This window comes from Mytilus californianus, unplaced genomic scaffold (assembly GCF_021869535.1).
Source record: "Mytilus californianus isolate M0D057914Y unplaced genomic scaffold, xbMytCali1.0.p SCAF_7, whole genome shotgun sequence".
In the NCBI taxonomy this organism is placed as follows: domain Eukaryota; kingdom Metazoa; phylum Mollusca; class Bivalvia; order Mytilida; family Mytilidae; genus Mytilus; species Mytilus californianus.
Genome location: NW_026262723.1, coordinates 23,981,135 through 24,053,223, shown reverse-complemented (window position 1 = coordinate 24,053,223; position 72,089 = coordinate 23,981,135). Strand labels below are relative to the sequence as shown.

At 33.8% G+C, this 72,089-nt stretch overlaps 1 protein-coding gene and 1 long non-coding RNA gene across 2 annotated transcripts; one reads left to right on the top strand and one right to left on the bottom strand.

The window, feature by feature from the left end:
- Window positions 1–20,796: 20,796 nt before the first annotated feature.
- On the top strand, window positions 20,797–22,532 carry LOC127710195 (uncharacterized). The gene is made up of 2 exons (XR_007986036.1): window positions 20,797–21,956; window positions 22,299–22,532. It is a non-coding gene; the product is annotated as an uncharacterized LOC127710195 (long non-coding RNA).
- A 714-nt stretch (window positions 22,533–23,246) lies between these two features.
- Window positions 23,247–61,687, bottom strand: LOC127710171 (uncharacterized). The gene is made up of 4 exons (XM_052215921.1): window positions 61,649–61,687; window positions 53,634–53,860; window positions 38,582–38,792; window positions 23,247–25,660 (listed from the first exon to the last, which is right to left on the bottom strand). The coding sequence occupies exons 2-4, from the start codon at window positions 53,823–53,825 to the stop codon at window positions 23,355–23,357; spliced, it is 2,709 nt and encodes a 902-aa protein (XP_052071881.1). The 5' UTR covers window positions 53,826–53,860; window positions 61,649–61,687; the 3' UTR covers window positions 23,247–23,354.
- Window positions 61,688–72,089: the final 10,402 nt, after the last annotated feature.

Sequence of the window (72,089 nt, the reverse complement as noted above, 5' to 3'; positions counted from 1 at the left end):
TTTAATCCCTATCAGATGCTCCCATTTCCGAGCGTGTTGTTTCCATTCAACTAGTTGTAAACTTCCGGTAACAGAGTTAATAGTAAATGTGTTTGAATCCACCCAAGTTACACGCTCTATTTCTTGTACACTGCTTACCAACGTGATCATGTCATAAACAAGATAACATAGTTGAAATCTTTTTTCGGTATCCCATCTCTTGTGAATGGTCAATTTCCGAAATTCATCACATCTCTAGACTCCATGATGACCATTACAAACCTTGCACAAAGGTTTCATTGATTCCCTGTTTGCGGTGTTGTCTTCATTTTTCGATTCTCCAAAAAAGGTTTTAAATCCATCCTTACGATGTCCCTTATAATTCCGCTGTGAATTGCTACTAGTGTTCGCACCTAATCCGTATATTGTTTCCGAAGTTATAGTTTGAAACTCTGACTCCTGTAAAATCAACTCCCGTAGACATTCAACTGACTCTATTTTTCCACCTCGAAAACATAGAGTCTGTAAACTTTCGCTGCAATTTGTTGTACAAAAAACCCTTCTTTTACTCCCCAAAGCGACCTGCTTCTTTCAAGTTCACAACTGCTATATCCAGTAAATCTGCAAATTTTTAGATGTCTTTAGCGAATCCTTCTCTCATAGGTTTCAAAAATTCTAGCAAATGGCAAAATCAAAAGTTCAAACACATTAAACGAATGGATAACAACAGTCATATTCCTGACTTGGAACAGACATTTTCTTATGTAGAAAATGGTGGATTAAACCTGGTTTATAGCTAGCTAAACCTCACTTGTATGACAGTCGCATACAATTCCATTATATTGACAACGATGTGTGAATAAAACAAACAGACATAATAGGTAAAAATGTAAAAAATAGGGGTACAGCAGTCAACATTGTGTTATAATCTTAATCACTACAAAAAACAAGCAAATATGTAAATAAAGACAAACGAAAAGGCATATAGACAAAGCACATTAGCAAAAGCAAAAAAAAGTATACAAAAGTTAACCATAGCACAACAACACAATGACGGGATGTACATGTACCGAGGCACGTCAAATGATTCACTACAAGAACAAGCAAATATGTCAACAAAGAAAACAAAAAGGCATATAGACAAAGCGCATTAGCAAAAACGAAAGACAAGAATACAAAAATTTACCATAGCACAACCACACAATGACGGGATGTACAAGTACCGAGCCACGTCAAATGGATACTGCAAACAATAGGCTAAACAGTAAAAGTAATAATTTACAAAGTCAAATAAAAGAATACTATAACACGTTATTAAGATGTTAAACAACGTCAGTACCTTGAATCTATACTTCAAGACCATCGTGTATTATTTGTGAAGTTGATACGGAATATTTATCAACAAGGCCTTGGGATCTTCCGATGAACTTTTTTAGAAAAAGGACGAGATGTTCTTTGACATACCCTTGGTTCATCAACTTTCTGCTCATACACTGGTGACATTTTACAAAGTCTGAGTAGCAGCTGCAAGCTCTTGAATACCGAATGAGTTCGGAAATGTATATTCAATATGCAGGTGAGGATAGTATATTACTACTAAGGTGGGAAAAATTGATAATTTCAAAATTAAAATCGTCTCGTTTGTCATATATTTTGGTACTGAGATGACCGCTTATGTCAAATTCGAGGTATAAGTCTAGAAATGAGGCAGCGGAAGCCGTGTACAGATTTCCAATAAAATGACATTACTCGACATAACCAACCTATCTGACCGTATCTCGGCCTATTGCATTGAAGGATGACGGAGGGGAGCATAGACTGCATGCATTTTTGGCTCGTTTAATACACATACCTTGTTGGAATATATACTATTTAAAAATTAGCACAAACTACTTTTTTCATTCTTTTTGTATTTTGTTATTAAATTTGGGATGATTTCATTGACAACTACCTTTAAAGGGAATAATTAATTCAGTTAGCGGTAATCAAACGCACCGACCAATACTTCGTCCATTTATTTATCTCTCTAACGATAAATTTGTAATATTTTTTATATTCTGTCTTTAATTATAATGATACATGGATTCTAGGAAGAGCATAGGCAGATCCAGGGAAGCCCGGGCTCCCCTTTCGTGGGAAAAATTTTGTTGATTATATAGGGAATCACTGAAGCATGACTGTAGCGGGCCCCTCTTATAGCAGTCAGTTCCAAATATAAAACGTTTAAAATTATATACCAAATTAGAGTTTGACCCGGATTAAGTGGTGCACTAAACATGGAAATATGATCACGTGAAGGGGCATGGTGTCTTAAGGCAACATATTCTTGTTGCAAATTTTCTTATTAATACACGTACATGTATATGTTATTTCCATATTCAGAACTGTCCCTTTGGTCGCGCGCTCGCCACGACAGTAACCCCTGAAAGGTGATCGGGGGAATAGAAATTTGGTCACTTTTGGTTTTGCTCCGATCGGCAGTTAAACCATTGCCACAGTGGGGAGTCCGTTTGGTTGTGCTGGATGTACAAGTACGCAGTCCCGTCCGGTCAGAGTGGGGACGTTAAATCCGATGCCTCATGTTGAGAGAATGCCACGCTATCTACATGTAAATAATGCATGCAATATTTGCCACTGGACGTTAAGCAACCAACTATCAATCAATCGACAGTTGCGTTGCTTGAATTTTATTCCTGGTGAGGCAAATAATTTGAATCTTGAAGAAAAAAAAAACGTAGAATAACAATATGTCACCCCAACTCCGTTGAGGGTGCCATAATAAACAAACAAACATATGTGTCTGTAGGACACCATGCCCTCGTCTCATTATTACGTGTTTAGTAAACCTCGTAATGTTGGTCAATACGATAATTTGTCCTAACATCATAATTCACGCCTATACTAAGTTTCAAGTTGATGTGTTTACAACTCCATGGTAAACTACTTTTATCAAAAAGTTAAACCTGATACGGGACGGACGGACGAACGGACAGACGGACGTTATCATATCAATGTAGGCTCTGAAAGTAGTTTTTAGTCTCCAACCAGTAAACAAATTAACCAATTCAAGTGCCAGTTGTATTCTTAGTTGGCATGACACGGGTTATGTTCTTCTCATATATTTCATGATGGTATTATAGATTATTACATGGCATTTTCCATATTGGCCCTGGTATCAGCCCTAGACTCCCATATCAAGCCAGAGGGCTTTAGCCCGAGGGCTTGATATGGGTCGTGGGCTGATACCACGGACCATATGGAAAATGACATGTAATAATCTATTTATCACATATTTTCAAGCAAGAGAAAAAAGATAGCATATACCAAATTATGTTTGATATTTTCAACAAAAATTCAAAAAAACATTTAACGAAAAAAATTTAAAAAATGTATCACAGTGAGTTAACAAAGTTCGAATCCCAGTGAGTAAACAAAGTTTTGTGAAAAGTTTAACAAATAATTAACAATAAATATATTAATTCCCAGAATTGTAATTATTAAACGACTTTAAAAAGTGTTACATTTCCAATTAATGCTGACGAAGAATACACCATATCGCTACTATGATTTGGAAATATGTTCCGCTTGAACTTTCGATGTCATACAACAATCGCTTTTTCATTGTGACGTCATATATTTTCTAAATTCTTTATGACGTCCAAATTTTACGGGAACTTTTGTGATTTCCACTGTTGATTTTTTACATTTTTTCTACTACAGCAGATTCGTAAATTTCTAAATTTCTTTTCATTGTGTTCTCATTTTTCATTTCTTGTATGAATTTACATACATCGTCATTTGATCTCTCTTGATCGTCTAACTGCTTTGGATGACAACTTGTTTACAAATAGTTTTTGATTGACAGGTTACCGGAAGTTAAACTCGGGGGCTCGATATGGATTTCAAGGGCTGATATCGATATTGGCCCCGAGGGCTGATAACCAACCTTGACTTCCGGCTATTATTGGCCATGCAAAAACGTACATATCAGTACAAAATATGTGATAATAATACTAAACCCCTAACAGGAGGGATTGTGCCTGATATTCATATGATGAAGACATAATCTTTCAATCAGTTTAATTGAGGTCTGGAGCTGGCATGTCAGTAACTGCTAGTAGTCTGTTGTTATTTATGTATTATTGTAATTTTGTTTATTTTCTTTTGTTTCCTATTCTGACATTGGACTCGGACTTCTCTTTAACTGAGTTTTACTGTGCGTACTGTTGTGCGTTCGTTTTTTCTACATTGGCTAGAGGTATAGGGGGAGGGTTGAGATCTCAAAAAACATGTTTAACCCCGCCGCATTTTTGCGCCTGTCCCAAGTCAGGAGCCTCTGGCCTTTGTTAGTCTTGTATCATTTTTGATTTTAGTTTCTTGTGTATAATTTGGAGTTAGTATGACGTCCATTATCACTGAACTAGTATACATATTTGTTTAGGGGCCAGCTGAAGGACGCCTCCGGGTGCGGGAGTTTCTCGCTGCATTGAAGACCCATTGGTGGCCTTCGGCTGTTGTCTGCTCTATGGTCGGGTTGTTGTCTCTTTGACACATTCCCCATTTCCATTCTCAATTTTGTTAGATATTAATTTAAGACAAAAGTCAAAATATACTTCTCTCTAAAGAGTTTGCATTTTAGTGTGTATACAATTTATTCAAAAAACAACTCTAAGTATAACTTGAAATGCAAATGAAATCCTTTTCAAACTTTACTCGAACTTGTGACTGGAATTCTAGGTCGAACTCGAAATTAAACTCAAAATCGCATTCTAACTAGAATCCAAAATCGAACTTGATTCTAAGCTACACTCCTTGTCTATTGTGGCAGACTGTATGTGGATCTCGATGTTTTTATGTTGTTAGGTTGCTGTCGCATTGATATTTCACCTTTAATCATCTTTAGATCAATTATAATTTACCTTTTTCTCATAGTAGACGGCAAACAGGCGAACCTCCCCCTAAAAAAGATACAAAAACAAAAACAAAACAAAACAACACATGTTGGCAATTGAACCACGAAAAGAGTTAATAATTTAAAAGGTTATCAAAAGGGTAATGGAAAACTATAAAACCACAAAAACCAGCAACCCTCCCCCAAAAAAACATAAGGGGACAAAACGAAGAACAGTACTCTAAATTACTAGACTGATCAAACCGAACCCCGCTTAAAACTTGGGTGAATTTAGATGTTCCAAAAAGGTACGCCTTACAATAATTATACAGACCAACTGTTAGTGAAGTACAGCTTGCCTTTTACAGAAAGTGAATTCGAAATTCACGAATTTTTAGTTGACTTAAGTCATTGCACTATGGACTAATAACATATACCAAACGAAACATGAGATCATCAGCCATCCATATATATATAAAGTTTGGATCATTTATCTCGTCTGTCTTCTGAGAAACATGTATTTGTATTTAGCTTTAAGCACCAGTGCACAAGGTCGACGTTTTCGTCAGGTCGGTATATCTATGTCTAGCATTATTCAAATTTTATTCAGACAAATCTGCACTGCTTATGTCAAATATTCTCTGAAACTGACATCATTTAACTCAAAAAGATTTAGAGTTTTACAAAGTCCTATAGTTGTAAACAATACATAGTATGTTGGCCATTAGACTATTTTCGTGTTTTGTGTAGTTGGGTTGTTGCCTTATTCCCGTTTACGTTTACGTTTGTGAAGTGTTATCGACAAATAGTTACAGGAACCACCTGTTAAAATCTTTTGATCGACTTGTTTTCTTCTATTCGTCTTAGTTATTCCCTGTATTTAAGACATGTAAAAACTAAATATTTCTTTTTTATACATTGTATGTATGTGCTGCACATAATTGATTTGAATTAATAAGGGTATATACTACGTATGGAGGCAATTAAATACAAAAATGACTTTCAGAAAATCGTTCGATTGATTAAAACAGAACAAAAAAGCGTAACAGAGAGGCGAAAGATACCAAATGGACATTCAAACTCATAAGTCGGACATAAACATGGCTAGAAAAAGAAAAAGACAAACAGACAAACAAAAGTACACAAAACACAACATAGAAAACTAAAGACTGAGCAACAAGAACCCCACCAAAACTGGGGGTGATCTCAGGTGCTCCGGTCGGGTAAGCAGATCCAAATCCACATGTGGCATCCGTCGTGTTACTCATGTAAGTACGCACCCGGTAATAAGTCTAATTCGGTAGGTCATATTCGGGTAAACGGGACGGGGTTGTAGTTACGACATTAGGAACATATCCTCTATCATCTGTGATACGGATATTCCGTAACGGTCAACCAACTCGTGATGGGGTCCGTAACATTTACGAAGGAATTCAACTTCTCCACTTGGTACCAATTTCGGATTTTTTTTTAATTTTTTTTTGGGGGGGGGGGGGGGGGGAGGGGGTGACTCTGCCTTTTGTAGGAAACATTTGGTTGATTATATAGAGAATCACTAAGGCATGACTGGAGCGGGCCCCCTCTTAGGCAGTCAAAGAATTATTGCAATGGTTCTTAACATGCAGAGAGCGTGGCACTCTCTCTTCACGAGGCATCGGATTCAATGTCCCCATTCTGACCAGATATGGCTGAGTACTTGTACATTGTACATCCCGCACAGTCAAACAGACGCCCCACTTTGGCAAGAGTTTTACGGTAGATCGGAAGAAAACGTAAGTGACCATATTTATATTACCCAGACAACCACGGGGTGATTTTGGAAATAAATAGTCTTGACCGGAACCAACTGTAAAAAAATAATCTTATCCAAGACATGATGAAAATGAATATTGTGTCATACAAAAAAGAGTAAAATAACAGAAATACAGAAGTCCAAGGAAAATTCAAAACGGAAAGTCCTTTATCAAATGGCAAAATGAAAAGCTCAATAACATCAAACGAAGGGCAAACAACTATCATATTCCTGACATGGTAAAGGCATTTCTTTTTGTTGAAAATGGTGGATTAAACATGGTTCTATAGCTAGCTAAACCTCTCACAGTATTATAGCAAAATAGAATTCCAATTAACATCAATGTGTGCAGGACTTTGCAAGAAATAGGTGTGTACAAAAAGTGAAAACATTCGCGCTAAATTATCCGTACTAATCAAGTTTAAAATGAACAATTGTTGGGTTTTTGTCATATAAATAGGTAAATCTCTTAATTCATAACTCTATTATAATCAGTTGTATTCAATATATGTAACTTCCTTAAATATTCATAATCGAATCTACTCTCTTAACATCTAGTTTTATGTACATGTACACTTAACCCACAAATACAAAAAAGAAGATGTGGTATGATTGCCATGAGACAACTCTTCACAAGAGACCAAATGACGCAGAAATTACCAACTATAGGTCACCGTGCGGCCTTCAACAATGAACAAAGCCCATACCGCATAGCCAGCTATAAAAGGCACCGAAATGGTCTACATTGACTATCGACTGCACCTGGTTCAAACTACATGTATATTAAACATTGATTGTTATCAATGGGAACGTACTAGGGTTTAGTTTAAGTGAGAAGTACATTTACACCACACCGAGCATAGCTCAATGTGAACAAGGCCTAAGACATGCAAAAGTCTGAGAAACCTGTAATATATTAAACAGAATCGATCAAAGTTCTAACGTCAATACCTACTACACCAAATAACAACCGTCAATACCTACTACACCACATAATAACCATCAATACCTACTACACAAAATAATAACTGTCAATACCTACTACACCAAATAACAACCGCCAATACCTACTACACCAAATAACAACCGTCAATTCCTACTACACCAAATAACAACCGTCAATACCTACTACACCAAATAACAACGTCAATACCTACTACACCAAATAACAACCGTCAACACCTACTACACAAACAATAACCGTCAATACCTACTACACCAAACAACAACCGTCAATACCTACTACACCAAATAACAACCGTCAATTCCTACTACACCAAATAACAACCGTCAATACCTACTACACCAAAATAACAACCGTCAATATTTACTACACCAAATAATAACCGTCAATACCTACTACACCAAACAACAACCGTCAATACCTACTACACCAAACAATAACCGTCAATACCTACTACACCAAACAACAACCGTCAATACCAACTACACCAAAAATGAAAAAAAATCGACAATACCTACTGCACCAAATAATAACCGTCAATACCTACTACACCAAACAACAACCGTCAATACCTACTCCATCAAAAATGAAAAACCGTCAATACCTGCAACACCAAATAACAACTATCAATTCCTACTACACCAAATAACAACCGTCAATTCCTACTACACCAAATAACAACCGTCAATTCCTACTACACCAAATAACAACCGTCAATACCCACTACACCAAATAACAATAGTCAATTCCTACTACACCAAATAACAACCGTTAATTCCTACTACACCAAATAACAACCGTCAATACCTACTACACCAAATAACAACCATCAATACCTACTACACCAAATAGTAACCGTCAATTCCTACTACACCAAACAACAACCGTCAATACCTACTAAATCAAAAGAACAACCGTCAATCCTACTACACCAGATGACAACCGTCAATACCTACTACACCAAATAACAACTGTCAATACCTACTACACCAAATAATAACCGTCAATATCTACTATACCAAATGACAACTGTCAATATCTAAACACCAAATATCAAACGCATTAAGATCTAATGTCAATACCTAGTACACCACAAAGCAATCGCATTAAAATAATTATCACATAAGACAACCACTAACCAACATCCTGTGGTGGGACAGGTAAATGAATATGTATTGGGATAAAGCTAGTTTTTTGAAATCTCAATCATCCATTATAATTTGGATCCGAGGAGTGATATAACAAACATAACCTTTTAACACGTCGATTAACCTTAACTTGAAATAAAGGATATCACATAATAATAGTAGAAAAGAAAGGATACGGGGTATCCTTCCATGACACAAAATCAGTATATGCACAGCAAAAAAATACAAAATGCACAGATATGGAACGCCACAGCTGTCTTATGTGGTACTCTGATATAACGTTATATTGTTTTATTATTACTTGATGATATTTTATCTTTACATAATGACATTACGTAATGATGTTTTGATATAACTCAATATTATGAATATTATTAATATGTCGGCAGACAAAAATTTAAAAAAAAGTACAAAAAAAATCAATATTTCGGACATCAGGGGGATATCCCAAAACCACTTGGTCCTTCCGTTTTTTCCCTTAGTTCTCAAATGGAAGCAGTATTACAATAAATTCGTGAAGAATTCCACGGAACCCTGTGTCTTGCCTGAGATTGCTGCTGTCATTGTAAAAGTGACTGTTGACTGTAAAACGTCCATTTATCGGTAAAAAACAAAATTAAAAAAATATTTTTTCTGTACATGCTTTATCTCGATATAGAAGATTAGCTCCTATACAAGTTTTATAACAATTCATGGAGGTTTAAAAATTTATCATGACAAAATAGTTTAATTTGGTAATATTCAATGCAAATAAAACTTATATAAAAATAAGAAGATGTGGTATGATTGCCAATGAGACAACTCTCCACCACATACCAAATGACGTAGCAGTAAACAACTATATGTCATTGTATGGTCTTCAACAATGAGCAAAACCCATACCGCATAGTGAGCTATAACAGGTCCAGAAATGACAAATGTAAAAACAATTCAAACGAGTAATCTAACGATCTTCCGCGACATTAATATCGCAGGCTGGACACACACCAAATGACTAGTACTTTATTGTCAACAAATGAGACACTTTAAATCAACTCACACTAAAGTTACAGGGAAATTGGGGGATCGGACTAAGCGACAAAGCATCAATTCTATAAAACAAGAATTCTCCGATTTTTTTTAGCGTGTATTATCATTTGAACATATACGAATATCAATCTTTTAATATATATTTTTATAAATTTCATTCTCTGATATACCTCGCACTAAATTGAAAAAAAAAAAACTTTTTGGAATATCTGTTTCACAGGTGACGACGGATATGTTCCAGTTGTCTTAACCACAATCCCGTCCTCTTTTCCTCGAATGTGACCTACCGAATTAGACCAAATCACTGGGTTTGTACTTTCACGAATAACACGACGGGTGCCACAAGTTGAGCAAGATCTGCTTACTCTTCCGGAGCACCCGAGATCACCCCAGGATTTTGATGGATTTATATTGCCCAGTCATACCGATCTATAGAGTTAAGCCAATTGCATCTGATTTTTTATACGCCCGTTTACGGGACGTATTATGGTATACCGTTGTCCATCCTTCCGTCCGTCCGTCCGTCCGTCTGTCCGTCCGTCGTCAACATGTCGGACAATAACTCAAAAACGCTTTAACCAATTTGCATGAAACTTTGGTGAAGTGTTTATATCTATTGACATGAACCCCCTTCGTTTTTTATAAATTTTAGATTTTATATTTCCCAGTTGAGGGGTTAAAAAAGGGGGGATTTTCCAGTTTTCGGACAATAAATCAAAAACGCTTTCAGCAGTTTTCATGAAACTTTGGTAAATTGTTTATATCTATTGACGCAAGCTCCCTTTCAATTTTTATAAATTTTAGATTTTATATTTCTGAGTTATGGGATATTATTCATAAATAAACTGTTAATACAGAGATATGTCTCGCCTTTTTTTGTAATTTTGATACTGCAAATGTTGAAATTAAAATAACAACACTTTAGCATGTAAGTTATGCAAATATTCAAAGTCAATGAACTATGACTGAAGGTAAATGGCTAAACAATCTCCATGGAAATGAAATGTGCCAATGCTAATACAACTGCATACCAAATACCATTGACTTATCATAAGTCGTTCCCTTTAAACAAACCTAAACACAAACATTAACTTGTAAACTATGTAAAAGTTTCAAAGTCAATGAACCATGATGAGGGGATGGCGCTATATAATCTCCATGGAAACAAGATTTGCAAATGCCAATACATTTGCATACTTAATATCATTGACTTAACATTAGCGGTTCATCTTAAAATGATCTAATCACAAACTAATACATGTCAACTAAGCAAAAGTTTCAAAGTCAATAGACCATGTCTGAGGGGGGGCCAAATTTTCTCCATGGAAATAAGATGTCCTTACGCTCATACAACTGCATACCAATTAACATTGGCCTACCAGTAATGGTTCCCCTTAAACTGGCCTAATCACAAACTAATACATGTAAAATAATTTCAAAGCCAATAGACCATGACTGAGGGGGCAGGGCCAAAAAATCTCCATGGGAATGAGATGTACCAATGCTTATACAACTGAAACAAAATATCATTGACCTACCACTAGTGGTTCCCCATAAACTGACCTGTTCACAAACTAATACATGTAAACTAAGCAAAAGTTTCAAAGTCAATAGACCATGACTGAGGGGGCAGGACCAAATAATCTCCATGGAAATGAGATGTGCCAATGCTAATACAACTGTATACCAAATATCATTGACCTACCACTAGTGGTTCACCATAAACTGGACCTAATCACAAACTAATACATTGTTGACGCCGCCGCCGCCGACGCCGGAAACAGCATACCTATGTCTCGCTTTTTGACCCCGTCAAGGCGAGACAAAATGGGTGATTTTCCAGTTTTCGGACAATAGCTTCAAAGTGCTTCGGTGACTGGTGTATATCTATTAAGAAAACCTCCCTTTAGTTTTTCATAAATTTCTGATATAACATTGAGAAGTCATTGAACTTTATTCTTTGAAAAAGCGACGGGCATATCATGCGCTCATGGCGCAGCTGTTTATTACAGTTTATTCTTGTGTTGTGCTGTTACACTATTCACCCATGATAGGGTTAGGGTTAAGCGCTCACAGACATGTTTAATTCCGCCACTTGCACATTCTTTATGTGCCTGTCCCAAGTCAGGAGCCTGTAATTCAATGGTTGTCGTTGTTTCATGTGTGTCATATTTGTTTTTCGTAAGTTGTTTAGTTATTAGTTACGGGTGCCTATAATTGCTTACATCCACTGTATTTAAACTCTGGTGGATAGTTGTCTCATTGGAAATCACACCACATCTAACTTTATTTCGATTTCTATGTGGTTTTTTGTATACTGTAACATTGTTTATCTTTTGTACGCATACCCCTTAACCCTTTTTTCGGAAGCCCTGGCAAAAGCCCTTGATCCGCGATAGAAAATTTAAATATGAACTCATATTAGATAAATCCAATTTCAACTCGAAATCTTAATCTAAATGAGACTCAAATTCGAAGTCTAACTCGAATTCTACCTCAAAAGGTTACTCAAACTCGAAGTTCAACTCGAAACTCAATGCTAACTCGAACATTAATTCTATTTATGACTTGAATTCTTACTCGAAATCGAAAATTACTCAAAGTTTAATTCGAACAGTAACCCGAACTTTAATTTGAACTTGAACTCGATGGATTGCCACACTCATCCGAGGCAAATAAAACATGGAAATCGGTTTTAAAAATAGAACTAGTTTTCCCCAAATAGTCACGTGGTTTTACCTCATCAGGTAATGTGATAACCACCTCAAAGAATGTCAGGACCACATCAAATACTGGAACGAACACATCATGTTGTGTAAAATCGTCAAATTTTGAAACATCATTATGTAATTTTAAAGCCATATTAGGAATTGGCAAATCATCATTACGAAATAAAACAAAAGTGCACACGCTAAAATGTCTCGCCTTCTTTACTAATCATTGATATTATGTTGGTAGTTCTAAATATAAAGCTTTACTACAACTATCACATAAAACTTAACATGATCCAAGAAAATGAGGTCAAGGTCATATAAACCAAACAAGAAATACATGTACACCTTACAATCATTCAATACACTAAATATATCTGACCTATTGCTGATAGTTTCTAAGATACAGACTTAACCAAGAAAACTGAACATTGACTAATGAACCATGAAAATGAGGTCAAGGTCAGATGAACCATGCCAGGCAGACATGTACAGCTTGCATCCTTCCATACAACAAATATAGTTGACCTATTGCTTATAGTAATAGAAAATCAGACCAAAACACAAAAACTTAACACTGAGCTATGAACCGTGAAAATGAGGTCAAGGTCAAATAAAACCGGCCAGACTGACATGTACATCATAAAAAATTCCATACACCAAATATAGTTGACCTATTGCATATAGTATTAGAAAAAAAAGACCAAAACTCAAAAATTTAACATTGACCACTGAACCATGGAAATGAGGTGAAGGTCAGAAGACACCTGCCAGCTAGACATGTACACCTTACAATCATTCCATACACCAAATATAGTAGACCTATTGCATACAGTATAACAAAAACAGACCAAAACACAAAAACTTAACTATAACCACTGAACCATGAAAATGAGGTCAAGGTCAGATGACACCTGCCAGTTGGACATGTACATCTTACATGTGTGTGTGTCCAGAATGCGATATTAATGTCGCGGAAGATCGTTAGATTACTCGTTTGAATTGTTTTTACATTTGTCATTTCTGGACCTGTTATAGCTCACTATGCGGTATGGGTTTTGCTCATTGTTGAAGACCATACAATGACATATAGTTGTTTACTGCTACGTCATTTGGTATGTGGTGGAGAGTTGTCTCATTGGCAATCATACCACATCTTCTTATTTTTATATAAGTTTTATTTGCATTGAATATTACCAAATTAAACTATTTTGTCATGATAAATTTTTAAACCTCCATGAATTGTTATAAAACTTGTATAGGAGCTAATCTTCTATATCGAGATAAAGCATGTACAGAAAAAAATATTTTTTTAATTTTGTTTTTTACCGATAAATGGACGTTTTACAGTCAACATTCACTTTTACAATGACAGCAGCAATCTCAGGCAAGACACAGGGTTCCGTGGAATTCTTCACGAATTTATTGTAATACTGCTTCCATTTGAGAACTAAGGGAAAAAACGGAAGGACCAAGTGGTTTTGGGATATCCCCCTGATGTCCGAAATATTGATTTTTTTTTTGTACTTTTTTTTAAATTTTTGTCTGCCGACATATTAATAATATTCATAATATTGAGTTATATCAAAACATCATTACGTAATGTCAAAACCATATTATGTAAAGACAAAATATCATCAAGTAATAATAAAACAATATAACGTAATATCAGAGTACCACATAAGACAGCTGTGGCGTTCCATACACAGAACTAGCGATCTTATTGCTCAAAGTAAAAGTGAGGCTTTCGGCACGTAGAAAAAATACTCTCACCCCTAGCTCTGATTTATGCAGAATTCTTTGCAAACTGACGATCACGTCACAACTGTGAATTGAAGAAAAAAAGCCATAGAGTAATATGAATAAAATAAATCTGGCAAAGAAATCAAACATTTACTGTCATAATTTAGCCCGACAATCACACTGAAGCATGAAAAAGCAATACAAACATTTAGACAACCACGGGGCACTTCGAGATATATGTTAGAGAACTTGGCATGCAGGAAAACATGAGGTCTATAATCAACCTTGACCGACAGAAGGGGGAATTTGTGTTTTACGTTCAGTTGCAAATATAACATGAATATCCGGACTATAAAATGTTTATGCAATATGACTGAACCTGCTAACATCACCGTGATTAATAGTAAAAATTCTATGCAGCATATCAGCAATTCGACAATTAATGTCTCTTCAGTGACATTCTAGACAAACATATTTGAAAATTCAAAACTTTAATGTAAAATATGAAGAAATGAAGAAGAAAAAATAAAAGTTTGCCCTGGCTACTGTCTATTGATCATGAAGAAGCATCTGTCTAAGTTTTGTAAAATGAAGACAAAAATTGTTTTTAGAAACTACGAGTAAACTCATATCTGTACTTTGCGTCTTTTTGTATGTTTTTTTTTTTTGTGTGTGCTTTGTATCGATTAATTCAGTTTTTAAAGACGGGATGTATTATTGTATTCCGTTGTCCGTCCGTCCGTCGTCAATACTTCGGATTATACCTCAAAAACACTTTCACCAATTTTCATGAAAATTTGGGGAATTGTTTATATCTATTGACGTAAGCTACCTTTCGATTTTGAAAACAATATTATTTTAAGTTTTTGAGTATTGTGACTTTATGCATAAAAGGGGGAGGGTTTCTAGTTTTCGGACAATAACTTTTTTTTTGGGGGGGGGGGGGGGGGAGGGGGGGGAGGATCTATTTGAGCAGTGATCACATTATTTCTAATTGATGATATACATTCAGTTAAAGCATAAAGACGAATTCAAATGGCGCGGGCGTATCATGCGCTCATTGCGCAGCTCTTAATTTTTTTATTTTGTGTTGTTGCACCACTATCCCAATTTAGGGAAAAGGGTTGATAGCTCCCAACTATGTTATGGTTGTCTTTCTGATATTGTTTTACATCTAACCCCCTTGTTTTATTAATTTTGTATTTACATTGTGTCATAGATCAAATTTATTTGTTCGGTGTATGTTCACTTGTTTTTGTTGGTGTGTCTTTTGATTGAGTTAACCCATGCCTTTCTATGTTGTGATAATGTACTATTGTTTCAGGTTAGGGTGAAGGTTGGCGCCTATTAAAACGTTTAAACCAACTGCATTTGTTTGCACCTGTCCTAAGTCAGGAACCTGATGTTAAGTGGTTGTCGTTTGTTGGTGTAGTTCATAAGTGTTTCTCGTTTTTTATATAGATTAGACCTTTGGTTTTCCAGTTTGAATGGTTTTACACTAGTTGTTTTGGGGCCCTTTATAGCTTGCTGTTCGGTGTGAGCCAAGGCTCCGTGTTGAAGACCGTACTTTGACCTATAATGGTTTACTTTTACAAATTGTGACTTGGATGGAGAGTTGTCTCATTGGCACTCATACCACATCTTCTTATATCTATAAACCCATCACATCCTGTATGTGCATGTCAAGAGTCAGGAGCTTGCAATTCAGTGGTCGTTGGTTGCTGTCTATCCTGTTTGTTTTTCGTTCATTGTTTTGTTCATAAATCATGTCATTAGTTTTCTTGTTGGAATTATTACATTGTCATATCGGGGTCTTTTATAACTTACTATACGTTATGGGTTTTACTCATTGTTGAAGCTATACAGTGACCTATTGTTGCTTACAACTACGTCAAGTGTTCTCTGGTGGATAGTTGTCTCATTGAAAATCATACATCTTCTTTTTTTCATATTTAACAACAGACTGACGACACTGACGACAGAAAGTAGGATAACTTTTTCGCTTCCGTGACAACAAGACCGACAAAAAGGACCCTGAAAAAGTACAGCCAAAAAAAGTAAGAAATCAGTGCTAGTTCACAAGCTTATAGTCCACATAAACATATCGTCTTACATGAACACATTATTCTCAATTAGAGCTCTTACTTCTAAATGCTGCATGCATAGCCGAGAACAGCAAATACCTATTTTTATGTCTTAGACTACCAAAGGTGGTTCTTATGACACATAATCATTAGGTCCACTCGATACAAACAAATATTCAAATTTGGATTATTTATACTGTTCTTCATCTGAAAGTTACACTGAGGCCTTATTAACAATTGGTGTTTTCAAAAACGTATTCTAGTGATGACATTGCAATGGATAAGTGATTTGATTACTAACCAGTAAAACTCGTCTTAATTTAAGATAGCCACTGTAAAATTAATCTTTGACCCTCAAATTATTAGGGATTTTTATCTCTCTAAGACACATTATCCACCACAGATAAGTTATTCATGACTCAATATATATATTGTCTTGAAGTATCTTTCCCAAATTCTCAGTCTACTTTTAGCTGAACCTGAACTTTTACCTACTGATCAAACAGTTAATAATCTTGTTCGTGTCTAGGGTAATTTTCAAGCTATTTTTCGTGAAGATAGGACATTTGATTGAACAAGAGTGCACACACTGAAATGTCTCGCATTCTTTACTAACCATCGATTTTATGCTGATAGTCCTAAATATAAAGCTTTACTACAAGTAACACATAAACTTAACATGATCCAAGAAAATGAGGTCAAGGTCAGATAAACCAAATGAGAAATACATGTACACCTTACAATCATTCAATAAACCAAACATAGTTGACCTATTGCTTATAGTTTCTAAGAAACAGTCTTAACCAAGAAAACTTAACATTGACCAATGAACCATGAAAATGAGGTCAAAGTCAGATGAACCATGCCAGGCAGACATGTACACGTTACAATCAATTTAGGCATTAAATATAGTTGACCTATTGCTTATAGTATCTAAGAAACAAACTTAACCATGAAAACTTAACATTGACCAATGAACCATGAAAATGAGGTCAAGGTCAGATGATACCTGCCAGACAGACATATACACCTTACAATCCTTCCATACAACAAATATAGTTGATCTATTGCTTATAGTTGAAGAAAAACAGACCAAAACACAAAAACTTAACACTGAGAAATGAACCGTGAAAATGAGGTCAAGGTCAAATAAAACCTGCGAGGCTGACATGTACATCATAAAATATTTCCATACACCAAATATAGTTGACCTATTGCATATAGTATTAGAAAAAAAGATCAAAACTCAAAAACTTAACTTTGACCACTGAACCATGAAAATGAGGTCAAGGTCAGATGACACCTACCAGTTGGACATGTACACCTTACAATTATTCCATATACCAAATATAGTAGACCTACTGCTTATGGTATCTGATATATGGACTTGACCACGAAAACTTAACCTTGTTCACTGATCCATGAAATGAGGTCGAGGTCAAATGAAAATTGTCTGACGGCCAGTGACGGGCATGAGGACCTTGCAAGGTACGCACATACTAAATATAGTTATCCTATTACTCATAATAAGAAAGAAATTAACATTACAAAAAATGTTGACTTTTTTTTCAAGTAGTCACTGAACCATGAAAATGAGGTCAAGGACAATGGACATATGACAGACGGAAACTTCGTAACATAAGGCATCTATATACAAAGTATGAAGCATCCAGGTCTTCTAGCTTCTAAAATATTAAGCTTTTAAGAAGTTAGCTAACGCCGCCGCCGGATCACTATCCCTATGTCGAGCTTTCTGCGACAAAAGTCACAAGCTCGACAAAAATAGCATCAGGAAACAAATAATATTGTCGCAATTTCAGTCTGCTGTGACTTATGGCTTCGGATTTGTTCATAGATTAGGCCATTTGGTTTTCTTGTTTGAAATGTTACACATTTTATCATGTAGGAGCCTTTAACAGCCAACTATATGGGTTTTGCTAATTGTTGAATGCATTATGATGAACTAATAGCTTACATCCACTTTTAGTCTCTCTGGTATAGTCTCATTGACTATCATATAACAACTCCTTATTTTTATATTAGTTACCTAAAAATCAAAAGAGGCCTATTACACTCAGATACAATTTACTAGTATCCACCTAAAATTGGTAAAATTCCTACTAAGGACTCAAATAAATAACATTTGGAACAAAACTTCCCCAAACTTTCAGTATATTTGAAGACACTGTAACATTGACCTAATAATCCTAAAATCAGTAGGATTTTTCCAACAGGGAACTATAAAGTAGGTGAAATGTTCATTGTGGATCGAAATATTCTGTCTAGGCAACTGGAAAGCTGACTCCCAGACATCTGTCATGATATTATAATAATTAAGCCAACTTGACTTTGTGCCAACTCAATTTAAAGTTGGATGAACTTCTCCATAATGTTAATTGCTCATTTTATCATAATGTACTATCAGTTTAAATGAAAATCCAAAATGACTAATGCATTCTCAAAATCTATCATATTTCCATGAAATATTGTTCAAATCTACTTCAACAAAAGAGGACATTATCAGAATTTGTCTTTTTAACAAATTAGCAGATATAAGTTTATTAAAATACATAAAACACTGATAGATGATTTTATTAGGATTATTTTTCTGATACATATTAAATTAACAAAATACATGTCTATATTACAATACAAATAATATGATTCAAACAATAAATTAGAGGCTCTAAAAAACATGTATCTTCAACAATGGCCATCTGTCAGTAAAATTCATCATGAAAGGGCAATAACTCTATCAAGAGTTTACCATGTTAACTGACAGTTGCAGTCATGTTGAAATATTTGTAGATCTTATCCTGCTTGAAATTTTTCATTTTCTTAATTTCTATTTATCTAATTATTTTTTTTTTAGGTAAAAATTATCATTCAAGGGCAATAACTCCAATAATGAGATAATTGGCAATTATTGGAAAAAATGGTCAGTAAAGTGCAATAACTTCAATAAGGAATCGACTTACAATTTAGGTCTTGTTGACTTATTAGTAGATCTTATCTTGATGATCAGTTTTGCTTTTTAATAATTTCTGTTTATCTATAATAGTTTTTACGATATTAGGCAAAAACGCAAAAAATTGGTAAAAATCGTCATTAAAGGGCAATACTCTATTGAGGAGTCATCTGACGGTTTTTATTATGTTGACTTTTTTGTAGATCTTGTCTTGTATTTGCTTTTTAAAGTTTCTGTGTATCTATTATAATTTACTAGATGATAGGAAAAATGTTTTTATAAAATGGTAAAATTTAGTCATTTAAGGGCATTAACTCCTATAAGAAGTCGTCTAACAGTTTTGACATTATTGGACAATAGTTAGAGCTCAACATTTTGAAAAGAATTTCCCCCGTCAGAATTTCTCTATTTATAGCGGTTTTCAAAATAATAAGCAACACTTGCATTTTACCCCTATGTTCTATTTTTAGCCATGCAGGCCATCTTAGTTTGAAGGCATGGTCATTGGCTGGGTTTCCGCTGGCTGCGCAATTTTCGCATTTTGTGAAAAAATAAAAATTGTGGCAATTAAAATTCGTTATTGGCGAAAGAATTTGGCAAAAGAATTTGGAGAAAGAAAAAGAACTGTTCGACTTCGTCTATCTCGTTTACTTTTTTTGGGTTTCTCATGCTTTTTCCCTGCTCAGACAATACTCATAACAATTTTGATAGAAAATCAATAATCAGCTGATTGCATTTTATAGCTATCGGCAACAAAGGATTATAATTGATAAAAGTGTTGATTGTATTGTTTCATGAAATGGTGTGGTTAAATGGCTTCACAATTGTCACTTAAATGGATTTTTTAAGACTTTGATTGAAATAATTGTTTTGAAATTGTTACTTTACAATCGTTAGCGACGCACATGTTTAAAGCATATTTTACGTCTTCTCTTTTTCTTTTAACGATTGTCTGGAAAAAAAACTTATGACGAAAAATGTTTAAATGGGAGAAAAATCTCTGCCTTTAAATTTTATCCTATAATTTTTGATAGAAATAATTGTTTTGAATAGGATGATTTATAATCGTTTTAGTGACGACGTGTTTTAGCCATAGTTTAATGTCCAAGCTTTTCTTTTAATGATGGTCCGGAAAGGAAAACTATTGTTAAGAAGAAAAATATTCAAAAGTAAGACAATTCTCTGACTTTAGTCTTTATCCTTCAACTAGATGGGAAGTATCTTATACTATTATTGCTGAATCCTGTGTTCACCGGCAGAAGTCAAAAATGATGATTTCATGATCTGTATTGCAATTTGACAGTTACTTTTAAAAACTAAATGTCTGTTATCATTGAGTGTTTATTCATTACAATGCAAATCATAAAATAGAAATGAAGAATTATAATAGACATAGTTAGTTTTCTCGTTTGAATTGTTCTTTTTGTTTTGCATTTGTCATTTAGTCTGGGCCTTTTATAGCTGACTATGCAGTATTGGTTTTGTTGAAGGCTGTACACTGGCCTATAGTTGGTAACTTCTATGTCATTTGGTCTATTGTGGAGAGTTGTCTGATTGGAAATCATACCACATCTTCTTTTTTTTATATAACAATGTGACAAACTGATTTTTTTTGTTAAAAAGAAGGAAAATTTAAACGAAAACTATGTAAGTTGGCGAAAAAAAAAATTGAAAGTGGTGAAAAAATAAAACTGCATAAATTTACCAATGCAAGGAAATACAGGGCTTCCCACTCACACTTCAATGCACCCTACCCTTTGTATTCGCTTTTCCAATGCCCTCTTCTCACATTTCTTACAAAATTGAAAGTGGCGAAAAATAACTTGTTTTGGCGAAAGAGGTGGCGTAAAAGAAAATGGACCCAAGGGAAACCTTGGTCATTGGCCACATTTTTTAAAACTAAATACCCCAATAATGATTGTGGTAAAGTTTGGTTAAATTTGGCCCAGTGGTTTCAGAGGACAAGATTTTTGTAAAAGTTAATGGACGACAATGGACGACAAATGATGAGATAATCTCTCTTGGCCTTTTGGCTAGATCAACAGACAATGGACCCAAAGTGATGACAGATCTCACATGGCCTTTTAGATCTGCTGAGATACAACTTTTATTTTTTAGACATGATAAGAATTTGTTGCAAAACAAATAATCAGTCTGTGTCACGGTCACATCTTTCCTATATCTAAAGACTTGATAGATAACTGTATTATACATGGAATGTATATCAATGTAATTAGTTCTTTTAAATACCACATATCATGCATATCTTGTAATTAGACAGTACCCAAACATCACAACAAATCCAAACAAGAAATATAGGGTTTGTAATGTTCAAAAAAATATATAAAGAAATACATATACAAAGAAAAACATTAACCAACATATCAATAAAAATAAAATGGTAGTCCATATGTGTGAATAGTGTAACAAGGTCATACAATCAGTAAAATATGTAACCTTTGATAATAATATGAGCATTAAATAAGACAAAAACTGATCTGACCTGACTCATCAAGTAGAAAGAAAAGCCACTTTAGAAAACAATGAAGAAAATAAAAGTAATGATATAATTACAATGTTTACTGAAAATTGTACAGTTGTTTTCATTGGCATCCACAGAGTAGTTTTGTAGGTCCTTCTGTTCCAGGTGATTAACCCAAGAAATATGTAAAATGAAGTTAAGCTGTCAGGGTCACAAATCCAAAAATTGGAAAACTGTTCTATCTATATTTAAATTTCTATCATTCTTTGAAAAGTAAAGAAGCGAAGAATGGACATGAAACAATGGACCCAAAGTGATGACAAAATCTTGTATTGCCTTTAATACATTCAATAGAAAGAAATGTGACCTTAGAAAAAGATGAAGTAATTAAAAATAACTACTAAGTAATGATAGAATTACAATGTTAACCAAGTGGTTCATTTGTACTTATTGGCATGACCAGAATAGTTTTAGTACATCTAAATTAAATAGGTTCTTCTGTTCCAGGTGATAAAACCAAGATATATTCCATGCAGTGGGAATCAAAGTAGAGACAATTTAATGGAAAGAATAGTATATATTAGCACACAATTTTATTTCGGGGCCAGCTGAGGACCACCTCCGGGTGCGGGATTTTCTATCTGCATTGAAGACCCATTGGTGGCCTTCGGCTGTTGTCTGCTCTTTAGTCGGTTTGTTGTCTCTTTAACATATTCCCTATTTCCATTCCCAATTTTATTTTATAAAATATATGCATTTTTTTTTCACTTGTTACAAAGAACAACTAGAGGCTCTCTAGAGCCTGTGTCGCTCACCTGACTCTACTTTGGTTTTGGAAATAATGTTAAAATAGATTAAAATCATAACAGATACCCTAATAATGAGTGAGGCCAAATTTGGTTTAATATTGGCCCTGTAATTTAATAAAAAATCCTGGTGGCCATCTTGTACAGTAAATCAGCAACAAAGTCGCAACACTTCATCAGCACCTCATAAGAAACATTTATGCCATGTTTGGTTTCATTCCATTCAGTGCACCTCTAGAAGAAGCATTTGTATGTATTTCCAATAGGATCTTATGTTAAACTAAGTCCCCCCGCTGGCGGCCATCGTGGATGAAGGATCAGCTTCAAAGTAACAACACTTAGTCAGCACCTCATAAGGAACATTCATGCAATGTTTTGTTTCAATCCATTCAGTGGTTCTCTAAAAGAAGACATTTGTATGTATTGTCCATAGGGTCCTTTGTTAAACACTGTCCCCAGCTGGTGGCCATCTTGGATGATGGATCGGCTTCAAAGTAACAACACTTGGTCAGCACCTCATAAGGAACATTCATGCCATGTTTGGTTTCATTCCATTCAGTGCTTCTCTAGAAGAAGTTCAAAATGTAAAAAGTTAACGACGACGACGGACGACGAACGCCAAGTGATTCGGGCCAGGTGAGCTAATAAAAACAAGTATTAAGAAGAAAGTTTGTCTTCCCCCTTTATGTGATTTGTTAACATCATTACTATAGATTTATGTCTATTATCTATTGCAATCTTTAAAGGGGATTTCCCATCAAGTCTGTTTTTCCTCCTTCTTCATGTGTTCTGTTACAATCATTACTATAGATGTATGTCCATTATCTGTTGCAATCTTTAAAGGGGATTTCCCATCAAGTCTACATATCTGTGTATCTGCTCCTTTATCTAACAATAAACGTACAATATCCTCATGTCCTACTTCACATGCATAAAATAATGGTGTGGTGCCATCTTCTTTTGTCATGTTGATGTTAGTATTGTGGTCCAGAAGACAATTGACTACATCTGTCCTACCCATAAAACAGGCTATGTGTAATGGAGAAGAACCAGCTACTACATCAAAGGCATACTCTACTGAATTCTTACTGACATAGTCTGTTACATGTGATGATGTATTCTCCATCAAACTATCAAATAAGCCTTGGTTTATTTCATCTAATGTGTACTTTGGATGATTAGTTAATGCTTCTGTTATAGACTGTTTACTATGATTACTTTTATTACAGTCAGCATTGTTCTCTAATAGTAACTTTGTTATCTCTACGTTTCCGATCATTGCACTAACATATAAAGCATTAAAACCAAATATTGCCTGGGTATTAATGTCTGGTTTATGTTTAACTAATAGCTGGACTATACTGGTGTGGTTATAATAACATGACAGGGACAGTGGTGTTATACCATCCTTGTCACATAGATCAACATTAGGATTCCTCTCTAACAGTAACTTTACTATATCAGTATGTCCATTCTGACTTGCCCTGTACAGAGGACTACAGCCATCCTTGTCACATAGATCAACATTAGGATTCTTCTCTAACAGTAACTTTACTATATCAGTATGTCCTTTCTCACTTGCTCTGTTTAGAGGACTACAGCCATTCTTGTCACATAGATCAACATTAGGATTCTTCTCTAACAGTAACTTTACTATATCAGTATGTCTTTCCTGAATTGCCATGTACAGTCCAGTAACTCCATCATCTCTACACTGATCCACATCCACATCATTATGTAACATCCACTGTACCATATCAGTATAACCATCATAACAAGTACATATCAGTGGAGTAGTACCTGATCCATGGTGCTCCTTTGGTAACACTGTATCTTTGGTAATGGCTAATGTTACTTGTTGTGATTTGTCCAGTTGTTTTAAGTGCTGTAATAACTGTTGTCTGAATAATGATACTGTCAAATTGTTGTTCATGAATATAACTCTCACCTTTCCTGCTGACCAGTCCTTTATAAACCTTTTCAAATATGATTCTAAATAAATATCTGGTATTTCTATAATGAAGTCTACATGGTCTATGTTACTGTTCTTGTCATCTGATGATGTCTGCCAAATAAAACGTTCATGTACTAAATCACTATCACCATGATCTATTAAACATTCAATCATTTTCTGACCAAAGTAATGAGCAAGAAAGTCAAACAGTTTATCATGTACAGTTCTATAAACACCATTCTGTTTACAGATAAATGTACCATCTAGAGTGTCAAGTGCTTTCTTTAGTTTTGCCTTTGGTATACTGGAGATTTCACAAGCCTCACATGTGTCTTTTATGATCTCTCGTTGTTCATCTGTCATTTTACCCTGGAACCATTTTTCCTTTAGCTGATTATTGAAGAGAACAAATAAAGCAAGACTACATATTTTATATTTCCCTTCATCACCATGCTCACTTAACCTGTCTAGCTCACTTTTATAGACATCAAAAGGATTTTTGAAATATTCTTTAACATCTACATCTTTTTTTTCTTGATATAAGGAACACAAGAGTGGGAAAAAATCACATTTAGAAGATAAATCATCAATATCTGTCATGCTGGTACCAATATAGGTTTTTGCTATGTTTGTTTTCTCAACAGATGTAAGACCTAACTTATCTGATATTAAGTTACATTCACAGGATTTAAAAGGTAATAATATATTAAACTTATCATCTTTATAGACTTGTAATCTACAAGATACAATAATCTTACAACATTTGTCTGCAATAATTATTTTAATCACAGGTAACAATTGTTTCCAGTTATCAATCTGTTGTTGATTCGCAGTGAAATTTCCACAAATATCATCTACAATGAAGACGGTCTGATTACCAGGCTGATAATAAGTTTTAATGTCGGCTGGTAATTCTACTGGTATTATATTGTATCCTTCCTTCTTTAAAACAAGTGCTGTGTGTCTGGCAATAAATGATTTTCCAACTCCTGATGGGGCAGTTAATGTCAAGCAACTGTTGTCCTGTAAACATTCCATGACGTAATCACTGGCTATTGTAGATACAAACATCTTATCTTTCTCTTCCCAGTCCTCTATTTGTTTCTGCTCTGCAAAATATATAAAGTGTAGCTAATAAGAAAAAAAACTATTTATATGTATTATTCATAATCATTTAAAACAGCTATAAAATAGTGGAATAAGTCTATGGTGCAAGTTGTTTCACATTTTGTTATCTCAAAACCTTTTATACCTTACTATACAGTATTGGTTGCACTCATTGTTGAAGGCAGGATGCTGACCTGTGGTCATTTACCTGCTTGTCCTTTTGTCAATATTTGTGTCATTGGCAATGATATCACATCTGCTTGTTTTGATACGATCTAAATTGAAAATACCCCCTCAAAATATATACTTTATAGCAAGACACAAACATATTGTCTTGGTTAACCAAGGACCAATACTTTAAAAATATAACTAATTGTGAAATCATTTTAAAGAACTTATAGATTATAACATTTCCTTTTCCATATTGGCCCTGGTACCATCCCGAGACTTTAGCCGAGGGCCAATATGGGTTAAGGGATGATACTAGGACCAATATGGAAAAGACATGTTATTATCTTTTTTTCACATATTTAAGTTCTGCAGAAAAGAGAATAAACTTTTGACCATGGTATTGATTGTTTTTCTTCAAATTATCTTTTGATTTCTTTTGTTTGTTCTAAATGTTAAGTCTGAAAGGTATAGGCAAAACTTCCAAGTATCAAAATACAAAATTTAACTGAAACAGTAATTTAACAAACTTACTTTATCACAAAACTTAATGTCAATATTTGCATGATAAAATATCAGCTCACAGAAACTTAAATAAACTGTTATCACAGAGATATGTCTTGCCTTTTTGTAATTTTGATAATGCAAATGTTGAAATTAAAATAGCAATACTTTAACATGTAAGTTATACAAATATTCAAAGTCGATGAACCATGACTGAAGGTACATGGCTAAACAGTCTCCATGGAATGAGATGTGCCAATGCTAATACAACTGCATACCAAATACCATTGACTTACTATAAGTCGTTCCCTTTATACAAACCTAAACACAAACATTAACTTGTACATGTTGTAAACTATGTAAAAGTATCAAAGTCAATGAACCATGATCAAGGGTGGGGCTATATAATCTCCATGGAAAAGTTACTTGCAAATGCCAATAAATTTGCATACCAAATATCATTGACATTAGCAGTTCATCTTAAACTGATCTAATCACAAACTATTAATACATGTAAACTAATCAAAAGTTTCAAAGTAAATAGACCATGACTGAGGGGGCGGGGCCAAATATTCTCCATAGAAATGAGATGTGCTAATGCTTATACAACTGAACACCAATTAACATTGGCCTACCACTAATGGTTCCCCTTGAACTGACCTAATCACAAACTAATACATGAAAACTAAGCAAAATTTCAAAGTCAATAGACCATGAATGAGGGGGAGGGGCCAAATAATCTCCATGGAAATGAGATATGCCAATGCTTATACAACTGCATACCAAATATCATTGACCTACCACTAGTTATTCCCCATAAACTGACCTAATCACAAACTAATACATGAAAACTAAGCAAAGTTTCAAAGTCAATAGACCTTGACTGAGGGGGCGGGGCCAAATAATCTCCATGGTAATGAGATGTGCCAATGCTAATAAAACTGCATACCAAATATCATTGACCTACCACTAGTGGTTAACCATGAACTAGACCTAATCACAAACTATTACATCATTTGTACATTGTTGACGCTGCCGCCGCCGCCGGAAACAGCATACCTATGTCTCGCTTTTTGACTCCGTCAAGGCGAGACAAAAACGTTCAATTATAACAATTTAATTGACCACAACAGGTAAAATCTAAACATTTATCACATTTTCCATCATTTTTTTTTTCATTTACTGCATACAAATTTATTGTCAACATTCCCCTTACTTTTGAATATGGTAATACACAAAAGCGATAATTAAGCATTAACTTGAGCTAAATCGATAATAATTGGTTGTACATTGTTACTAGTGGCCATTGTAGAAGAATTCACATAATTTTCAATATAAACACAGTCATTGTTCGCCATTGTCGTTTAGGACGCAACGACGACACATCATTTGGAATCGGGGCACAATAACCAATAAACACGTTTATGCCCTACGCAGCAAAATGAGTAGGATAATTTTGAGGTTATTACATAATCATGCAAAAGCCAAATTAAATGTTTTTTTCAACAAATATGTGATAAATTAAAATACATGATTTTGGGTCCCTCTTAAAAAAGCACTAGCTATGAGATAAATAAAAAACATAAAATATTTGTTCAATCATTAATGAAAGTGAAATAGTCAAATAATAATATGCTTTTAGCAGCCAGTATGGTTTAATTTTGTCAAAAGAAGCAAAGAAAAATCGATGATGAATTATTCACTTGCAAGTTAATAATTCGACCTCATTGAATCCGCATTCATGTGACCTTCAATTTAAGTTTAGCTAGAGATGGATTACGCACGAATTATGGGTATTTAGTTACTAAAAGGAAAAGAATGTCAACATTGAAAGTGAAGCAAAGGTAAATCATTTGATTGACTGATTCGATCTACAAAAACACATTCTTATGTGGGGCAAGTATGGACACAACATTCAAGCTTGATACAGCACTGAATTTGGATTGTGATTAAATATGTGACACAGCATAGGTTTCTGACACAGAATGAATGTGGTCTAAGAACTTAAATTTTTTTAATTTACCTATTCAAACCATATCATTATTATTTGCTTTTATATATAAATCAGAAATAACCAATTTAAAATGGAAAATTTTAAAGAAAAAAAAGGAAAAAAAAGGAAAAAAAAATCCCCCCCAAATTTTTTGAACCCCCTTATGATTCACCACCCCAAAACTCAATCCCAGCCTTCCCTTTGTGGTATGGTACCTTGCAGTACAATTTCAGAGAGATCCATACACTTGAACATAAGTTATTGTCTGGAAACTAGAAAAATGCTTGTTTTTAGGCCCCTTTTTGGCCCCAAATTCCTAAACGTTTAGGGCAATTACCCCCAAACTCAAACCCAGCTTTCCCTTTGTGATATGGAACCTTGTAGTACAATTTCATAAAGATCCATACACTAACACACAAGTTATTGTCCTGAAATTAGAAAAAATGCTTGTTTTTTTTCCCCTTTTTGGCCCCTAATTCCTAAAATTTTGAGGCAATTACCCCCAAAATCAATCACAGCCTTCCCTTTGTGGTATGGTACCTTGCAGTGCAATTTCAGACAGATCCATACACTTAAACACAAGTTATTGTCTGGAAACTGGAATAAAATGCTTCGCTGGGGCGCAGCTTGATACGACCGCAGAGGTCGAACCCTGAACAGTTGGGGCAAGTATGGACACAACATTCAAGCTTGATACAGCTCTGAATTTGGATTGTTATTAAATATTTGAAACAGCATAGGTTTCTGACACAGAAAGAATGTGGTCTAAGAACTTGAATTTTTTTAATTTACCTATTATGGTCCAATGTCCAAAATCAAAATACATGGTTAGATTCAGCATATCAAAGAACCCCATATATTCAATTTTTGTTAAAATCAAACAAAGTTTAATTTTGGACCCCAACTTGGACCAACTTGAAAACTGGGCCCATAATCAAAAATCTAAACACATGTTTAGATTCAGTATATCAAAGAACCCCAAGAATTCAATTTTTGTTAAAATCAAACTAAGCTTAACTTTGGACCCTTTGGACCTTAATGTAGACCAATTTAAAAAACAGGACCCAAAATTAAAAATCTAAATACACAGTTAGATTTGGAATATCAAAGAGCCCCAATAATTCAATTTTAGATGAAATCAAACAAAGTTTAATTTTGGACCCTTTTGACCTCAATATGAACCAATTTGATAACGGGGTCCACAAATAAAAAATATAAATACATGGTTAGATTCAGCATATCAAAGAACCTCATATATTCAATTTTTGTTGAAATCAAACAAAGTTTAATTTTGGACCCCAATTTGGACCAACTTGAAAACTGGGCCCATAATCAAAAATCTCAATACATGTTTAGATTCAGCATATCAAAAAAACCCATATATTCAATTATTGTTGAAATCAAACAAAGTTTAATTTTGGACCCCAATTTGGACCAACTTGAAAACTGGGCCAAAAATCAAAAATCTAAATACATGTTTAGATTCAGCATATCAAAGAACCTCATATATTCAATTTTTGCTAAAATCAAACAAAGTTTAATTTTGGTCCTTTGGACCTTAATGTAGACTATTTTGAAAACTGGACCCAAAATTAAAAATCTAAATACACTGTTAGATTCGGCATAACAAATAAATAAATGTGATCAAAGATTTAACAAATCTAATGCGCCATACTGTGCAATTAAAGATTACTTCTTGAAATTTTTCAATATTTGAAATTTGAAAAAAAATAATATTTGAAGAATAATTCTTTTTAATTTCTGAAATCAGAAATGAGAAAAAATTGATCCCCCACAATTTCTTTTTATCCCCCCCCCTTTTTTCCCCCAAAAAAATTCTTTCCCCCAAGATATGGTGATAATCTCAATTCAAATTTCCAATGGAGTTGGCAACCAAAATTACCCATTTAAATTTACCATAGTGCTAACTTAACCTATTTTATAATAGAATTAATAAAATGCTTCGCTGGGGCGCAGCTTGATACGACCGCAGAGGTCGAACCCTGAACAGTTGGGGCAAATATGGACACAACATTCAAGCTTGATACAGCTCTGAATTTGGATTGTTATTAAATATTTGACACAGTATAGGTTTCTGACACAGAAAGAATGTGGTCTAAGAACTTGAATTTTTTTAATTTACCTATTATGGTCCAATGTCCAAAATCAAAATACATGGTTAGATTCAGCATATCAAAGAACCCCATATATTCAATTTTTGTTCAAATCAAACAAAGTTTAATTTTGGACCCCAACTTGGACAAACTTGAAAACTGGGCCCATAATCAAAAATCTAAACACATGTTTAGATTCAGCATATCAAAGAACCCCAAGAATTCAATTTTTGCTAAAATCAAACTAAGTTTAATTTTGGACCCTTTGGACCTTAATGTAGACCAATTTAAAAAACAGGACTTAAAATTAAAAATCTAAATACACAGTTAGATTTGGAATATCAAAGAACCCCAATAATTCAATTTTTGATGAAATCAAACAAAGTTTAATTTTGGACCCTTTTGACTTCAATATGAACCAATTTGATAGCGGGGCCCACAAATAAAAAATCTAAATACATGGTTAGATTCAGCATATCAAAGAACCCCATATATTCAATTTTTGTTGAAATCAAAAAAAGTTTAATTTTGGACCCCAATTTGGACCAACTTGAAAACTGGGCCAAAAATCAAAAATCTAAATACATGTTTAGATTCAGCATATCAAAGAACCTCATATATTCAATTTTTGCTAAAATCAAACAAAGTTTAATTTTGGTCCTTTGGACCTTAATGTAGACTATTTTGAAAACTGGACCCAAAATTAAAAATCTAAATACACTGTTAAAATTCGGCATAACAAATAAATAAATGTGATCAAAGATTTAACAAATCTAATGCGCCATACTGTGCAATTAAAGATTACTTCTTGAAATTTTTCAATATTTGAAATTTGAAAAAAAATAATATTTGAAGAATAATTCTTTTTAATTTCTGAAATCATAAAATGAGAAAAAATTGATCCCCCACAATTTCTTTTTATCCCCCCCCCCCCCTTTTTTCCCCCAAAAAAATTCTTTCCCTCAAGATATGGTGATAATCTCAATTCAAATTTCCAATGGAGTTGGCAACCAAAATTACCCATTTAAATTTACCATAGTGCTAACTTAACCTATTTTATAATAGAATTAATAAAATGCTTCGCTGGGGCGCAGCTTGATACGACCGCAGAGGTCGAACCCTGAACAGTTGGGGCAAATATGGACACAACATTCAAGCTTGATACAGCTCTGAATTTGGATTGTTATTAAATATTTGACACAGTATAGGTTTCTGACTCAGAAAGAATGTGGTCTAAGAACTTGAATTTTTTTAATTTACCTATTATGGTCCAATGTCCAAAATCAAAATACATGGTTAGATTCAGCATATCAAAGAACCACATATATTCAATTTTTGTTCAAATCAAACAAAGTTTAATTTTGGACCCCAACTTGGACAAACTTGAAAACTGGGCCCATAATCAAAAATCTAAACACATGTTTAGATTCAGCATATCAAAGAACCCCAAGAATTCAATTTTTGCTAAAATCAAACTAAGTTTAATTTTGGACCCTTTGGACCTTAATGTAGACCAATTTGAAAACTGGACCCAAAATTAAAAATCTAAATACACTGTTAGATTCGGCATAACAAATAAATAAATGTGATCAAAGATTTTACAAATCTAATGCGCCTTACTGTGCAATTAAAGACTTCTTGAAATTTTTCAATATTTGAAATTTGAAAAAAAAAAAAATCTTGAAGAATAATTCTTTTTAATTTCTGAAATCTGAAATGGGAAAAAATTGACCCCCCACAATTTCTTTTTATCCCCCCCCCCCTTTTTTCCCCAAAAAAATTCTTTCCCTCAAGATATGGTCATAATCTCAATTCAAATTTCCAATGGAGTTGGCAACCATAATTACCCATTTAAATTTAACATAGTGCTAACTTAATCTATTTTATAATATAATTAAAAAGTCAAATCTTTCATATGGATTTTTTTGTAAAAAAAAAAAGATGCAACATTTGCAGATATTTTTACTGGTCTTCCTTTATAAATATGCATTTCTTTAAACATAATTTAAAAGCAGTGTAAGGGAAGTAACCAAAACGTTGTATTTGGATTACCTCCCTTACACTGTTTTAAATTATCTTTATTGTTCATTAACCATTACTTTATACATAATTTAAAAGCATTGTAAGGGAGATAATTTCAATGATGTATTTGATTTATCTCCCTTACACTGCTTTAAATTATGTTTTGAACTAAAGTATTGGTCAATTAACCAGGACAACCCTGTTTTTCCCCCTTTTTTGCCCCTAATTCCTAAACGGTTTGAGCCATAACCCCACAAAGCAAATCCTAACCATCCCTTTGTGGTATGGAAACTTGTAGTATAATTTCAGAGAGATCCATACACAGTTCCACAGTTATTGTCTGGAAACTAGAAAATGCTTATTTTTGGCCCCTTTTTGGCCCCTAATTCCTTAACTGTTGGTACCATAACCCCCAAAATCAATCCCAACCTTCCTTTTGTGGTATTTAACCTTATGGTAAAATTTCAAAAAGATCCATTCACTTAAACTAAAGTTAGAGTGCGAAAACCAATGTGTCTTCGGACGACGACGACGCCAACGTCATATAAATATACGACCACAAAATTTTTTTGCGGTCGTATAAAAATGCTTATTTTTGGCCCCTTATTCCTAAACATTTTTGGCAATTACCCCCAAACCCAATTCCAGCTTTCCCTATGTGATATGGAACCTTGTAGTACAATTTCAGAAAGATCCATACACTTACACACAAGTTATTGTCATGAAACTAGAAAAATGCTTATTTTTTGCCCCTTTTTTGCCCCTAATTCCTAAAGTTTTGAGGCAATTACCCCCAAAATCAATTCCAGCATTCCCTTTGTGATATGGAACCTTGTGATACAATGTCAGAGAGATCCATACAATAACACACAAGTTATGTCTGGAAGTTACAAAAATGCTTATTTTTGGCCCCTTTTGGGCCCCTAATTCCTTAACTGTTGGTACCATAACCCCCAAAATCAATCCCAACCTTCCTTTTGTGGTATTGAACCTTATGGTAAAATTTCATAGAGATCCATTCACTTAAACTAAAGTTAGAGTGCGAAAACCAATGTGTCTTCGGACGTCAATGACGACAATGACACCAACGTCATACCAATATACGACCACAAAAATTTTTTTGTGGTCTTATAAAAATGTCCCAAAAATCAACTAATTTGACCATTAGATAAAGGTCATAATTCCATATTGATAGAACTTTAGTAGGTTTTTCTATATGAATGGGATTTTGAATAAATAAGCATATTCACCTGCGGAAAAAGTATATTTACCGCGCAAAACGTTGCATGCTTTTACATGTATAATAACGATACAATTTTTGACGTTTAGTTCGTTTTGGTAAATAACTGTTATTTAAACATATTTTCCTCTCTCGGAACATGGAATAAAACAATTACTGTCTTCTGTTTCGGTAAATATGTGGTTTAATTGACTTTTGAAAAACCTAGTGACATTCACTTAGGCCGTTGGCCTCAGTGAATATCAGTTTTTCAAAGTCAATGAAACCACATATTTACCTCATCAAAAGACAGTAATTGTATATATAAGATCATAACACAACGTAATATAATAATACAGTAATAAACCTTCATACCAAGTGTAACAAGCATTCTGTGAGAAATGCATGGCAATACATAGTCCCCTACCAGTTAAACATTCATTGCATAGGAACACAATCCTAACTTGATCTATAACTTGTCATGTTTAAACAAATATCAAGTCAATATCTTTAATGCATGACGAAAAAAAGTGTTGAAAACTGATTATTTAAGTGAATTTTGTCCAAGGACCATAACTCTGCACAAAATCATCAGACCGGGACAAAATTCGAACTTGATCTGTAACTTGTCATGATAAAATTATATACTAATTCTCAAATCAATATCTTCAAGCCTGACGAAAAAAGTGTGGAAAACTGATTATTTAAGTGAATTTTCTAAGTCCAAGGACCATAACTCTGCACACAATCATCAGACTGGACCAAAATTCAAACTGGAACTGTAACTTGTCATGATAAAACTATATACCAATTATCAAATCAATATCTTCAAGAATGACAAAAAAAGTGCGGAAAACTGATTATTTTAGTGAATTTTCTAAGTCAAAGGACCATTACATGCATTACTCTGCACAAAATCATCAGACCAGAACAAAATTCGAAATTGATCTGTAACTTGTCATTATAAACAATACACCAAATATCAAATCAATATCTTCAAGATTAGTATGAAAAAAAAAGTGTGGAAATTATAAAATAAACTGATTTGCCGGACTGACAGATGGACAGACAGACAGACAAACAGATGGAGTGAAACATTTAAATGACTTGGAATAAAAGTCATGTGACGTGACCAAATGTTATTTCGCCCTTAAAGTTCAACTGAAGAGATTGATGTCCAGAGTTGTCACGTATGGCAGATTTATTATCAGATAAGTTTATTTACAGGAAATATGTTTGATATTTTGCTTAAAAGATATACAAATTGTTACGGTATTTGATTTGGCTTTCATTAATTGAACACATCAAAAAATGGTCTTCAAATTTGTCTGTCAGTGTCAGTGATCCATGTCATTGTCAACATAAACATTATATTTATGATAAATTAATTGTTTTGAATTCCAGGTATAACTGATAAAATTGTACAAGATGAAAAGTTTGTCAATTTATAATTCCTATGTTAAAATAATCAATAATACATGTACATCAATCATTCTTTTGTTTGAAAGGTAAAAAGGGGGCGGGGTGTTACAATTATTTTGTCAAAACAAAAATGTGTTCATAATGTTATGTTTTTTATTGAAAATTTGAAAATAAGATAAAAACATTATTGATCCTAAAAATCTGTTTTATTTACAAAATATCAGGAGCTATTGATTCTTTGTGGAAAATTTTATGTTCTTGCAGGTAGAAACTGCTTTTTATTTTATGGATGAACATATCTGCCATGGTAGCTTTAAAGAGTTTCATGCAAATCTGTAATTCGGCATTTGTTGGTAGTCCTGATACAGAAAGGAAGAGAAGTATACAAGGCTCCGTAACAAGTAGACGATCTGTTTCAAGATAATTGAAGATTGATTTGACAAAAATGTTAAATGGTCATATTATGAACATTTAACACCTTCAGAACTGTTCTAGAACTTTCAAAAATATCTTTCAGAATTATTCCTGAACACATCTTTTAAAAACCACTATTTGTTCTAGAATTTTTTTAGAACAACTGTTCCAGAATTGTTCTGGAACACACCTTCAGGAATTTGTCTCATTTAACGTTCTAGAACTGTTCATGATATGTTCTAGAACATATTAAGGATGGTTCTGGAACAGTTCTAGGCACTTTGTTCCATTACTATTCTGGACATTTTCTAGAACAGTTCCAGACTGTTTCACAGGGGTTAAATTTTCGAGGTCCAAAGTGAGATCCAGTATTCTGTAATTGAGCATACCCTGAAAAGCCCCTTGTGATGCAGCTTCTCGAGGTAAGAAATCCTTTTTTTCACACAATAACTTCTGTTAAAATTTAGAACTTTGCACACATTTTAACTCCATAGTTTTTACACATTCTTTGATCCTTAAATATGCTCTTAAAATCAGCACAAATAGTTAAGCTCAGTCTAAGTGCTAAAAATTAAAACATGTCCAATATCACTGCCAACATTTTTTATTTACATACAATATTTGAGGCAATGGTTAGGGTTTTGGGTTAGCCTAACCCTTGAGGCAAATAAGGGATATTGACCCTACAGAGATCTGATTATGCACACAAATGTGCATGTGTATGCTAAGCCTTGATTCTGTATAGAAAAAAAAATAAAAGAACCTATTATGGTCCAATATCAAAAATCTACAGGTACATTGTTAGAATCAGCATATCAAAGAACCATAAGAATTCATTTTTTGATGAAATCACACAAAAGTTTGATTTTTGACCCTTTGGACCTCAATGTGGACCAATTTTATGAAGGAGCCCAGTCCAAAATTTCTGAATACATCTTGAGAATCAGCATTTCAAAAACCCCATAAATTCATTTTTTTATGATATCAAACAAAGTTTAATTTTGGACCCTGAATTGGACCAAATTGAAAACTCGGCAAAAAAATTCAAAATTTAAATACAGGTTTACATTCAACATTTGATAGAACCCTATATATATTCAACTTATGTTGAAATGAAACACAGTTTAATTTTGGACCAAGATTCGGACCAACTTGAAAACTTGGCCCGAAATCAAAAATAAATCTGTCACTCCAATCATAATTTTGTTAGTTGATAATTACCACTTGTTTGTTATCTTGATAAAAGGTGGAAATTATTGCATGAATAAATTAATAATAAATATATTGTCATAATCCAAATACATGTACAAATGTGTATATTTAGTTAATTGTAAAAATCTATTATACAAATTGTATGTAGTTTTATAGGAAGAATAAAAATAGATTATTATCTAATGAAAATGATATTGCAAATCTGACCCTCAAACAGGATCAATTAAAAATTAAACATTAGCATACACAACAAAAAGAAAATACCACATAACAGCTGTGGAATCTAACTTTAAAACAAACAACTTAGTAGTTAAAAAGAAATTTTCGACAACTCCTGACTAAAATCAATTTAACAGATACAATCATTGATAGACAAACTATCCATATACCCATGGGAGCGCTAACGAGGCCATTTTCCATAAATTTAATATTTCCAAGGGGCATAACTCTTTCAAAAATAATCGATCAGCAAACGATCATACAACTTGTCTGAGATAGTGGTGATATTAACCTATAGTACAAGTTTCATAAAAATCTTGCAAGAATTGTGCCCATGAGAGTGCCAACGAAGCCATTTTCCATAAATTCAATATTTCCAACATATCCAAGGGCATAACTCTTTAAAAAAAGTTTATCAGCCACCATTATAAAACTTGTCCAAATATTGCTGATATTAATCTATAGTATAAGTTTAAAACAATCTGGAAAGAGTTGTACCTGTGAGGGCGCTAACAAGACTGGAGGAACGCACGGATGGACGGACAGATGGACAGAAGAAGTGATGGACTGACACCTTACAATTTTTGTATAGACCAAATATAGTTGACCCATTGTTTATGATAATTAAAACAGACAACAACAAAAATTAACATTAACCAAAGAACCATGAAAATGTGGTCAAGGTCAGATAATATCAGACATATACACCTTACAATCATTCAATACACCAAATATAGGTGACCAGTATTGCTTATAGTACTTGAAAAACAATCCAAAACACAAAATCTTAACTTGATCAATGAACCATTAAAATGATGTCAAGGTCAGATGATATCTGCAAGACAGACGTGCACCCATTACAGGCATTTCATACACCAAATATAGTTGACCTATTGATAATAGTAATTGAAAAACAGACCAAAACACAAAACCTTTACATTGACCAATGAGCCGTGAAAATGAGGTCAAGGTCAGACTGACTTGTTCCCATTACAGTCATTCCATACACCTATAGATGATCTACTGCTTATAGTATTTATGAAACGGACCTAATAATGTAACTTTAACCTTGATCACTGATCCCTGAAATAAGGCCGAGGTCAGGTGAACCCTGTCTGACCCATATGTAGACGTTGCAAGGAACTAATATACCAAATATAGTTACCCTATTACTCATAATAAGTGAGAAATTTACATGACAAAAAAACTCTAAGCATTTGCTGAACCGGTACCATAAAAATGAGGTCAAGGAAATTGGACATATGATAGGCGGAAACCTCATAACATAAGGTACCTTCTGATATAAAGCTTTATACAAATAGTTTATGCCGCCACCGCCACCGAATAGTAATAATACCTATGTCTCCCATACTGCAACACAGGCAAGACAAAAACTGTAATTTTTTTTCAAGCAGACACACAACCATGAAAAATATATCTCCAGAAAAAGTTTTATAATAAAATCATATTACCTCCATTTCTGTAGGGAATGTTGATATTTGTTTCGATCAATATACGTGACGTACATGATGTAGGATTAAAACATTGCAAAATTTAAGAGAAATTGAAGAATTGGTAAATATTTTCCCTGTCAATTGATATTCTACTTTTATCTGTATCAATAAGTGTAATGTACCTTTGATGTTCCATGGTATTGGGTCTTTCAAAATTTCCATAACTTTTGAATGTTCCATATTCAAATTGTCTATTGTTAGTTTCAGTTCTTTCAACTCTTCCAGTGATTGTTTGATTTCCAACATAATTTCCTGATTAGACTGGTCTAAGATTTTCACCTTTAACCTTTGACACTCTTGATACATTGTTTCACCTCCCAATCGACCTACAGCCTAGAAATGAATAGTTCATTTTTTGATATTTTTTTTATTCTTCAAAACATCATTAATTTTCATGTCTATGTACAATAATCATTTTTAATTCATTTAAATGAGCCTTGCTTGTAAATCAAGATTGCTAGGCATTGCTGTAAAGATGAGGATTAAGTTGTGTGTACAGTATAAAGTTGTACAACAGGATCATAGATTACATTATAAAGTGTATTTTGGGCTGCTATTCAATAGGCCAAACATGGTGTCATTGTGGTAAATAAGTAAAAAATAAATTGGGAATGTGTCCATGGGACACAGATGATGCCCCCCTTTGCATATAATGTTAATGAATTGCGTCGTTGAGCGCAGCTGGATACGACCGCAGAGGTCCAACCCTGAACAGTTGGGGCAAAAATGGACACAATATTCGTGCTTCAGATACAGGTCTGAATTTGGATTGAAATTAAATGTTTGACACATAATAGGTTTCTGACACAGAATAACTGTAGTCAAAGAACTTAGAATTGGTTATATGATTTGAATTAATAAATCACTACGCTGTTGCGAATTCCCCCCCACAAAAAAAATTTACCCCCCCTTTTTTTTTGGCTTTTGTGCAATACACTATGCTGTTGCAAATTGACCCCCCCCCCAAAAAAAAACAAAACAAAATTTCACCCCCATTTTTTTTGCAAAAAAAAAAAAATAATATTTGAAGAAATTTTCTTTTTATTTCCTGAAATCTGTAATGAGAAGAAAAACAAATTGTTCCCCCCCCCAATTTCTTTTTTACCCCCCCCCCTAATTTTTTTTCACCTCCCCTCCCCTCCCCTTTTTCCAAAAAAAAAAATCTTTCCCTCAAGATATGGTCATTATCTCATTTCAAATTTCCAATGGTGTTTGCAACCATAATTACCCATTTAAATACATCATAAAAGTCTTAAAATAGAAAATGACATACATAATCATGTCTAAAAATAATATATCTTTAATCAGCATTTTTATTAGTAACTTCTAAAAATAAATTGACAGCTTATCACCTCAAGACAATACAAAATTTCTTTATACATAATTTTAAAGCAGTGTAAGGGAGGTAATCCAAATTTAACATTGTACCTAAAAGTGATTGTCCATTAACAAGGAAACCCTTGTTTTTCCCCCTTTTTTGCTCCGAATTCCTAAACGCTTTGAGCCATTACCCCCCAAAGCCAATCCTAACCATCCCTTTGTGGTATGGAAACTTGTTGCACAATTTCAGAGAGATCCATACACCGTTCCACAAGTTATTGTCTGGAAACTAGAAAAATGCTCATTTGGGCCCCTTTTTGGCCCCTAATTCCTAAACTGTTAGGACCACTACCCCTAAAATGAATCCCAACCTTTCTTTTGTGGTTATAAACCTTGTGTATAGATTTCTATTTACTAATACTAAAGTTATTGTCTGGAAACCAAGTGTCTACGGACGATGACGACGACGACGTGATACTATATACGACCACAAAAAATGTTTGCGGTCGTATAAAAAGGGACATAACTCAAGAACTGTAAAAGTGACGCTACCAAAATTTGTACTTGATCTGAGTTTTGTGGTAATAAGCATTGTGTATACGTTTCATAACATTTGGTTGAGGCAAACTAAAGTTAGAGAACGGAAACCAACAATTCAGCAATTTTTCCTTTTGTAAAGGGGCATAACTCTAGTACGGTGAAAGTGACGCCACCAAAATTCTAACTTGATATGTGTTTTGGGGTAATAAGCCTTGTGTATAAGTTTCATAACATTTGGTTGAGGCAAACTAAAGTTATAGAATGGAAACGAAAAATTCAGCAATTTTCAATGATTTTCCCATTTGTAAACGGGCATAACTCTAGAACGGTAAAAGTGACGCCACCAAAATTCAAACTTGATCTGTGTTTTGTGGTAATAGGCATGGTGTATAAGTTTCATAACATTTGGTTGAGGCAAACTAAAGTTAAGAGAACGGAAACCAATTTTGGGACGTACGGGACGTACGTACAGGCGGACAAGGGAAAAACTTAATGCCCCCGCCGTAATGTCAAATTCCAGAACTCCCAATAAAAAAATAGTTGCACCAACATGACGGTATAATATGGTCAACTACCCATGATAGCAAACACAATCCTATCAAGTTTGAGAGCTTGCTGTCAGAGCTTGGTGTCAAACAGTATCAGAGGAGTAGCGTTTAGTCGAGTCATTATCAATATCAACAAGGTGTCTCAGATTGTATAACAATGATTAAATGTCGGTACAATATGGTCAACAACACATAAAGGCCAACAATCCTACCAAATTTGAGAGCTTTCTGTCGAACCGTATCAGAGTCATTATCAATAGGCTACACAAGGTGTCATTGTATAACAATAGTCTAAAAATGGTCAAAGTCCCATAACTCCTATTAAAATCATCCAATCAACATGTCAGTATAATATGTGGTCAACTAAACTTAGCGGCTAACATTATCCTACCAAGTATGAAAGCTTTCTGTTAACTTGTCGCAGAGGCGTTGTGTTCACAATGAGTCAGTGTGTTACAGTAGTCAAAAAAAGGTCAAAATCGAGGTCCCATAACTCACATAAATCAAAGTGCTGGATAGCACCTGTGGAAAGATTGCAATGGTAGATGTGTATTATTTCAAATATGTATTTAATCACAGCTTTGCTGTTTTTTCTAAATCATTGTCTCATCAAAATTTTGATATTTTCTATTGCAACCTTAAACTGACAAGCATACAGAAATCTCTGTTAATTTCTTTATGTGCCCATCCCATGTCAAGAGCCTGTGATTTTAGTATTTTTTATTGATTCAGGTCCTTCATATTTGTTTTTAGTAAATTGTATTGTTATTAAATAAACCGTTAGTTTTCTTGTTTGAATTCTTCCACATTTTTCATACCAGGGCCTTTTATACTATATGGTATGAGTTTTTCTCATTGTTGACGACCGTATGGTGACCTATAATTGTTTATATATCTTCCTCCTTTGAACTATTTTGGATAGCTGGTACATTCGAAAAAAATACCACAACTCCAATTTAAAAGATCAAAGACAGCAAACTTAAATCAATACAATTGTAATGAAAGTGATTGTATATGAAAGGCTGTAACCAACAATGGCAATATGTAGACAGAAATAATAAAATGCTCCGCAGGGCGCAGCTTGATACGACCGCAGAGGTCGAACCCTGAACAGTTGGGGCAAGTATGGACACAACATTCAAGCTTGATACAGCTTTGCATTTGGATTGTGATTAAATATTTGACACAGCATAGGTTTCTGACACAGAATGAATGTGGTCTAAGAACTTAAAAATTTTAAATTGGACATTCACCTATTATGGTCCAATATCCAAAATCTAAATACATGGTTAGATTCAGCATATCAAAGAACCCCAAGAATTCAAATTTTGATGAAATCAAACAAAGTTTAATTTTGGACCCTTTTGACCTCAATGTGGACAAAGTTGATAACGGGGCCCAAAAATCAAAAATCTAAATACATGGTAAGTTTCAGCATATCAAAGAACCCCATATATTCAATTTTTGTTGAAATCAAACAAAGTTTAATTTTGGACCCTTTGGACCTCAATGTGGACCAATTTAAAAACGGGCCCAAAATCCAAAAACTAAATACACAGTTAGATTTAGCATATTAAAGAACCCCAAGAATTCAAGAATAAACCCCATTGAAATTGGTCAAGAAATAATTTATCTAAGCAATTTATACGAAGTATCTTCTTTTGCACAATACTGTGCAATTAAATATTTCTTGCTATTGCGCAATACTGTACTATTGACAATTTCTTGCTATTGCGCAATATTGTGCTATTGGATATTTCTTGCTATTGTGCAATACTGTGCAATTGAAGATTTCTTGCTATTGCGCAATACTGTGCAATTGAAGATTTCTTGCTATTGTGCAATACTGTGCAATTGAAAATTTCTTGCTATTGCACAATACTTATTATATAATAATTTACACATCCTGTTTGGTGTGTATCTCCTACCATATCATTATTATTTGCTTTTAAATATAAATCAGAAATAACCAACTTAAAATAGAAAATTTTATAAGAAAAAAAAAAGGAAAAAAAGAAAAAAAATTCGTAAGGGTTCCGCGGAACCCAGTGTCTCGCCTACTTTTTCTGTTAATCGCAGGCTCAACAAAAATGAGGAAGTAAATCAATAAAAATATTCCTCTTGATACTATCTTTTGATTGTAAGAAGCTTCTGTCCAAGTTTGGTAAAAATCCAGGATAGTTTATGAATCTAATAAATGTTTAAAAACTTTAACTGCAGACTGAATGTAATGTTAACTTGAAGAAAACTAAATTTCCTTCTAGATACTAGCATTTGATCATAAACAAGCTTCTGTCCAAGTTTGGTACAAATCCAAAATAGTATAAGAAAGTTATTAAAATTTTAAAAACTTTAACCACATAGTGAATATGTTGTTTCCTGGCAGAAAATCTAAGTCCATTTAAAAGTAAAATACGGAAAAAATGGAATTATTTTTTTACAAAATGTCCTTCTAGATATTAGCTTTTGATCATAAACAAGCTTCTGTCCAAGTTTGGTTCAAATCCAAAATAGTATAAGAAAGTTATTAAAATTTTAAAAACTTTAACCACAGAGTGAATGTGTTGTTTCCTGGCAGAAAATCTAAGTCCATTTAAAAGTAAAATAAGGAAAAAATGGATTTATTTTTTTTACAAAATTTACTTCTAGATACTATCTTATGATCATAAACAAGCTTCTGTCCAAGTTTGGTACAAACCAAGGATAGTTTAAGAAAGTTATTAAAATTTTAAAAACTTTAACCACAGAGTGAATGTAATATTTCTCGGCAGAAAAACTAAGTCCATTTATAAGAAAAATACGGAAAAAATGGAATTTTATTTTTACAAAATTTACTTCTGGATACTATCTTATGATCATAAACAAGCTTCAGTCCAAGTTTGGTAGAAATCCAGGATAGTTTAAGAAAGTTATTAAAATTTCAAAAACTTTAACCACAGAGTGAATATTTGTGGACGCCGCCGACGACGACGACGACGCCGACGGAATGTAGGATCGCTATGTCTCGCTTTTTCGACTAAAGTCGAAGGCTCGACAAAAAGGAAAAAAAAAAAATCCCCCCCCCCCCAAATTTTTTTAACCCCCTTATGATTCATCACCCCCAAACTCAATCCCAGCCTTCCCTTTGTGGTATGGTACCTTGCAGTACAATTTCAGAGAGATCCATACACTTGTCAACACAAGTTATTGTCTGGAAACTAGAAAAATGTGTTTTTTGCCCCTTTTTGGCCCCTAATTCCTAAAATATTGAGGCAATTACCCCCATCATAAATCCAAGCCTTCCCTTTGTGGTATGGTACCTTGCAGTACAATTTCAGAGAGATCCATACACTTGAACACAAGTTATTGTCTGGAAACTAGAAAAATGCTTATTTTTGGCCCCTTTTTGGCCCCCAATTCCTAAACGTTTCGGCAATTACCCCCAAACTCAATTCCAGCTTTCCCTTTGTGATATGGAACCTTGTAGTACAATTTCAGAAAGATCCATACACTTACACACAAGTTATTGTCATGAAACTAGAAAAATGCTTGTTTTTTGCCCCTTTTTTGGCCCCAAATTCCTAAAATTTTGAGGCAATTACCCCCAAAATCAATCCCAGCATTCCTTTTGTGATATGGAACCTTTTGGTACAATGTCAGAGAGATCCATAGACTAACACACAAGTTATGTCTGGAAATTACAAAAATGCTTATTTTTGGCCCCTTTTTGACCCCTAATTCCTTTACTGTTGGTACCATAACCCCCAAAATCAATCCCAACCTTCCTTTTGTGACATTGAACCTTGTGGTAAAATTTCATAGAGATCCATTCACTTAAACTAAAGTTAGAGTGCGAAAACCAATGTGTCTTCGGACGACGCCGACGATGCCAACGTCATACCAATATACGACCACAAAAATTTTTTTGCGGTCGTATAAAAAGTTATTATACACTAGATTCATAGAGGTTACTGCTGTGAAATTCAGCATTGAGGCAAGGACATTTTGAGATTTTTGGTTTTCAGCCATTAATCATTGCCTCTAATTTTAGTTGACACATTCTGTATGTTTGTGCCTGTCCCAAGTCAGGTGCCTGTAATTCAGTGGTAGTCGTTTGTTGATGTGTTACATATTTGTTTTTCGTTCATTTTTTTGTACATAAATTACGCCGTTAGTTTTCTCGTTTGAATTGTTTTACATTTGTCATTTCGAGGTCTTTTATAGCTGACTATATGCGGTATGGGCTTTGCTCATTGTTGAAGGCCATACGGTGACCTCCAGTTGTTAATTTCTGTGTCATTTGGTCTCTTGTGGAGAGTTGACTCATTGGCAATCATACCACATCTTCTTTTTTATATACATTGTTAATTATAGGTCAACCTTAAAGAATCATACTGACCCAGGAACAAAGTGTGAGGTTTATAAGTGTCTGCGTACAAAGTTTTGTCAATTAAAGTGCTACAGTTCAAAGCGTATGCACCAAACACATACCATACACTATTTAACTATCGTCAAATTGAGTAAAGTCAGAAGGATAAAGTCAAGGTCAAAGTGATACGACTTCAGTTATGATATGTCGAAAGACCATGATGCAACTGCCGACTGAGTTTGATAACCCAAAGTTTAACTTAATGAAACGGCCACAAATTTGATAAAGTCAACTATCATAATCATTTCTATGATTCAACCTTTTCTTTGAGTACTTAGAGAAAATTTAAGTATAGTGTTTTATTCTTGCCTCCATCTGTTTTATTTGTATAAAATGTCATAGGCATAGATATATAGAAAAATTATTTGCCAAAAATATTATGTTAAACGTGATTAATAAACAAACAAACAATAACAAAAGTTATGCACGGTTTTTATGCATTATATATATAGGAAAGTCATTTTTCTAGAAAACTTAAGACTCATTGTTTTAAACACTTTAAAATATATAAGGTAAATTACTGTCTATGTATTACATGGAAAAATGTTGTTTAATAAGTTCTACAGAACTTGTCTTACATGTCTTAGCACACTGGGTTATTCAAAGAAGTAGAAGCGGACTTGGCTGCTTTTAATACACTTGACTACTTGTACTAAAGTAATCCTTATCCTTGTGACAGTTTGTGTAGGTGTTAATCTTAACACTAAGGTCAAGCTGTGAACTATCGTTGAGTCAATGTTTTCTGCTGTCAGTTTGGACCCACTTGAGCATGCTGAAGGTCCTTATATCTGCATTGAAATGTGAGGAGGACGGAGGAGACCCCTGAAACCGGGATTATTGTACTCCTGTTTGGGAGGTTCAAATGTAGAGATCTCACGCATGTCTGGGGAATCCCGTAGGAAAGCATACAGGTATCATAAACATACAAAATGGCTGACAGTTCAAAAGTATGCATAATTTATAGAGGTCAAACCTCATACCAATTACAAACGTAAAAATTGAAAAGAATACAGTATTCTTAACTATAAGAATACTTTTATTTCATGAATAAACACCTCGAAATAAATATCAGGCCCTCTAAATTTTCTATGAATTGTTTGTAGAAACTGCTGTCTCATGTAGATCTCTATTTGTATTGATTTTATCTTCCCAGCAGGGCAGATTCGCAAGGTAGTGTATGCAAGTTATATATCGAACAGTCTCTGGGTATTGTGTTTAGATGGACCGACAGACAGATACAATTACTATATCCCCTGCTACAAGAGTTACAGAAGACTATTTGAAAATTACGGGTCACTGGGCTTAAATGGATTTCTGTACCTAATTTCGTATGTTTAAGTTTCTTTTTTCAATATTTAAACTGCATAAAGAATTTAACTGTGAATAAAGAAAATGTTTTAAGGTATATTACATTTATTTAACATGTTTAACATATAATCTTATCATTATTTTAACCTTCAATTCTCTTAGTATGATTTTAGCCTTCGATCCTCTAAGCACCATTTTAGCCTTCAATCCTCTTAGCATTATCTAAGCCTTCATTCCTCTAAGCATTAGTTTAGCCTTCAATCGTCTCAGCATTATTTTAGCCTTCAATCATCTTAGCATTATTTCAGCCTTCAATCGTCTTAGCATTATTCTAGCCTTCAATCATCTTAGCATTACGTTTAGTCTTCAATCCTCTTAGTATTATTTCAGCCCTCAATCGTTTTATCATTATTTTAGCCTTCAATCCTCTTAGCATTATTTTAGCCTTAAAATGTCTTAGCATTTTTTTAGCCTTCAATCCTCTTAGCATTATTTCAGCCTTCAATCGTCTTAGCATTATTTTAGCCTTCAATCATCTTAGCATTATTTTAGCCTTCAATCCTCTTAGCATTATTTTAGCCTTCGATCATCTTAGAATTATTTTAGCCTTCCATCATCTTAGAATTATAGTAGCCTTCCATCCCTTCGATCCTCTAAGCTTTATTTCAGCCTTCAATCATAGTAGAATTATTTTAGCCTTCAATCCTTTCAGCATTATTTTAGCCTTCAATCCTTTCAGCATTATTTTAGCCTTCAATCCTGAATTATTTTTGCCATAAAAATCGTCTTTAATAAAAATGTTTAAGAATTATTTAAGCCTTCAAATATTTTTAATCATGTTTATATTAATGTTTAAGAATTATTTAAGCCTTCCGTCGGCTTAAAAATATTTTAGCCTTCATTCCTTTTAGCATTTTTTCAGCCTTCAATCCTCTTAGCATAATTTTAGCCTTCAAACGTTTTAGCACAATAGTAATATAAATTTCATAAAAATCTGGCAAGAAGTGTACACATTAGAGTGCTTATAATGCAATTTTCCATATTTTCTTTTAAAAAAAATTGATCAGCACTGATTTTCGAAATTGTCCAAGACATTGCTGATATAAACCTATGATATAAGTTTCATAAAAATCTGGAAAGAATTGAACACATGAGAGAGTTAGCGACTTAATTTTCCATACAATTAATGTTTCAAGGGGCATAACTCTTTTAAAAATAATTGTTCGGCACTGATTTTCAAACTCATCCAAGACATTGCTAATACAAACCTATGATATAAGTTCCATAAAAATCTGGCAAGAATTGTATAATGAGAGCGCTAATGTTGCAATTTACAATAAAATTAATGTGTCCAAGGGGCATAACTCTTTAAAAAAAATTTGATTGGCACTGGTTTTCGAACTCGTCTAAGACATTGCTAATATAAACCTATGACTTAAGTTTCATATAATGCTGGCAAGAATTGTACATTGAAGAGCGCTAACGATGCAATTTACCATAAAATTAATGTGTCCAAGGGGCATAACATTTTTAAAAATAATTGATCGGCACTGATTTTCGAACTCATTCAAGACATTGCTAATATAAACCTATGATATAAGTTTAATAAACATCTGGCAAGAATTGTACATGTGAGAGAGCTAACAAGACCGGACATACTCAGGACGGTATTCCAATGTCCCTATCAGCGCTTTATACAGAGAACAAAAACCATTCCAAAAATCTTAATACACGGTTAGATTCGGCATATCAGAGAACCCCCAATAATTCAACTTTTGGTGAAATCAAACAAATTTTAATTTTTGATCCTTTTGGACCTTAATGTGGGCCAATATGAGAACGGGGCCCAATATTAAAAAAAAACTTAATACACAGTTATATTCGGCATATCAACATGATCAAAGAACCACATTGATTAAATGTTTGATGAAATCAAACATAGTTTAATTTCGGACCCTTTGAACATCAACGTAGACTATCTTAAAAACAGGGCCCAAAATCCAAAATCTAAATACCCAATTAGATTCAGCATATTAAAGAACCCGAAGAATTCAAGAATTTAAATTAAACCCCATTTAAATTGGTCAAAAAAATAATTTATACAAAATATAAGATAGTATTTAACCCCTAATTCCTATCAAAATGGTAAGGACAGTAACCCCTAAAATATATCCCAACCTTCATGTTGGTATGGAACCTTCTGGTACAATTTTATAGAGATCCATAGATTTATACTCATCAAGTTATAATGTGCTGAAACAAGAAAAATGCTTGTTTTTGGCCCCTTATTTCTAAACAGTTAGGTTAATAACCCCTAAAATCATTTCCAAACATGCTTTTGAGGTATAGAAGCCTGTGGTACAATTTTATAGAGATCGATTCATTTATACTCAGTTATTGTCTGGAAACTAAATGTCTGTGGATGAAAACGACATCGCCAAACCATTATCACCAATTCTATGGCCACAAATTTTTGCAATCGTATGAAATCTCTGAAATGTTCTAAAAATTTACATTTCAGTGACAAGAACTCCTATAATGGATCTTCAGATTTATCAGAAAATCTAACATTAGATAGACCTTAACTTGGTTATAACTTTTGCTTTGTCAGTTTTGTATCAACTACCATGACAACTTATTTTTTTTTAGATATAAAAATACAATCAAAGAGCATGATTCCTCTGAGGGATACGATTGCTATTGTTTTCATTGATATTAGTATATTATTCTCGAAGATAATTCAACTGCACATGTATTCTCTATTTGATTAGTTTTTCAACTTTAGAAAATAGTCAATCTCTGATACAAGTGTATGAACAATGTAATTATTGTGTTTTATTTTTGTACTCTCAATTCCAAGTTTACTATCCACAGCAGTCACTGATATATTATATAGAGAGAAGGTATCTCACTTCGTACCTTATCATCCATTTTCCTACGTGAATTCTAAGAGGAATCCCAATTCTAATTCATTAAATATTTAATTTCCTTTAGGTCAGTGGGCATGACTCCTTTCCATACACATTTATCTGCTTAATTATTGCCATCGCTTTTGATATAATTCGACGTCTATCGACAGAACGGATCAATTTTACTCGTCATGTCGTCATATTTTGATTCTTACTTGACCGAAGTATTGTATGGGCGACAACTCTAAAACTGGTTCCCTGCATTAAATGTTCAAATGTTAATGAACAACACGATAAAGTACGAGAGTTACCCATAACAGTATAAAGTATAAATAAACTCATGCTGTTCACAATCTATCAATGATCAAATTTTAACAAAACAGGAATAATAGCAAATAAACACATATGAAAGTTACTTAAATTATTACAACATGCTAAAGAAATTTTACTTTTTTAATAAAATGCTCCGCAGGGCGCAGCTTGATACGACCGCAGAGGTCGAACCCTGAACAGTTGGGGCAAGTATGGACACAACATTCAAGCTTGATACAGCTTTGCATTTGGATTGTGATTAAATATTTGACACAGCATAGGTTTCTGACACAGAATGAATGTGGTCTAAGAACTAAAAAAATTTTAAATTGGACATTCACCTATTATGGTCCAATATCCAAAATCTAAATACATGGTTAGATTCAGCATATCAAAGAACCCCAAGAGTTCAATTTTTGATGAAATCAAACAAAGTTTAATTTTGGACCCTTTGGACCTCAATGTGGACCAATTTAAAAACGGGGCCCAAAATCCAAAAACTAAATACACGGTTAGATTCAGCATATTAAAGAACCCCAAGAATTCAAGAATAAAACCCCATTGAAATTGGTCAAGAAATAATTTATCTAAGCAATTTATACGAAGTATCTTCTTTTGCACAATACTGTGCAATTAAATATTTCTTGCTACTGCGCAATACTGTACAATTGACAATTTCTTGCTATTGTGCAATATTGTGCTATTGGATATTTCTTGCTATTGCGCAATACTGTGCTTAAAATACTTAAAATGGAAAATTTTAAAAGAAAAAAAAAAAGGAAAAAAAAAAAAATCCCCCCCCCCCCAAATTTTTTGAACCACCTTATGATTCATCACCCCCAAACTCAATCCCAGCCTACCCTTTGTGGAATGGTACCTTGCAGTACAATTTCAGAGAGATCCATGCACTTGAACACAAGTTATTGTCTGGAAACTAGAAAAATGTGTTTTTTGGCCCCTTTTGGCCCCAAATTCCTAAACATTTAGGGCAATTACCCCCAAACTCAAACCCAGCTTTCCCTTTGTGATATGGAACCTTGTAGTACAATTTCAGAAAGATCCATACACTTACACACAATTTATTGTCCTGAAACTAGAAAATGCTTGTTTTTTGCCCCTTTTTGGCCCCTAATTCCTAAAATATTGAGGCAATTACCCCCATCATCAATCCCAGCCTTCCCTTAGTGGTATGGTACCTTGCAGTACAATTTCAGAGAGATCCTTACACCTGAACACAAGTTATTGTCTGGAAACTAGAAAAATGCTTATTTTTGGCCCCATTTTGGCCCCCAATTCCTAAATGTTTCGGCAATTACCCCCAAACTCAATTCCAGCTTTCCCTTTGTTATATGGAACCTTGTAGTACAATTTCAGAAAGATCCATATACTTACACACAAGTTATTGTCATGAAACTAGAAAAATGCTTGTTTTTTGCCCCTTTTTGGCCCCTAATTCCTAAAATTTTGAGGCAATTACCCCCAAAATCAATCCCAGCATTCCTTTTGTGATATGGAACCTTGTGGTACAATGTCAGAGAGATCCATACACTAACACACAAGTTATGTCTGGAAGTTACAAAAATGCTTATTTTTGGCCCCTAATTCCTTTACTGTTGGTACCATAACCCCCAAAATCAATCCCAACCTTCCTTTTGTGGTATTGAACCTTGTGGTAAAATTTCATATAGTTCCATTCACTTAAACTAAAGTTAGAGTGCGAAAACCAATGTGTCTTCGGACGACGCCGACAACGACGATGACGCCGACAACGACGACGACGCCAACGTCATACCAATATACGACCACAAAATTTTTTTTGCGGTTGTATAAAAATCTTTGATCAATGATGAGCAACAAGTTTCTTAACGTTGATAATATCAGTCAGGGGACTTATTGAAATAAGTGATTTTTAAATCACTTATTTAAGTAGCAAATTCGAAGTTTTGTCATGAATTGTGATTTTGTAGTTTTACAAAAATTTTAAACACAAAGGTTAAGATAATATCTTTTCATTAGTAAAATTGAAAAAAAATGAACTTTTTGCTTCATTTTAGCAGCAAGGTCTATGCCTTTGATGCAATCATTTAGCTGCAAATTCTATTTTAGTTGAAAAATTGCTGTAAAAATGGCTTTACATAATGAACTGATACTTTCTTAACAGATTTTTCCCAGCAGTGGGAGTATTTTTCCTGTAAAATTCAAGGTTTCATCTTCTAGTTTATGTAATAAAATTCTACTGTTCGCGATCAAAATTTCACTGTCCGGGGGTGTTGAAATTAGTGGGGGTTATTTAAATAATAATACTTAAAGAAGTGATTTTTTGAAAGGAAATTGAGGTATGATACTTAAACCAGTGATTTTTATGTCATTATCCTAGATTTAGTACAAGGTCATTACCTGACATGACCCGGTCATCCTATCAACACAGATGTTGGTTGTGATAATTTTAGCAACATAATTAGTCCCTGGATCATTAGTATTCTATACCTATTTAAAGCTACAATAAAATTAAATCACTTAGTCTAGTGATTAATTTGTACTACTTAAATAGGTGATTATTAAAGAAAGATAACTCCAACCTTTATGGACATAATGTTACTTGAATCAGTGATTTAGAAAATCACTCACTTAAGTAAGTCCCCTGACTGAATATGGAAGACTCCATTGCGGCTGAAGGGGTGTTTTAGTTCTACCATTACGTTGTTGACTACATTTTTTTCATTTAAATGTTGCATATGATTTAAAATCATGCAACAACAATAACCCTAAATAGCAGATAGACACAGAAAGGATCTCTTGAGTTTCAAATTAATCAATGGAGTGGGGAAACCAGATCAACCATTTAGTCTGATACCCCTGGAAGTCAAGAAAACAATATGCATGCGCATAATTACCTAAACAAACCGTTAGAATTATGATTTGATTTAGGTCAATTGTAGCATGGACGTTTATTATATGTTAGTTAAGAGTCCTAGATGGTTATCCATTTCTTTATGGAAGTTCAATATCAAAGTTTCAGTTTCATAACGGTAACCATGGTAACATATAAGAAAAACTCCACTTCAGTACTTATCTGACAGAAATAGTTTTATCGGAACAACTCTGATGATGATGAACTCGCATTTTAACATAACTGCGGAATTCCCTCTTTGACATGTTTCTAAATATATAAAACCCTAAATATAAATACTGCTTAATTCTGATTTTCCGTATTGAAAAATAAACGCATATAAAAAAGGGATACATCAAAACATGAAGATTATGAGATGAGAATTATAGGATAGTTGTTTAAATTCAATCTGTTTGTTTGTTTTTACCTTTTATAACAAGACAATCTTAAGAATCTGAGGTGTTCCTTAATATAAAGCACAAAACGGTTGACGTGAGGGCCTTGGAAGACCTTGGAATAGGAGTCAATGGTAAAAGTCTACAGATTGCTTGACAGCAATTGTATCCCAAAAACTGCATTTCACCACCTTTAACCTGCTCTATATTTAGCAACATCATCCAGGTTTATTAATATATTAAATCCCCAGATACAATTTAGAAACAAGACACCCTAAGAAACATTCAGGTACAGTTTGGTAGCAATTCGCCTAGTTTCAGAGCAGAAGATTTTTTAAAAAGTTTATGGTAATGGATTGACGACATCCTTCATCAGTCCCAAAGAGGCCTTCAGATGCAAGAGCCATTGGGGCTAATTCACTTGATAAGAAAAGTTTATTGATTACTTAATTCAAATATTAATTTACTTGATCTGTGTATTGACAATGGGATCATGGTCCAACATGTTAAATATAAATCCAAGTATCAATGTAGAGATACTTACATCTGATATATCTCTCCATGCTGTATTGAAAAAAGCAGTATCTATTGTATTATCATGATGAGCTAGTTTATTCCTGTAACATTTTATCCTGGATAGATCAGATCCTGGAGTTGTTTCCCCTGGTAGTGGTAGACTGGCAAATCCATTGATTGGCGGATTGATAGATGTCAAGTTTCTGATCAAACAGATCATCAATGTTACATCAAATGTTTTGGAATCTGGAACCCCTGTAACATCAAAAGCAACAGAAATGTATCACTTATAGTCCTAAAATCAGTGTTAAAAGGTTAAGCCAGTTTAAATATTACGTAAAACTAATTACAGCTAAAATATTACTTTAAAAATATTGACAAAAATATTACTTTAAAAATACTGACAAAAATATTACTGTTATAAGATTTTTTATACTATTATATCTTTGAAATAATCAATAATTTCATTTACACGTTATAACATTGTATAAGAGGACAAGGTTTTTTAATTTGTAGCCTGTTTACAGAATTTTTGTGTGAAAGATTGGAGTCAGTCAGTTGGATATTTTTTTTTATAAGACATAAATATGTATAGAATTACTGTGTACTTCAGTTTTATCATGTTTATAACAATAATTATGCTCTCCCCTTTTTGTCATCATTCTTTATGTTATGGGGACAAGCATTTTTTCTCAGATGTTTTAAACATACAATGCATATGTCATCCTCATATAAATTTGTAAAAGGGGAGGGGGATTATGCTCATTAACAATCAGGACATAAATGGTCATTACAGGATAAAATAAACATATTGCACAAAAAATACAGTTTACCACTCGGGAAGCAGACCCGTCCAATGTGAAAGACGAGATATTGGTTTCGTCTTTTTTGCCAGTTAACCCCACTTTTGATATCTAATTATAAATAGATGAAAATTTTTCGTACAATCTATGAGACAAGAAAATTTCAAATTGTTCATGGTAATCTTCTGTTATTTTTTATTTAAAGTCTTTATCATTAGGACGGGACCGTTTAGTATTTAAGAATGAAACAGCTTATCCAAAATGGTTCAAAACAAGCATTCTTAGATTATTGCATGGCAATACATAGTCCCCTACCACTTAAAAATTCATTATACTGGAACAAAATGCTAACTTGTTCTATAACTTGTCATGGTGTAAACAAATAGAAAATATCAAGTCAATATCTTCAAGCATGACTAAAAACAGTGTGAAAAACTGAATATATGAGAGAATTTTTTCAAGTCCAAGGACCATAACTCTGCACAAAATTATCAGACTGAAACAAAAATTTGAACTTGATCTGTAACTTGTCATGATAAAACTATATACCAATTGTCAATCAATATCTTCAAGCATGACGAAAAAAAGTGTGGAAAACTTATAACACTCTAACATGTAATACAATGTATATCTATTTTCGAATTACAATCAAATATAATTAATAGTTCCAAATATTTTTTTCTTTCATTTGTCACAAACTAATATAGATTGGTAACTTATCTATAAAATGGCAACAACTTTTATTTACACAATGTAATGTAATGAAATATATACTTTAATAAAAATAGAATATTATCTAATTAAAGGATTTCACTTAATAAAAAAAAAAAATATAATATATATATATATATATATACATGTAGCATTCAGAAAATTAGTTTATACAAAATAACATATAAACCTGCCACAAAATTCCTCAAACAATTTACCAAAGAATGTCTTTTAAAAAATTAGTTATCTCCCTTTGTACAGATATATGGTTTAACATAGTACTCTAACATTAGTTATGGATTTTTTTTATGGACCATAACTCTGGACTTAATCATCAACTTGATCTATAACTTGTCATTTATATAAAACTATATACCAAATATCAAATCAATATCTTCAAGAACGAAGAAAAAAAGTGTGGAAAGCTGAGTTGCCGGACTGACGGACGGACAGACGGACGGACAGACGGACAGAGTGCAAACCTAAAGTCCCCGTCGACTTCGTCGGTAGGGGACTAATAAAATCTTATGGAATTATGACAAAAAAGGAAAAAAAAAAAATTTAAGTTACCAATTCAACTCTGTAATTAGATCTTTAAATACTGTTTTATTGGTATTGATATTGATTATGTTATCAGTAAATTAAAAGCAAACTAAATATTATTGTTATATACATATGCACATTCATGGCTCTACAATCTGTTGATACCTGTATCTTGGCATTGCACAAGGTCGTATTTTTCTCCTGACTGTTTATGACATCTTTACACTAAATCCATTGGATGTTGGATGTGTAATGATTGTTAATTTAGTCTTAGATACATGATTTCTTATTAGTTGTTACTGGCTTTGAACTAGCTGTCAGTAACTGAGAGTACTCTCAGATCTGTACTTAGTGTCTTTTTGTTGTTGGGATGTACAAGTAACCGGCCACGTCCACTTGTTTTTGTTAGATGTATTTCTATTTGTATCCATCGGCTGAGTTAAGCCTTTTTCAACTGAATTTTATAGTTCGTTCTTATGTTGTACTATTACACCACTGTCCCAGGTTAGGGGAGGGTTGGGATCCCGCTAACATGTTTAACCCCCCACATTCTGTATGTACGTGCCTGTCCTAAGTCAGGAGCCTGTATTTCAGTGGTTGTCTTTTGTTGTTGTGTTACATATATTTGTTTTTCGTTCATTTTTTTGTACATAAATTAGGCCGTTAGTTTTCTCGTTTGAGTTATTTTACATTTGTCATTTCGGGGCCTTTTATAGATGACTATGCGGTATGGGCTTTGCTCATTGTTGAAGGCTGTACCGTGACCTATAGTTGTTAATTTCTTTGTCATTTGGTCTCTTGTGAAGAGTTGTCTCATTGGCAATCATACCACATCTTTTTTCTATTTATTGTGAAGTGCTACATATGCATGTGCTATTAACATAGGTTTTCGTTCCGTAAAATTATTTCATAAACAACATTTCCAGATCTTTTCGAATGTTAGAAACTTATTTTTAAGAACACGAACAAAAACAGATTATTTTCATTTAACACAACTATTTATCATTTCTGTTTACATTTAACAAGAGTGCACACGCTGAAATGTCTCACCTGTTTTATTTATCATTGATTTTAAGTTGAAAGTCTGTAATATGAAGGTTTTACTACAACAGTCAAGGGTATAACTTAAATAAGTTATTACAGATAATTTCATGAGTTGTCTACTCTTTATTTCTAAAATTTCTTCATCTGTAGTAACATATGTTTGATATTTATTAAATAATAATAAGTATTTTCATTTTTGGTGGCCACTTGGGAATTCTTGAAACTTTGCGCAGTAACTTAATCATGTTAATACATAGCCTTGATAACTAGTTTTCAAACTAAATAAATACATTTTAATCAACCATGGTAAATCAATGAGACAAGGATTTCAAGTGATGAAACTTAGCTGTAATAACAAGGCTTAGTTATTACAGGCATGTAACTCGTTACATGTATTATATGAGTCACTTGGGAATTACTTGGAAACTTGCACAGAACCTTATTACATGCTCTGATCATTATTTCTTACAATAAATTAAAATACATTGTGATTAAGCATGATATATATATATGTCTGAGCAAAGGCTTTGAAGTTATGTAGAGAAGCTGTAATAACACCCTTTAGTTATTACAGGCATATTTTTTCTGTAATAACATAGGTGTACTATGCATGATTGCCAAACTATGAACTGTTATATCTTTCTAAAGTTTAGTATACATAGAGACAATAATAATATCAATAGAACTTGTATAAAATTTAACAAAAGCGAGGATATATATTGCCACTTTGAAACATGTAACATACATATGTTATCCCAGTTTTTTTTATATTTTAGCCCACAATAACGACATGTATGTAATTTTTTCTAATAACTTATTTAAGTTATACCCTTGACTGTACAAGTATCACATAAACTTAACATTATCAATGTTCTATGCAAATGAGGTGACAGTCTGATGAACCATCCCAGACAGACATGTACACTTTACAATTAATCGTGCAATCATCCAATACACCAAATATAGTACTAGTGGTCCTATAGCTAATAGTACCAGAGAAACAGATCATACCACAAAATCTAAACATTGATGGTGACCAATGATCCATGAAAATGAGTTAAAGGTCATACACGCCAACCCAGACAGACATGTACACCTTACAATTATTCTATACACCAAATTTAGTTGACCTATTGTTTAAGGAATCTGATAAACTGACAAAATTATGAAAAATTATCATTGACCAATGAACCCTGAAAATGAGGTCAAGGTCATATGAACCCTGCCAGACAGACATGCACACCTCTCAATTGTTCTATACACTAAATATAATTGACCTATTGCTTATAATATCTGAGAAATAGAACAAACCACAGAAACTAATCAAATCATGAATGTGCTGAAAAGGCAGTTACTTACAGAATTTATTATTTTTCTAGTCGGATTGATCAAACATTACTTTTCAGGAAAGGCTAATAACATTAGATATTTAGACATTTTTCAATTACTATGGCATGGAAATGATAATTCTACATTGCATTTCCAAAGAGCATATTTTTGCATGTTTTGTATGAGTATATTAATGCACAAATATCTTTTAATATAAAATGTTACCGTCTAAAGAGCAACTTAGGATTGACTTTTTCTACAAACAAATTGATTTTTTGTTTTATATTCAACTAAGTGCAATTGAATATTTAGGGTCAATTTTGATTTTCACCATTTGTGGTTATTCACATTGAGTTTTTAAAAAAAAACCATTCCTGTTCATCATGATGGTTTGGTGTGAATTTATCTCAAAAACATTTGAGTTATATGATGCATTAAGGCACTGTCTTAAAAAATTGTCCAATGAACCATGATAATGAGGTTGAAGTCAGATGCAATCTGCCAGATGGACATGTACACCGAACAATCATTCCATACACCAAATATAGTGTCCCTATTGTTCATAGTATCTGAGAAATAGATAAAACCACAAAAACTTAACATTGCCCAGTGAACCATGAAATGTGATCAAGGTCAGATGAATCCCGTCAATTGGACAAGCACACCTCACAATCATTCCATACACATGATACACCAATTATAGTAGACCTATTGCTTATAGTATCTGAGATACAGACTTGTCCGCATAACTTTAACATTGATCACTGATCCATGGAATAAGGTCAAGGTCAGATGAACCCTACCTGATGGACATGTGGACGTTGCAAGGAACCCATATATACCAAATAAAGTTATCATATGACTTATAATAAGTGAGTATTTCACTTAACAAAATAAACTGTTAACACAGAGATATGTCTCGCCTATTTGTTATTTTGATAATGCAAATGTTGAAATTAAAATAGCAATAAATTAATATGTAAGTTATGCAAATATTCAAAGTCAATGAACCATGACTGAAGGTACAGGGCTTAACAATCTCCATGGAAATGAGATATGCCAATGCTAATACAACTGCATACCAAATTTTTATATACCACTGAAATCTCATAAGTTGTTCCCTTTAAACAAACCTAAACACAAATATTAACTTGTAAACTATGTAAAAGTTTCAAAGTCAATGAACCATAATCATGATAATGAGGGTGTGGGGTTATATAATCTCCATGGAAATGAAACTTGCAAATGCCAATACATTTGCATAACCAATATCATTGACTTAACATTAGTGGTTCATCTTAAACTGACCTAATCACAAACTAATACATATAAACTATTAAGCAAAAGTTTCAAAGTCAATAGACCATAACTGAGGGGGTGGGGCCAAATAATATCCATGGAAATGAGATATGCCAATGCTTATACAACTGCATACTAGATATCATTGACATACCACTAGTGGTTCCCCATACACTGACCTAATCACAAACTAAAACATTTAAACTAAGCAAAATTGTTAGTCAATAGACCATGACTGAGAGGGCGTGGCCAAATAATCTCCATGGAAATGAGATATGCCAATGCTTATACAACTGCATACCAAATATCATTGACCTACCACTAGTGGTTCCCTATAAACTGACCTAATCACAAACTAATACATGTAAACTAAGTGAAGTTTCGAAGTCAATAGACCATGACTGAGGCATTGTGAGGGGGCGGGGCCAAATAATCTCCATGGTAAAGAAGTGTGCCAATGTAGGTCTTCTACCTTCTGAAATATAAACAAATAGTTAACGTCGTCACCCTAATGTAATACCTATGTCTTACATACTGCTACTGCGACTTTCATCACAGGCGAGACAAAAATGATACAATATTATAACGGTACATTTGAAAAGTTACTTGTTTAAGTAATGCCCCTGACTGCAACCATTTTTATGGATTCAACTGAGGGGGTGGGGCCAAATAATATCCATGGAAATGAGATATGCCAATGCTTATACAACTGCATACTAGATATCATTGACATACCACTAGTGGTTCCCCATACACTGACCTAATCACAAACTAAAACATTTAAACTAAGCAAAATTGTTAGTCAATAGACCATGACTGAGAGGGCGTGGCCAAATAATCTCCATGGAAATGAGATATGCCAATGCTTATACAACTGCATACCAAATATCATTGACCTACCACTAGTGGTTCCCTATAAACTGACCTAATCACAAACTAATACATGTAAACTAAGTGAAGTTTCGAAGTCAATAGACCATGACTGAGGCATTGTGAGGGGGCGGGGCCAAATAATCTCCATGGTAAAGAAGTGTGCCAATGTAGGTCTTCTACCTTCTGAAATATAAACAAATAGTTAACGTCGTCACCCTAATGTAATACCTATGTCTTACATACTGCTACTGCGACTTTCATCACAGGCGAGACAAAAATGATACAATATTATAACGGTACATTTGAAAAGTTACTTGTTTAAGTAATGCCCCTGACTGCAACCATTTTTATGGATTCAACTGAGGGGGTGGGGCCAAATAATATCCATGGAAATGAGATATGCCAATGCTTATACAACTGCATACTAGATATCATTGACATACCACTAGTGGTTCCCCATACACTGACCTAATCACAAACTAAAACATTTAAACTAAGCAAAATTGTTAGTCAATAGACCATGACTGAGAGGGCGTGGCCAAATAATCTCCATGGAAATGAGATATGCCAATGCTTATACAACTGCATACCAAATATCATTGACCTACCACTAGTGGTTCCCTATAAACTGACCTAATCACAAACTAATACATGTAAACTAAGTGAAGTTTCGAAGTCAATAGACCATGACTGAGGCATTGTGAGGGGGCGGGGCCAAATAATCTCCATGGTAAAGAAGTGTGCCAATGCTAATACAACTGCATACCAAATATCATTGACCTACCACTAGTGGTTCACCATAAACTAGACCTAATCACAAACTAATACATTGTTGACGCCGCCGCTGGAAACAGCATACCTATGTCTCGCTTTTTGACTCCGTCAAGGCAAGACAAAAACTTCAATTTTTCTTTTAAGCAGTCACTGAACTATGAAAATGAGGTCAAGGACAATAGACGTATGACAGACGGAAACTTCTTAATATAAGGTATCTGCAAACAAGGTATGAAGCATGTAGGTCTTCTACCTTCTGAAATATAAACAAATAGTTAACGTCGTCACCCTAATGTAATACCTATGTCTTACATACTGCTACTGCGACTTTCATCACAGGCGAGACAAAAATGATACAATATTATAACGGTACATTTGAAAAGTTACTTGTTTAAGTAATGCCCCTGACTGCAACCATTTTTATGGATTCAACATAGAACACACTCACTCAAGTGTTGTTCCTTTATACATCTAGGCCATACATACAGAAGTGAACTTAATTAAGCAACAAGTATGTAAAAAGAAATTAGTAATGAAAAAAATATTGAAGATGTTCATTAATTAATAAAATTTTTTGTTTAGTAGCCATCACCAGAAAAAAAATTTGTGAACCACATGTTAATGAAATCTTAATAAACAAAATTTCTGCAGTCACATAAAGACCTACCATTTCTTGGAATCAAAAGATTCCACTGAGCCTGGTTTATGATTCACCTTTACTTTTAAGTCCAAAAGAGTGTTGTTGCTTGTACTTAGTGTTGAGGGTAGAGAGGTAGGTGGAAATCCTCTGTCAAAATAAGTACGGACTGCTCTAGGTGTCACTCCTTTCAATAACAATGCTAATCGGACATAATTCTCCTCTTCTTCAGAAAGAGATGCCATGATTTCAGATTCGTTTTACAATAGAAACCTATATCATTGTTACTTAATGGTTCATGTATTCCTGCAAAAATTAAAAGATGTCACTGAAACATGAATATGATATGGTAATAGTAACTAGAGGCTCCAATGATGTTGATATGAAACCGGGTGGAAATAGGCATGAGTATAACAATCACTCGGTTGTAAAGATATGTGGATTCTTTATTAAAGGTCAAAGGTGACATCACAAAGTAACTTTGTCTCATATAAGGGAGCTACCATTTGATTTTTATGGGGGTGGGGGGTGGGGGGGGGGGGGGGGGGCTAGGATGAAATTTGAATAAAATAGGCAGGACAGGAGTTTTGAGTAAAAAAAAAGGCAGGATGAGACACTTGCAAAAAAAAAAGTCAGGATGACAATTTAGGTAAAAAAAAGTCAGGATAAACTTTAATAAAATGCTTCGCTGGGGCGCAGCTTGATACGACCGCAGAGGTCGAACCCTGAACAGTTGGGGCAAGTATGGACACAAAATTCAAGCTTGATACAGCTATGACTTTGGATTGTCATTAAATATTTGACACAGCATAGGTTTCTGACACATGATGAATGTGGTGTAAGAACTGGAAAAAATTTAATTTACCTATTATGGTGGAATATCCATAAACTAAATTGTTTGTTAATTTCAATATATCAAAGAATATGTAGAATTCAATGTTTGATGTAATGTAATAAAGTTGAAATTTGGACCGTTTTTGTTCAATGTGGACCAATTTGGTAACATGTATAAATAATCAAAAATCTAAATACATGGGAGCCCATTTAAATACATCATAAAGGTATTAAAATAGAAAGTGACATCATAGTCATGGCTAAAAATAAACAAAAATCCTTAATCAGCAACATTTAAAGTAATATCTAAAAATAAAATTCCTTTGTAACCATAAAAGCCCATTTAAATACATCATAAAGATATTAAAATAGAAAATGACATCATAGTCATGGCTAAACATAGCAAAAAACCCTTAATCAGCATCATTTAACAGTAATATCTAAAAATGGAAATTACATCATAAAGGTATTAAAATAGAAAATGACATCATAGTCATGGCTAAAAATAAACAAAATCCTTAATCAGCATCAGCAACATTTTATAGTAATATCTAAAAATAAAATTCCTTTGTAACCATAAAAGCCCATTTAAATACATCATAACAGATATTAAAATAGAAAATGACATCATAGTCATGGCTAAACATAGCAAAAACCTTAATCAGCATCATTTAACAGTAATATCTAAAAATAAAAATTTCTTTGCAACCATAAAAGTAAAATAGAAAATGACATCATAATCATAGCTAAAAATAAACAAAATTTTTTTTTATTGGCAAATTTTAAATGGAGTTTATTATACTAAAACAATAAATTTGCAACCATAAACATGATAAAACCCCATTTAAACACATCATAAAAGTATTAAATAATTCAACTACATCATAAGGCTATAAAAATAGAAAATGACTTCATAGTCAAGGCTAAAGGTAAACAAAAAACCTTCATCAGCAAAATTTTATATTGGCAAATTTCCAATGAAGTTTATTACACTAAAATTGTTGGCAAATTTCCAATGCATTTATTAACAATAAAGTTATTGGCAAATTTCCAATTTACATAATTTAAAAGCAGTGTAGATGAGATATTTAAATGAGTTTGAATTACCAACCTTACACTGCTTTTAAATAATGTTCTTTACTCAATTATTTGTCTATTAAAATGGAAACCCTTGTTTTTTAACCTTTTTTCCCCTTATTCCTTAAACATTAGAGCCATAACCACCCCCCCCCCCCCCCCACCCCAAAGCCAATTATTACTTTCCAATGTAACCTAAATTTCCAATATACATAATTTTAAATTTCAATTCCTCATGATATATAACCGTATCATTATTATTTTCTTTCATATATAAATCTGAAACAACCATCTTTAAATGGAAAATTTTAAAGAAAAAAAAAGGAAAAAAAAAAATCCTACCCCCCACACATTTTTTCAACCCCCTTTTGATTCATCATCCCCCACCTCAATCACAACCTTCAATTTGTGGTATGGTACATTGCAATACAATTTCACAGAGATCCATACACTTGAACACAAGTTTTTGTTGCAAACTAAAAAAATCCTTATTTTCGACCAATATTTGGCCCCTTATTCATAAATGTTTGAGCAATTAACCCCAAAACTCAATTCCTACTTTCTCTTCGTGATAAAAAATAACTAACTTAAAATGTAAATTTTAAACAAAAAAAAAAGGAAAAAAAAAAAATTACCCCTTTTTTGACCCCCGCCCCCCTTATGATTCATCACCCCCACCCCCCTTTCCCCCCAAACCAAGCTCAATAACAGCCTTGCCTTTGTGGTATGGTACCTTGTAATACAATTTTAGAGAGATCCATACACTTGAACACAAGTTATTGTCTAGAAACTAAAAAATGCTTATTTTAAACCCCTTTTTAGGCCCCTTATTACTAAACGTTTTGGGCAATTACCACAACACTCAATTCCAGCTTTCCCTTTGTGAAATGGAACCTTGTAGTAAAATTTCAGAAAGATCCATACACTTACACACAAGTTATTGTCATGAAACTAGAAAAATGCTTGTTTTTTGCCCCCTTTTGGCCCCTTATTCCTAAAATTTTGAGGCAATTAACCCCAAAATCAATCCCAGCATTGACCCTTTGTGATATGGAATCTTGTGGTACAATGTCAAAGAGATCCATATGCTAACACACAAGTTATGTCTGGAAGTTACAAAAATGCTTATTTTCGGCCCCTTTTTGGCCCCTAATTCCTTAACTGTTGGTACCATAACCCCCAAAATCAATCCCCATCTTCCTATTGTGGTATTGAACCTTATGGTAAAATTTCATAGAGATCCATTCACTTAAACTAAAGTTAGAGTGCGAAAACCATTGTGTATTAGGACGACGATGCCGGACGACGACGACGACGCCAACGTCATACCAATATACGACCTCAAAATTTTTTTGCGGTCGTATAAAAAAATAGGCAGGACCGAATAGAGTGAAAAATAAAAAGGCAGGACAGAGATTACAACTACAAAAAAAATGCAGGACAAAATTTTTCATCCTAGCCCCCCATAAAAATCAAATTGAAGCTCCCTAAAGACCCTACAAAACACAATCATAAAATACTTTAAACACAAGTGCAAAGAAAGATAACTCTGACCTGTACAAACAATCATTTTATCTTATTTGTAGATCTTGTCCTGTTGATCTTTATTTCTTTATTTCAGTTTCTCTCTATCAAATATTGTTTATAAACAAATTGAACTTAAAAAATGGGTAAACATTATTGTTTTTAAGAGCAATAAGGAGTCGACAGAATTTTAGCCATGTTGACCATGTGTTGACCTATTTGTAAATCTTTGTCCTGCAGATTTTTGATTGTCTTTGCTAGCCAAGAGTTACAATCCAGCCTCCTATTGAGAGGAGGGGCAGGATCATATTCCTTGGCTAGTGAAGAGGATACTATTGAGAGGAGAGACAGGATCATATTCCTTGGCTAGTGAAGATGATACTATTGAGAGGAGGGACAGGATCATATTCCTTGGCTAGTGAAGATGATACTATTGAGAGGAGGGACAGGATCATATTCCTTGGCTAGTGAAGATGATACTATTGAGAGGAGGGACAGGATCATATTCCTTGGCTAGTGAAGATGATACTATTGAGAGGAGGGACAGGATCATATTCCTTGGCTAGTGAAGATGATACTATTGAGAGGAGGGACAGGATCATATTCCTTGGCTAGTGAAGATGATACTATTGAGAGGAGGGACAGGATCATATTCCTTGGCTAGTGAAGATGATACTATTGAGAGGAGGGACAGGATCATATTCCTTGGCTAGTGAAGATGATACTATTGAGAGGAGGGACAGGATCATATTCCTTGGCTAGTGAAGATGATACTATTGAGAGGAGGGACAGGATCATATTCCTTGGCTAGTGAAGATGATACTTTTACATTTCAGTTTTTCTCTATTTATTGGAGTTTCCAATATAATGAAATAGCAAAAACTGAAAAATATTGTCATTTAAGGGGAATAACTCCAATAAGGAGTTGTCTGACAATTTTTGTAGAAGAAAGACTAGCTGCATGTAGACATGGTAGATATATATATATATGGTAGATCTGGACATTCTAAATATTTCTGCATTATCAGATTTCTCTAATTATAATAATTTTCATATAAATATCTTACCCCATATGTACTATCTTAACCCTTGGTGGCAAAGTTGGTTGGATGGATTGAGAATCCAACATACCTTTTTTAAACTTAAGCTACCCAAAGAAATGACTGAGGACAAGTTTGGTTCCAGTTGTCTGAGTAATTTCAGAGGAGAAGTTAACGCAAAACTATACATTTGTTATACATGTTAAACAAAGGAAGATATCAAGTGATGAGAACTGTCAACTGGTCCTGTTTACCTACTGGTTCCCAGATATGATCCAAATGGGTCAATATCCGTAATGCGCCTCAGAGTGAGGATTACTCAACTATAAACTATAAATAGAAAAAATAGAAATAAAAATTTGATAAGACCGCAGAGGTCGAACCCTGAACAGTTGGGGCAAGTATGGACACAACATTCAAGCTTGATACAGCACTGAATTTGGATTGTGATTAAAAAAAAGAAATGATTGTAACAGGATGCTGTTACAAAGTCTCCCAAACGAAGCTCCCATAATTCGTAATTCCCAGGGTCGTCTGACATTGGGCAAACTCCAGTGAAAATTGGTTTGGTAAAGTTATATGCATTAGTGATGCCTGGGGACTAACCCTGTATATCATTCAAATCATCTTGGCATGACAAACCAGAATATATATGGTTTAGGGGTGGGGATCTCGACCACTTACAAGATACTAGAACATTGGGGGTAGGGGGAACCCCTGGGGACTGACCCTATACGTCATTCAAATGTTCGAGACATGACGAACAGGAATATATATGGTTTTGGGGTGGGGATCTCGAGCATTTACAAGATATTAGAACATTGGGGTGGGGGAACCCCTGGGGACTGAACCTATACGTCATTCAAATGTTCAAGACATGACGAACAGGAATATATATGGTTTAGGGGTGGGGATCTTGACCATTTATCAGATATTAGAACATTTGGGGTGGGGGGAACCCCTGGGGACTGACCCTATACGTCATTCAAATGTTCATTACATGACGAACAGGAATATATAGGGTTTAGGGGTGGGGATCTCAACCATTTACAAGATATTAGAACATTGGGGGTGGGGGGAACCCCTGGGGACTGACCCTATACGTCATTCAAATATTCGAGACATGACGAACAGGAATATATTTAGTTTAGGGGTGGGGATCTCGACCATTTACAAGATATAAGAACTTTCTAAAAAGGCAGGGGGTGGGGGATGACCCCTGGGGACTAACCCTGTATATCATTCAAACCATCTTCGCATGACAAATCAGAATATATATGGTTTAGGGGTGGGGATCTTGACCACTTAGAAGATATTAGAACTTTCTTAAATGGCAGGGGGTGGGGTGACCCCTGGGGACTAACCCTGTATTTCATTTGATGTGCTTTATCATGACAAACCAGAATATATATGGTTTAGGGGTGGGAATCTCGACCATTTACAAGATATTAGAACTTTCTCAAATGGCAGGGGGTCGGGATGACCCCTGGGGACTAACCCTGTATATCATTCAAACCATCTTAGCATGACAAACCAGAATATATATGGTTTAGTGGTGGGGATCTTGACCACTTACAAGATATTAGAACTTTCTTAAATGGCAGGGGGTGGGGGTGGCCCCTGGGGACTAACCCTGTATTACATTTGATGTGCTTTATCATGACAAACCAGAATATATAGGGTTTAGGGGTGGGGATCTCGACCATTTACAAGATATTAGAACTTTCTCAAATGGCAGGGGGTCGGGATGACCCCTGGGGACTTACCCTGTATTTCATTTAATGGGCTTTATCATTTAGAACATTTTCAATTAAAAAGATTGTGTCTATCACAAACGGTTTTCAATTTATAATCATTTGAAAATTTAAAAAAATAAAATCCCATAGGGTTCTATAGTAAAACCCTCTTTTCTTTTTGCCCCTCAAAGTACCCCTTTATAAACCCCATTGCACAAACAAAACCCTGATTGCACCACTAGACATGTTAGTCTAACATATTGTGAAACCCTAAGTTAATCTGACAAGCGGTTTTGGAGAACGGGTGCGGACAAGTTCAAATTTAAAAGCGGCGGAAGAGGAAGAAGAAGAAGAAGAAGAAGAAGAAGAAGAAGAAGAAGAAGAAGAAGAAGAAGAAGAATAATAATAATAATAATAAGAACTGAGCAAAAATAATAAGTCTTCCCAAACTTCGTTTGGAAGACTTAATAAGACAAAACTTTTATGGTAGTACTGCATCTTTAAATTTAGTCAATCAGCAAATCAGCCATGCTTTTCTTCTTAGGCTGTGTGAGAACCTTCTTCCAATTTTACAATATGGACAGAGGAATTGAAGAAAACGCTACCATTGTCGCCTATGGGAAATGAATTACGCATTAATTCATTAAGCTTCTAGAAACACCACTTAAGAATTTTACCAGTATAAATGCAGTTGGATGGCAATCAAAATAAGTTATTATGAAGACTCAAACTAAAATGTCAGAGGTGTTAGTATAACCTTTTTTATATAAAGCTTAAAATCTGTAAGGTAATGGATGCATTAAAATTAGTCTTTCCAGTCCCCATCCCCAACTCTATATATCTTTTACAAATGTTTTAAGAGTTCAATGTGCATTTTTTTTTCTTTGTTTTTTTTTATAACATCAAACAATTTTTATTGCACATCTGTTGTTTTAACAATTTACTCTGATAACAGTGTTAGTCCTAGTATCCCTATTATTAGTTACTGACTTTCCAGGAGATTAAGATCAGTAAAAAGTAATTAAAGTCAGATATAATTCACAACTTTTACATGTCTTTTAAAGTACAGAGTATAAACCTAAAATTTAAAGGTATAAGTCACCTGTTTATGGAACATCACCTTGCCCTCAGAAATTTAGGATCCTTTTGCAATATATATTTTGATCATCGACACTGAGTTACCATGGTTACTTGACCTGTTCTGCAGGATTGGTTATCATCAAGAACATATTGTCTATTTTACACAAGTACAACCTAAAAAGTAAAGCAAAATTTGTCAAAATTTTCATTTTGGTCTACTTACATGACCAATGATGAGCTCATTTGCCTTTTTTTTCTATTTGATTTGACCACCTCGGTGGTCTGGTGGTAGCATGCTCTCTTTCAGAGTGGGAGGTCGTGGGTTCAATCACAAGCTTGGTCATACCACAGACTTAGAACTCAACATTTAGGAGTAAGACCAAAGACTGGTTGACTCGGAGTTAGAATAATATGTCTGGGTAGGGTGACATGTCTTCCTGCGGGCTGTTACCTTGCGAACCAGCATGTTAAAACTCTGTTCAGCGTGTCGGTCTATTACAAGGCAAGGTTTATATGCATATCACATTATCATGTTCTCGTCCTGAATGTGCATTTAATTTGCCATTGGACCTTAAACATGTTAAACAGTAATCCATCCAACTTTTTTTATTTTTATGATTCTTGTAGTTATTGTATTGTATATAAAAATAAGCTGTTGACACAGAGATATGTCTTGCCTTTATGTAATATTGATAGTTTACTGTAAATGTTGACATTGAGAAGGCATCACTTTAACACATTAACTATGCTATATAGTTAACCTATTGCTTTTCCCAAGTTTTGGTATCTGAGAAATAGACCACAAAGCTTAACACCACTGAACCATAAAAATATTAATAAGGTCATGGTCAGATAAACCAGGAAAACAGACAGGTAAATTTTACCATTATACACCAAATATAGTATTTAAATAAACTGCTTCGCTGAGCGCAGCTGGATACGACCGCAGAGGTCCCACCCTGAACAGTTGGGGCAAAAATGGACACAATATTCAAGCTTGATACAGGTCTGAATTTGGATTGTAATTAAATATTTGACACTTTATAGGTTTCTGACAAAGAATAAATGTAGAACTTGAAATTGGTTATATGATTTGAATTTATATTCAATTGAAGATTTCTTGCTGTTTTGCAATACTCTGTGCTGTTGCGCAATACTTAGTAAATCTGTTTTCAGACTATATACAAAGAATTAGCAAAATAAATTGTGACCTCCAATTTTTCTTTGGAAAATTGACAATTTCTCAAATCTTGAGGAAAAAAAAATGACCCCCCCCCCCCCCCTCCAAAAAAAATAATATTTGAGGAAATTTTCTGTCTAATTTCTTAAATCTTGAGGGAAAAAAATTGCCTTCCCTCCAAAAAAAATAATCCCAACCTTCCTTTTGTGGTATTGAACCTTTTGATTAAATTTCATAGACATCCATACACTTAAACTAAATGTTTTTCGGACGACGACGACGCCGACAAATTGATAGCAATATAGGACCGCAAAAAACTGTGGTTGTATAAAAAGGACCTTTCAGGGCTTTGCTCATTGTTGAAGGCCTTAATCCACCATTTTCTTCATAAGGAAATGCCTGTACGAAGTCAGGAATATGACAGTTGTTTTCCATTCGTTTGATATGTTTGAGCTTTTGATTTTGCAAATAGACCATTTTCATATTACCGACTTTTGACTCCAGGTTCTATAATTTTTCAACAAGTTACCGATTCTGTGGTAGGACAATGGAATGGAATGGGAAATCGTGGAACAAGTAATATTTTTTTTATATGCCATTAATAATAATTGGCTTAATAATTTCCAGAAACAGGCCTCGGAAATGCACTTTCTCAACAACAAAAATAAAAAAAAAATAACAACTATTTTTACTCTATATTGGTGTTCATTTTTCATTAAGAAACAAGAATGTGTCCATAGTACATGTAGTACATGGATGCCCCACTCGCACTATCATTTTCTATGTACAGTGGACCATGAATCTGGAGTCAAAACTCTAATTTGGCATTAAATTAGAAAGATCATATCATAGGGAACATGTGTACTAAGTTTCAAGTTGATTGGACTTCAACTTCAGCAAAAACTACCTTGACCAAAAACTTTAAACTGAAGCAGGACAGACGGACGTACGAACAGATGGACGGACAAACAGATCGACGGACAGACAGACGAACGAACTCACAGACCGAAAAACATAATGCCCCTAGGTGGGGCATAAAAATACATTTCCTGTGTTCAAATACAAATGTACAAATACCTAATGCTGATAAATACCAATATAATGGGATAAAATTGGAGAACAAAAAAAAAAAAATTTTATTGCAGAAAATGCTCAGGTAAGAGTCTAATAAAATGCAATTTTGTTTATTGTTTCAACCAAATTTCTAATAATTGTAACTAATTAATTATAACTTGGTTATTGACTTATGTCAGATGATAATGACACTGATTTTACAAGTGAAATAAAATTTGCTAGCATTTTTTATACATATTTTTTTCATTTTTTGTCATTTCTTTGAAAAAAAACCATATGATTAATCATTCAGCTTTCACACAAAATAAACAGAATAATTTAATGTAGTGTAGCTCAAAATAAATAATACATTTGTAGGTTTACTATTCAGGTCAAGAATTTGTGTATTCGGTTAGGTGTGTAATAAATCGTGTCTATTTAAATATGTAACAGGTCATGATATATTAACTGTGGTGAATTTAGCTGGAGTTGATTCCAATTAAAACTTACATCTTTTAGTGTAATTGTTTGAAAGCATGACAGTTGATATTCATACAGTAATTGTATCAATAAGAGAAGAATTGGAGTAATTGCATTTCAAATAAAAGAACAGAGTTCCAATGTCCCCTGCGTTGCACTTATTTTATATTTCCAAGGTGCATAACTTTTTTTTTTTAAAGTCGATCGTCCACCATTATAGAACTTGTCCGCGATTTGCTGATATTAACCTATAGTATAAGTTTTATAAAAATCTGGCAAGAATTCTACCCGTGAAATCGCTAACAAGGCCATTTTCCATAAATTAAATATTTCCAAGATGCATAACTCTTTTAAAAAAAGTCAATCGTCCATAATTTTGGAACTTGTTTGAGATATTGCTGATATTAACGTAAAGTATAAGTTTTATAAAAATCTGGCAAAAATTGTACCCGTGAGAGCGCTAAAGA

Excerpts from the sequence above, each read along its gene's own strand:
- LOC127710171 (XM_052215921.1), bottom strand. The coding sequence starts at position 53,825 with ATGATCTGTTTGATCAGAAACTTGACATCTATCAATCCGCCAATCAAT. Across the intron at positions 38,793-53,633 it reads CATGGAGAGATATATCAGAT|GCTGTAGGTCGATTGGGAGG; the intron begins GTAAGTATCTCT and ends ATTCATTTCTAG. Across the intron at positions 25,661-38,581 it reads AATACCATGGAACATCAAAG|AGCAGAAACAAATAGAGGAC; the intron begins GTACATTACACT and ends TATATTTTGCAG.